The 70,847-nt window shown below is 37.8% G+C and overlaps 1 protein-coding gene across 1 annotated transcript; it reads right to left on the reverse strand.

Annotated features, from left to right (window-relative positions):
• Positions 1-28,216: 28,216 nt before the first annotated feature.
• Positions 28,217-60,471, reverse strand: c19h5orf15 (chromosome 19 C5orf15 homolog). The gene is made up of 3 exons (XM_053478071.1): positions 60,330-60,471; positions 45,238-45,803; positions 28,217-28,650 (listed from the first exon to the last, which is right to left on the reverse strand). The coding sequence occupies exons 1-3, from the start codon at positions 60,433-60,435 to the stop codon at positions 28,519-28,521; spliced, it is 804 nt and encodes a 267-aa protein (XP_053334046.1). The 5' UTR covers positions 60,436-60,471; the 3' UTR covers positions 28,217-28,518.
• Positions 60,472-70,847: the final 10,376 nt, after the last annotated feature.

Below are 70,847 nucleotides of genomic sequence, written 5' to 3' on the forward strand. Positions count from 1 at the left end.
GTGTTCGGGACTCAGACACAGTCTCAGTGTTTAAGTCCAGGCTAAAAACCTATTTATTTAGCCAAGCATTTTTATAAATAGATTTGCTATAGGTAAAGGAGCAGATCTGGGGGACTCATGGACGTAGAGTATTATGGTGAACTGGTATGTTTGGATGTCTTCCTCACTCTCATTGATCACTCAGGTTTGCTGACGGTGAGGTGATTGTTTGCTTTACATGTCAGGAAGCCCTCATGTTTGTGTTTCCTTCTGGCTCTCCCTTTTAGTTATGCTGTCATAGTTAGTCCTGCCGGAGTCTCTGCTTGCACTCTACAGTTAATATACATTCACATTATACATTGTGTGACTGTGACCATACCTAACTGCCATCTCTCCTCTTCTTCTCTTTCCCCCCCTCTTTCTTTTTCCTCTCTCCTCCTGTCCCCCCCTTTCACTCTTTCTCTCTCTCTCTGTCGAGCTACACATGTCGTTCCTGAGCTGCCAGTGATCCAGACTCCCTCTGCCCTCCGGACCTGTCTGACCCATCCTGGTGCCCCGCTTTTGGCTGAAGATCTCGTCACATGGATGCCCCGTGTGTCTCTCTGGGATGCGTCTGGTGTCTGGGAATGATTCTCTCTACCTAGAAAATGGTTCTGGCCTTGACTGGTGTTGGCAACTGTTTCTCTGGGGACTTGACAGTTCGATAGTTCATGACTGGAACTTCTTACAAGTCTACCTGGGTCTTCAATAACTACCTGGACTCCATATTAACATCAATTAACATCAGCTATTATAGCTGAACTGCCTCCCACCCTACACACTGTATAAATGCAGATCATTTACTGCTTTCTGTTTCACCCAAATGAGGATGGGTTCCCTGTTGAGTCTGGTTCCTCTCAAGGTTTCTTCCTATTACCATCTCAGGGAGTTTTTCCTTGCCACTGTCGCCCTCGGCTTGCTCACCAGGGACAAACTGACCATTTTGATTCATACAAATTCACATTTCATACAAACTTAAATAATTCTTTTGACTATGTAAAGCTGCTTTGCGGCAATGAAAATTGCTAAAAGCGCTATACAAATAAAATTGAATTGAATTGAATTGAATGTACTACTATCTTAGAGAACCTGTGCTGTCCTAGAGCCCTAAGATTACCTGCTATGACCGGTGCTCTGGCTCCCGGGATACACCTAACCACTGCCGCTGGTGCCCCTAAAGGCCTGGCTAATTTCACATGTCTCAGTATAGAGTCTCCTCTTTACTCTATAGTGAAACTCGACAGAGGTTATGTACAGAGGTGGGTAGTAATGTGTTACATTTACAGTACTCTGTTACATTAACTTGAGTAACTTTTCACTTCCACTAGACCATACTTTTTACTTTTAATTAAGTAGATTTATGAAGAAGAACTGTTACTCTTACTCCGCTACTTTACATTCGGCTACACTTGACTCCTTACTTTTCTTACCATTTATTCAACACATGCAGCTGGTGGATCTACCACACGACTGTTTCACCAATCAGACATACTGTAGCAACAATTATCACATGACTCCATTTGACCAATCAGCTGCAATAACAATAACCACCTGCCACGGATTGCTCCCCCTACATAATCTCTATCAAATATTATATTAGGACATACATTCATAGGTTTATTATTATCAAATATATTATGACTATTATAATTAACCCTAGGCACGTGACAGCCGTCTAACCGATTAATACAAATTCTCATATAATGTTTATTTTATGGCACATTTATTTTGCAGGGGTTTGTCATTAATACAAAACTAACACTTTTATTCATCATAAATTACACTAAGTAAATATTGTTCATGATGAAAAATTAGACAAAACTATTTTGATTATAAAATAAGCAATATAAAAATATACATGTTGTATATGAAAAAATATATAACTAATTTTTCTTCCCTATACAACATGTTTTTTTATATTGCTTATTTTATAATCAAATTTGTTTGGTGTAATTTCTTCTTCTTCTTTGTCTTTCGGCTGTTCCCTTTTAGGGGTCGCCACAGCGAATCATCTGCCTCCATCTAACCCTATCCTCTGCATCCTCTTCTCTCACACCAACTAACTTCATGTCCTCTCTCACTGCATCCATAAATCTCCTCTTTGGTCTTTCTCTAGACCTCCTGTCTGGCAGTTCAAACCTCAGCATCCTTCTACCAATATATTCACCATCTCTTCTCTAAACATGTCCAAACCACCTCAATCTGGACTCTCTGACTTTATCTCCAAAACATCTAACATGGGTTGTCCCTCTGATGAACTCATTCTTGATCCTATCCAACCTTGTCACTCCCAAGGAGAACCTCAACATCTTCAGCTCTGCTACCTCCAACTCTGCCTCCTGTCTCTAAGCTCTGCCAATGTCTCTAAGCCATAGAGCATCGCTGGTCTCACCACTGTCCTGTACACCTTTCCTTTCATTCCCGCTGATACTTTTATTGCACAAGACACCTCCACCCATTCCAACCTGCCTGTACCCGCCTCTTCACCTCCTTTCTACACCCTCTGTTGCTCTGGACAGTTGACCCTAAGTACTTAAAGTCCTGCACCTTCTATACCTCTGCTCCCTGTGTCCTCACCGTTCCTCTTGGGTTCCTCTCATTTACACACATGTATTCCGTCTTACTGCGGCTAACCTTCATTCCTCTGCTTTCCAGAGCATACCTCCACCTCCCCAAATTTTTTTTCCACCTGTTCCCTACTCTCGCTACAAAGCACAATGTCATCTGAAAACATCATAGTCCATGGAGACTCCTGTCTAACCTCATCTGTCATCATGTCCATCACCAGCGCAAACAAAAAGGGGCTTAGAGCCGATCCTTGATGCAGACCAACCTCCACCTTGAACTCTTCTGTCACACCTACAGCACATCTCACTACTGTCTTACAGCTCTCATACATGTCCTGCACCACTCTAACATACTTTTTGCCATTTCAGACTTCCTCATACAACACCACAGCTCCTCTCTCGGCACCCTGTCGTACGCCTTCTCTAAATCTACAAAGACACAATGCAACTCTTTATTACCTTCTCTGTACTTCTCTGCCAGCATCCTCAAAGCAAATACTGCATCTGATGTACTCTTTCTAGGCATGAAACCATATTGCTGCTCACTAATGCTCACCTCTGCCCTTAACCTAGCTTCCACTACTCTTTCCCACAGCTTCATTGTATGGCTCATTAGCTTTATGTAATTGCTACAGCTCCCTTGTTCTTGAAATAATTTATAATGTGTAAACCATAACCCTATGACTTTAGATTTTATTATATTATTTGAAAGATATTATGTAGGGGGGCAATTTGTGGCAGGGGGGCATTTTAGCGCATAACACCCCGGTCGGAGCTATATATCCCTTTTAGCCACGACCATGGCTCAAACGCGCGAGGATGACGTCAGTAACCCGTGGCAACGCAGTAGAATGTTTAGAAAGGAGAGGGGGTGGCCAAGATGGCGCACTGATGAGACGTGTTTGCTAGAGCTCGGCGAACTCATGTGAATAATTTGATTTGTAGTGCAAAAAGAAAAACTATATCAGTCATACTTCAAGTAATTAAGACTGCTACAACAACTGAAACGACTGAAAATGGTAAAATCTGAAAAAAGAAAAAGCAAAAGCCTGAACATGAATGCTGGTTCTATTAAAAAAGTATCAACTTTGCAACAAGCCTCGAACACGAATACGAACGACAACTTACACGACTATCTCAAGTCAGACCTGGACCCTACAGATATCATGCTTGTGGAAGAGGTTTTTCCCCCTCTGCCTGAAACTCCATGCAAGTCTCCGGCTGTAAAACAACGCAAGGTAGAAAATTCGGACACAACTTTTCTGACGCAATTCAGAGAGCTCACGGATCTCATTAATAATAGATCTGATGCACTTGAAAAAATGGTGAAAGAAAATGCGAAAGTAATTGCAAGTGTGAAAGATGCTGTAAATGAAAACACCAAACAGATAACTGACGTGAAGACAGCCGTGGAATTTGTGAGTAGCGAAATTAATGATGTTAAAGTCCGAATCGATGCAATGGAGCTACAAGCAAAGAAGATTGATGTCAAAACCTCTGAGCAAGATAAACGTCTCTCACATCTTGAAGGATACACGCGCCGCTGGAATCTAAGAGTCTATGGAATGCTGGAGAAGGAAAGGGAAGATGTTCGTGAACGAGTCATCCAGATATGCCAACAGCTGTTACCAGACGCTAAAGATAAACTTCCGTTCGTTGTTGATACTGTACATCGACTTGGTCGAAAGCAATCCGCTGGTGACAAACCAAGAGGAGTCATCTTTCAGTTCACATCTCGCTTTTACCGTGATGCTATCTGGCGGGCAGCAAAGGATTCTTCTTTCCTCAGGAACAACAACCTAAAAATCGCTGAAGATTTGTCTCCGTCTGACAGAGAAAAAAGGAATAAACTATGGCCTCTTGTGGAAAAAGCACGGCGTGAAAACAAACGAGCTTATTTTGTTGGAGGTCCAGCTTTTGTGGATGGCACTGAGATATTTCCACCTGCTTAGATTTTGAAGTTCTGTCTGTCTATCAGGCAAATGCAAAGCGTCTATCAAAGCAGGTCAGCACTTTATGAGTGGGTTCTCTGAGTTAGGGTCCAGATTGGGACCTGTGTCATTGCTTAGAGTTTAATGTTACATTTTTGTTAGGGTTTTTATATTGCACTACATCAATAAGATGTTTTCTTTGGTTTTTGGAGTTTGCTATGCTCATCTTTGCATAGTTGTTTAGATAAGTGTGTTTGGCACGTTACTTGTGCCTTATTTGTTGAAAGTTTACATTTAAAGTTATTTACTTTTTCTTTACTCTTTTTGTTTGTTGTTTTTGTTTTCTTGTGTTTTTGTTATGGCTCTATCTATTCTTTCTATTAATGTAAGTGGGCTTCGAAACTCAACAAAACGTAAAGCTATTTTTTTGTACCTTAAACAATTCAATCTTGATTTTTACTTTTTGCAAGAATGTCATTCAATCAGAGAAGACCATAATCTATGGAGAGCACAATGGGGTATGGACATGTGGATGTCCCATGGAACTTCAAGTTCAGCTGGTGTTTGTGTTTTACTTCATGGCTTTAAGGGGAAAGTTTTGTCTGCTGACTGTGACCCAAATGGCCGGTATGTTTGTCTTTTAATTGAAATTTCAAATAGGAAGATTATTGTCACCAATGTTTATGGAACTAATCAACAAAAAGAAAATGAGGTATTTTTTGATCAAATAGAGAAGCGTGTAATTTCATTGTTAAACAATTACCCTAATTCTTGTCTAATCTTTGGAGGAGACTTTAACATGGTTGTAGATAATAATATTGATAGATGGCCCCCAAAATCAAATAATTCTAATTCTTATTTAAAGATGTTCATGCAAAGGTTTTCTTTGGTTGATAGCTGGAGAGAAACTCACCCTTCTCAAAAAATGTTCACGTGGAGCAATAATTCATTATCAGCTCAATCTCGTATTGATCTTTGGTTGACTTCTAAAGAACTTGTTAATGTGTCAACCGATATTATACCTTCACCCTTGTCCGACCATAAGAGCATTACTATTCACATTCCAATTTCTAATATTAATTCAAATAAAAACTCTTGCTACTGGAAACTAAATAATACAGTACTGGCTCATGACGAAGTTAAAGACAAAGTTAATGACATTATTACCAATTTTTGGGCCAAAGCAAAAAGTGAAAATAAATATGGTATCAATTGGGAACTAGCCAAATATGAGATCTCTAAATTTTTACGAAAATTCAGTAGTAACCTGGCAAAAGAAAGGAGGTCTAAAGAAAACGAGGTCATATCTAAAATCGGCAACATTTTATGTAAAAATGTGGACGAGATCACTATTTCTGAAAAATCTGAACTTGCAGGACTACAACACCAACTAGATAATATTTATAAATATAAGGCTGAAGGAGCATATATCCGTTCTCGTAGGAAGTGGCTTGAGGAGGGGGAACAAAGCTCTGCTTATTTATTTAGACTAGAAAGAGAGCAATCCAAAAGTAATAATATAAATAAACTTATAATTAATGGGGCAGTAAATGAGGATCAAAAAATGATTGGCCAATATTGTGCTACATTTTATAGTGAATTATATGCATCCAAACTCTGCCATCAAGAGGTGAATACATTCTTTGAGTCTATTCAGAATGTACCAAAAATAGATGTGATTGATAAAATGATTTGTGATGCTCCTGTTACCCTTGAAGATACTATTGATGCAATTAAGTCATTAAAAAATAAAAAATCCCCCGGAACTGATGGACTCACTTCAGAATTTTATAAATTATTTAGTGATAAATTAGCACCATTTTTATTAGAGGTTTTTAGAGAAAGCTCAGAAAAAATATCACTTCCTCCCACTTTATATCAAGGAGTAATAACTTTAATCCCCAAACCAAACAAAGATCCCCTTCTAATAGATAATTGGCGCCCTATTACTTTACTGAATAATGATTACAAAATAATGGCATTGATTTTGGCCAAAAGACTTAAATCTGTTCTTAATTCGGTTATAGATGAAACGCAATCGGGATTTCTGCCTAATAGACATATTTCTAATAATATACGTCTAGTTCTGGATATATTAGATTATTCATATTTACTACCAAAAGAAAGTTTTATGTTATTTTTAGATTATTATAAAGCTTTCGATACGTTAGAGCACGAGTTTTTGTTTCAAGCATTAAATAGAATTGGATTTGGTGAATATTTCTGTAATATGGTGAAAATGCTGTATACGAGTAGTAATAGTTCAATTAAATTAGGTAATAATACTTCTCCCAGATTCTTCTTAAAGCGTGGCGTACGACAAGGGTGCCCTGTCTCTCCTTATCTCTTTATAATAGCATCACAATTTCTAAGTCGGTACATTAAAGAAAGCCCTTTAAAAGGAATTGGTATAGAAAACTCAGAGATAATTATTAGTCAGTTAGCAGACGACACTGTACTGTTCCTGGAAGACTCTCTACAAATTTCAATAGCACTGGCTACTCTTCAGCTCTTCTCCAAAGCCTCAGGTTTACAGCTTAATCTTAACAAGTGTGAATTATTACCGGTTAAGAATACAATGACTTCTTCAATCTGTGGTATCCCTGTCAAAGACTGCGTAACATACTTGGGCATAAAAATAACCAAAAATTTAAGATGCTCTGCAAACTTCAATCCAATTATTGTTAAAACAAAGAAAAGATTTAACTGTTGGCTGCAGAGAGACCTGTCTTTGAAAGGCAGAGTATTGCTTGTGAAGGCAGAGGGTTTATCTCGCCTTACTTACGCCGCTCAGTCATTGTGTATTGACAAATCTACTTGTAAAACAATAGATACAATTTTGTATAATTTTTTATGGAAAAACAAACCCCATTACTTAAAGAAGTCAGTGGTAATAAATTCTCACAACATAGGTGGCTTAAGCTTTATTGATTTTAATATTTTAAATAACTCAATTAAGATAACCTGGCTTAGTCGGTTTTTAAAAAATCCAACCTCTGTTTGGAATATATTCCCCCAGATAGTTTTTTCACAGCTTGGTGGAGTAAAATTTGTTTTGATGTGCAACTATGACATTCAAAAACTCCCTGTCAAATTGTCACAGTTTCATCAGCAAATTCTCCTTGCATGGAATCTTATGTACAAACAACTTTTCTCCACACCGCTGTTATATATGGAATAACAAGAATATTTAATTTAAGAAAAAATCTTTATTTTACAAAAACTGGTTCAGCAATGGCCTTTTATTTGTTGGCCAACTTTTTGATAAAAATGGTATGCTCTTTAGATATTCAGACTTTCTGTCAACCTATAATATTCCAGTGACACCAAAGGAGTTTGCCACCGTTATGGATGCTATTCCATCTGGCCTATGTATGCTTTTCAAAGATAATACTTTAATTCTGAGTTATGACCCACTCCCTGAACCTGTGAAGACTCCTATTGGAGAGATATGTTTTACAGGGGGGAAAAGTAAAAATCATAAAGTAAGAGCCTTATTGGTTGAATCCATAGCTTGTACCCCTTCTGCTATTTCATATTGGAATAGTATTTTTGACCATTTAAATTGGAATCTTATTTGGTCCATGCAACATACTCTTTTTGTCACAAATAAAGTAAAAGAAATATCTTTTAAAATACTTCATAATATATATCCCACCAAACATTTCTTGAAAAAGAAGTTTGCTACACATTTTGACTCTGACTGTGTTTTCTGTAACAATAAAACTGAAACTATTCTTCACTTATTTTGGATGTGCAAGTACACTCAGCAACTATGGAAACACGTTGGCTTGTTTATCTCAAACATCATTGTAAAAGGTTTTAAGTTAAACCTCAAGATGGTTCTCTTTGGTTTTTTTGAAGGAGATACAAAGGTTTGTTTTGTTATAAATCTAATTTTTTATCTTTGTAGGTTTTATATACATAAATGCAAATTCTCTGATTGTACACCTATCTTTGTTGTGTTTCTACAAGAAATTAAGCAATATTTAAAAACTATTTCAACGTCTCATAATAAAAAAGCAATTAAGACCTATTCAATTTGCACGGACTACAAGCTTATAAATATACTCAATCTATAATTTATCCTGTGAAGTACCCTCTGCTTTATTTTAATTATTTTTTATTTTTTTTCTCTTCTCTTCCTTCTATTTTGTGCTTTTTTGATTAGTCTCTTCTATTTTACATGTGATGTGTATATATATATATATATATATATATATATATATTTGTGTATTATTATTTAACCTATGATGTTAAAATACCTGTATTATTTATTTATTTGTATATTTTTTGTACTCGCTGTTCTGTTATTTCAAAGTTCAAAAAAAAAAAAAATACAGGTTTAAAAAAAAAAAAATGTTTAGAAAGGAATATTTGTAATATCGATATTTTACAGGAAAAGAATGGAATTTTTTTATGAAGGATTATGTTGGCTGCATTACTAAAACGCATTAGAAAGAACAATAGCGTTTAATATTAGCCTGTTATGATTCCGATAGAGGTCGTAACATAGCCTTTAAACGAGCAACTTGTGCAACCAATCATGAAGAGCTTTCGGCACGCCCCCTACCTTTCGGAACGCCCTAACCTTTCGACACGCCCGAGCTGCAGCTACCCCTGTCTCGAATTAAACGGTAATTTTTTTCCCCACGGGTTATACAGTATACTGGAGCTTTAAGAACAGCTGTTGGCAAGGGCTTGTTTGAGTATACTAATATGGCGCCAGGGTCCGCCCCTATTTCAGCTTCAGATTACACGGATGTCGCTCCTGCTGATACACCTCCATGAATGCTAACGCAAAGGCTGAACGAAACAACACATCTCTGTGTACGTTTGCTCCTGATTGCTAGGTACCTAGTTAACTTCTAATTAATGCATAACGACACCTGATTTAACCTAATGTTATCCATGAATTTACTATTTAAAATCAGGTAAATTTCATGTCCTAATATTCTAAAAATGTGATCGTTGTTTTTACTTCTGAATACATTTATCTGATGCGTAAAGCTGTTAGAATTGGATTGTGCATCAAGCTCAGTGCTAGAGGAGTAACGTTAGTTGCCCAAAACCAGTGATGTACCTCCCTTTACATCTTACACTTTACAAAAAAAAAAGGTATATAAGGGAGACAAAGGTAAATACATTTACAATATTATACATTACCATAATCAAAAATATTATGTTGTTAGCTATATAAAAGAGTAACCCACAGCCTCTAAACTGTGCAGTAATTGGTTACTTCATAGCCTATTTAGGGACATAGACATGCATATTAAATACTATTATTGTTGGGCATTTTTAGGATTATTTAAGTTGTTTTATTAAATTATTTAATTAATTAATTAAAGTTTGTTTATTAATGTTTTCATTTACTGATGTTTTATGGTATTGTGCGGGTAAATTTTAAATGTGTCAGGATGTTTATTTTGTCGTAAGTTCTAGACTTATTTTTACTACTGTGTTATTTTCCAGATAAATTGTAAAGGGCGAAGAAAGTTTCAACTATTTTAACTGTTATATGAATCGTGTTAATATGTTAATGTAATTAAACATTATTTTGGCCAAGTCAGACAGTTTAAAGACTTTTTTTTTATGTATGCAGTAAATATACAGTATTTATATAAAAATATTTATTACAAATGCATTTATTTATGCAGAAAAAAATAGGTTAATTAGATTTAGTTATTGTCTAATATGACTCAGAATTTTTTTTATATGTTTTCAAATATTAAAAAATATACTCTGTACCTTGTAACTGTGGTGTTTATTAAAATGTGACCCATGACAAAAATCTCCACTCTGTCCAGGAGGTGGCAGTATGGCACCAACAGTCCCTAGACTCAAAACAAGCAATCTTACTACTCACAAAAACTTCGTGGAAGATGGAAGTGTTTTTAATTTCTTCAAACTCTGCTGTAATTTATTAAAAAATGTGTTAACTTTAAACCATTTAACTGTTAATTTTGAATAAAAAAAACTCAAATCAATTCAGTAAATAGAATAAACCCCAAAACAAAGTCAGATTAATTGCACAGGTCAAATATAACCATTTTCATAACAACAAGATCAGTTGGCATGGTGGCTTAGTGGTTAGCATTGTCACCTTGGACCTCCAAGGGTTCAATATCCGCCTCAGGATCTGTGTGCATGGAGTTTGCAATGTTCTCCCCGTGCTTTGTGGTTTCCCTCTGGGTACTACAGTTTCCTCCCACAGTCCAAAGACATGCAGATTAGGTTAAATGGCATTCTCAAATTGCTCAAAGTTTGTGAGTTTGCGTGCTAATGTTGACCAGACGTCCTTCCATGGTCAGAAATACAGAAATAAATACTGTCGTAACCATTGGCCTCTACGGTCCCTAGTTGGAATACAGAGGTTCCTAGATAAAAAAATTGAGAATCTGTTCTACCAGTGTTGTTGAAATAGTTTGGGAAGCCTCACATATGGGTGTAATGTTCATATGTTCACATACTTTTGGATATATGGTGTACATGTGTGAATTTAATTGTAATAATTTAGGGAAAACCAGTTTCCAAGAGTTTCTGTATCTATTTTATTTAATAACAGGCACCTAAAATGTTATGAGTGGAATGGAAATGTTCTGTAGATATACAGTATAGCACTAAAATATATGTAGTACTTTTAATCCCCAACAGTTATAAAATAGGGACTAACAATTGAATATTTTAGTTCTGTCATCTCAGAGTAATGACATGGATGACAGATACTGAGAGAATAAATAAAACAGAAACATGTTTTTTTGACTATGTTGTAATAATTTTTTTCTTTTTCAAACGAACCAGAGGTTTTTGAACCATGACCTCAGAATTTTCCAAAATGTTTAGTATATAAAGTTTGCTGTAAAAGACTTGACCATAATTAGTTTAATGTGATACTCATGTTCTTTTTGTGTTAATATGTTAATTTTTTTTTTTTTTTAAGTTTAAACCTTTATTTATTTACGATCTTGTAAATATTGTATTTCCAACCAGGGTAAGTGTACTTACTAAAAACTGTGTTCTTTAAAATAGCATAAAAAAACAAACATTTCAGATACTTATAGAAAGATAAGTATTGTAGACAAACACACAAAACCTACTTCACAGTATGGATACCAAATACAGATTTTAAATTCACCAGTTTTACTACACACATTTAGTATTTGGGTATAGACAGTATAGAAGGTATTTGGGTATAGACAGTATAGACGGTATTTGGGTATAGACAGTTCTCTATAATATGCTAATTTTTATAAGAAATGTGGCTTTGGATGAAATCTTGGAGTATGTGACTTTTTTTGGCATACTGAGGGGGGAGACATTGCATATGCCTCTATAGCTCTGCTTGGAGCTTGTATTGTGCTGTATTGGGTGAAGCCAGACTTTTTCAAATCACAAATAAGCCCGGGAGGAAATTACAACTTGATGCAGGCCTTGTTTCTTACTGTGTTCTCCTGTATAAAGTCTCACATGGCATGATTTCTGCTAAAATGCCTTCTATAGGAAAAGCTGGAAGCTTGAATGATCCTTGCAAGCTGCATAACATTTTCAAACAGCAAAAATCTGTCAGACCGTCACTCCCACTCCAACCAATTCTGGACCCTCCCTCTTCTTCCTTAGCACAATTTTATAGTTTTCCAACCTGAAAACTGAAAAGATTCAGCATGTCGTTTTATTCTCCAATCCTAACACCTGTCCATTAGACCCAATCTCTTCCACAATACTCCAATCCATCTTACAAGACCTCCTTCCCTTCATCACAACTATCTTCAACCTTTCTATATCACTGGTCATGCTCCTGTTGCATTCAAGGGGACAATCGTTACTCCCATCTTCAAGTAACCCTTCCTGGATCCAGCAGGCTTCAGTAACTACTAGCCAGTATCCCTTATTTCTTTCTCTATAAAATTTTCAAATGCACTGTATCCAATCAAATGTTTTTTTTTTATCTCTTGCAGAACAATCTCAATTAGCCTAACCAAAAAGCGAAAATTCATGCTGCTGGATTGGCTAACCTGTCATCTGTCCTTATTTTCTGGGACCTTTAAGCAGCATTTAACACCGTAAACTGCAAGATTCTCTTGTCTTCTTCTGCAAGCCTTGGAATCTGTGGCACAGTTTGGCAATGGTTTACTCCCTATCTAGAATATCGGTCTTATGAGGTGACATGCAGGGAATTCATATCTGCTCTATGCAGACCCTCCACAGTACAAAAAGTCCTATACAGGAGCACACTGCTTTGGATACTTAATGTCAAAAATATAAAATGCCTTGAAGCACACATTAACGCCCCAAGTAGTGTGCATTACTCCAGAGCCTGTCCCACCAGAATGACGAATGCCTGAGAGCAGCGCTGGTCATTATCTCCCAACGTCAGGATGTAGGGGTACGGCCTTGACACTTCAGCCTGCTAGAGGTATTTCACCATGTTGGTTCCAACCTTGGAAAGAAATAAAGGAAAGAAAGTAAACATTTTGTTGAATAGCAAAGATTAAACTGAATAAGACTATCAATTTAGTGTGTAATAGGATTGATACTAAATAAAAAAATGACAAAGCTAGGGTATCGGTAACCTGAAACAAAAACATGGAGACAGCTACTACCAAAAATAAAAACAGCGAAATAAGCATGGCTTTTAGGATAAAGCTCCTTTTTTTAAAAGTCAGACTGGTTAACTAGCAGCTGGGTTACACAAAAACTACCCAATTCTCTGTAAATAACCCAGAAAAATGACCCAACAGAGGCAACCCAGTGTTTGGGTAGAAAAAACAACCCAGCATTTTTTAGTGTGAATCCCAAGAATCCCATACAAACCGGTTCATTGAAAATCTTTAAGTGAAACTAAAGACCTATCTGTTTCTTTGGTATTTGGGTTGATTTAAATTATCCACACCCTCCTGGCTGTAGAATTTATTTGAATTAACTTTTAGGAAAGAAAGCTACATAATTTTTTGACATAATCCAAAATGTTTTTCAATAAACATTATCTATCTGTCAACAAGCTTTCAAATTCCCTCAGTAAAACATGTAACATACTAAGTTGGGAGCCACGAATGCACCACTTATTCATCTGAAGTGAGTCTTCATCCTCATAGAGCTGATTTCAGGGGACCAAACAAATGAAAAACCGATAGGGAGGCAGGATGCTTAAACACCTCAGAACAAAGTTTTTAGAAGGGATTGGGAGTGGCGACACTATAGCCAGAAGCATGCAGGCATCTATGGTCAGGTAAGATCACCTGGTGAACAACTAGTTTGTCACATACTGTATAATATGATATGCAATGAAATGCTTATACAATCGCCCATGATCTAAAAGAAGTATTTCTCTGAAAGAATGAATTGTACTAGCGAGTTGCAATTAATAATAATAAAAAAGAGTATTCGAATTGAGAAATTTAATCCAACAAAATTTTATTTATATAGCGCTTTTAAACAATCGTCATTGTCTCAAAGCAGCTTCACAAAATGAATAGGAAATTTATGGAAGTGTGTATGTGTGAGAAAAAATGTGTTTAGTTAATAATGAGATTGTAAGATTGTTCCTGATTAGCAAGCCGAGGGCAACAGTGGCAAGGAAAACCTCCCCAAGATGGCAATAGGAAGAAATCTTGAGAGGAACCAGACAGTTCCTCAACTGTGTTACATCAGGGAGCCTATCCTCATTTGAAAATAAAGAATGAAAAAAGCAAATGCTACAATATAGAAAAATGAAGCTGAAAAATTGCAATATTTACAAGGTTGCTAATAAAATAGTATGAAATTAAGATCTTACCTGAGATCGTCCTCATTGCTCTGTCTCCGACCACAGCTTCCAGGTGGACTAATGCAGTAGGTGAAATTCATCCATGAAATTTCAGGTAAAACTGCAGAACTATATCTTTTCAAAAATACCTGAGGTTTGAATTGTTAGTTTCTGTTATTAATGACTCTGGGAATATGCTTTTTGCTCTTGTTTATCGTCTGCCTAAATATTCCTCTGATTTTATTCATGAGTTTGCAGATTTGTTTTTACTGAGTCTGCCCTATTAAAGATTCCCAACGGTATAATGCTAGCAAGAGATAATGCCTGCCCAGTTGTGTTGATCCTCCTTGACCTTACAGCGGCCTTTGACACCATAGACCGCATGATTCCTATCTCTCAGCTAAGAAATCTGGTTGGGATCCAGGGCACAGTGCTTGATTGGTTCAAGCACATCTCATGGGGGTGACATCTCATCCTCTACCGTCCCTCAACTCTATGTTAATTTACAGAGGTCGATACTTGGTGCAGCATTGTTTTCCCTATATCTACTACCTCTGGGTAATAAAATACAATGTCTCCTTTCACTTCTACACTGATGACATCCAATTATATTTTCCTTTAAAACCAGATTGTGCTCCAGTCCTTATCGACTTGTTTAATTGACATTAAACATTGGCTGGCTAGTAATTTTCTAAGTTTTATTTTTTTCCCCTGATTTCCTGTCTAATTCAGTTGTATCCAATTCCTCCGCCGCACTAGGGCGCTCCCACATTAAGGCTACTGCTACTACTACCACTCAGTCAGGAGGGCTGAAGACTAGCCGACTGCCTCTTTTTGAACTGCTCGCTCACGTACCATTGGGGGCAGTGTAACACACTTGGAGGACAGCGCTATCAGGTCCCTCCACCCTATTTAAATGAATGAATCCATTCATAACTTATCCATCTATGCACTTATGGCCGATCTTTAATCATGTACTGCTCAAAGTGCCTAGTACAGGATATAAATCGTGGGGTGACCGTGCTTTCCAAGTGTCAGTTCCTAAGCTTTGGAATTCCCTCCCTACTGAGCTCACTTCTGAAAGGGAGTTCTCTACCTTCAAGGCTAAATTGACATATTTATTTACCAAAGCCTTATAGTAGAGTGTATGCTTGGCTTCCTGCCTTTTATGTTTAAATCAGCTGTAGTGTTTTAATGGTGAATTTTATTTTCTCGTATTTAAATTTTTATTATTTACTTTTATGATATTACTATATTTTATTACTCTTGTGATAATTTAATTTGCATTTTGTTCAGCACCTAGGTTCTACTTGGTAGTTGTTAGGTGCTATATAAAGTTAAAATTTAATTCATTTAAATTTAACATGTAAACAATGTGAAGCGTGATCGGTAATGTATTTCATTCTTACATTGTGTTAGGAGGAATGTAGAGAGAGTGTTTATTGTGTGAGAGAACAGAGAAAATAGATCAGATTGTTTAGTCCTATGTAATGTTCTGGTTGATGGCTCATGTAGCCTGCAGAAGGAAGCTCTGAGGCCTTCAGGGGCAAAAGAGCTTTTCTTATCAATCTAGCTTGGTGGAGAGTGAGGAGGGAATTATAGTATTAATAGATGAACTTTAGTCAACAAAAAGCATTTTAACATAATGTCCCTACTTAGTGTCCATGTAAGTGAGTGATGTGTGATTGAGGTGAGGGATGGCATCATCTGATGATCTGTTCAGATGATAAACAAACTGTAATGTTTGCCCAAATGCTTAAAAAGTGTTAAGAAAAGGGTGCTACACATTAACAAACAGTCAATGGTCTTAAATTTTTTAAACGGTGTTGCAGCCACCAGATTTTAAATGAGTGCAAATGTTTAACAAGAAATTGAACATACATGGTAAATCTTCAAATAATGAGTTTTTGTAGAGTTTTGGCCCGGTGACTCCAGCAGTCATTAAACAGCAATTCTCTTTTGTCTCTAACTAATTACAGTACACAATTTGCCTTTCAAATTAAATAAGTACTGTTCTATCAGGATGTCATGGATTTCTGTTTTTCTACAAGGTGTAAACATGACCTGTTTGCCTGTTTTGCAGATTATGGAATTTCCTCCAGCATACGTTGACCTGGGCAAGTCTGCCAAGGATGCCTTTACCCATGGTAAGGATTGTACTAGATCATACAAAGAGTTATAGTTAAGTTATATTTCTGGAAAGTGAGTTGTCTGTCCTATTGCCTTAGCTGCATAGAAAAGATTGAATAAAATGAAGACTTAGTAGGTGTTCCAATCTTTTCATGGCTATAGTACAGTAGCACATTGTAGCAAAAGTTGCAGTCATATACAGTTTGTTTTGGTGCCATGCAGCAACTTGTAAATATGAAAAAAAAAAATTGTTTAACCACTTTGAAGTAATTAACATATTCCATTTTCATTTAAAGGCTCTGATTTTGTCAAGTTGGAATTGAAAACAGTGTCAGAAAATGGACTTGTAAGTAATAAACAATATAATTTAAGAATTTAGTTAACTATTATACTATAATGTATGCTCCATGAGACAATATACATGTTTATATTTCTATATAATAGTAATATCAATAATATGCAGAGCAATATTAATTTGTTCAAAATCAGAGATGCCCCAAGCAAACACTTTTCAGATTTCATGACCAGGGTAATCTGGTGTCACTGTTACATACAGTAGATAAGAAATAAAAGTTACAAGTTTGTAGGGCATTTATAACGTATCTATACAAAGAGGCTTCTGCCTTACACTTTCCTTTCTTTAACCCACCCTTAGGGATTCAAAAAAGCATAGGCTTAGCCAACAGAGAGACCAACAAAATATTGGGTGCTTTAGAGATGAGGTACAAATGGCCTAAAAATGGTTTGACCTTAACAGGAAAGTGGAAGTGAGCTCCCGCATCACCTGACCGAGGTGCCTTCTGGGAAACTGAGTCTGCAAACAAAAAACTACAAAACAGTGACCTCTAGTGGAGATCCCTTACAGGACCGTCCCCCTTAAGCCACTCCTCCGGAATGCTATCGGAGATTCCTTGTCCTAGGTCCATTTCACCCGACTTGCAACATCTACGAGCTGACTCCTCTTGTAGACCATGCGGCTGAGGCAGCACTGGATCACTGTAGTAGGCCGGGCGGTGGGGGCAGCGCTGTATTGCTCTCGAAACTAGAGCCTCGAAGACAGCTATGGATTGTCCCCAATCCGGGCGGCCGATGCAGTACTGGGTAGTCCTTAAAGCCTTGCAGCAGTGGGCGCTCAATGTCGCAGTCAGATGGTTGAAGCAGTGCTGGATCCTCTTTATAAACCAGGAGGTTGAGGCAGGCCCGGATCTCTGTAGTAGCCCTGTGCTGGCCTGTATTGCTCACTAAAGTAGAGCCTCGAAGACAGCGCCAAGTTGTCCCCCAATCCGGGCGGCCGATGCAGTACTGGGTGATCCTCAAAACCTGGCGGCAGATGCAACACTGAGAGGTTATGGGACTACCTTAGATGCGCTCTGAAGAGGCTGTGTTTCATATTGAGGCTCCTGGACGGGGTGGGGGTGGAAGCTCCACTTGAGCCTCACGGATGGTAGTAGAGCCTCCACTTGAGGCTCACGGATGAGGGCAGAGCCTCCACTTGAGCCTCACGGATGGTAGCGGAGCCTCCACTTGCGGCTCACGGATGAGGGCGGAGCCTCCACTTGAGGCTCACGGATGAGGGCGGAGCTTGCATTGTTCTGCCGCAGGGCCGGACGATTCTGCTGGGGGGCAAGCTGAATATCCATTGTCAGCTCATTGTCAGCTAAGTCCCAGCCCTCTCTGCTATGTCATGTATGGGGTGGTACAGGCTAATATTATTGCTATGGGCAAAAACAGGCAGGCACAGGCGCAAAGAGGTGTTTTCCAAAAAAAAAGTCTTTAATAAAATAATACCATAAAAAAGCACACTGACGAAACCAAACCAAGATGAACAACCACCAAACTCATCCCTATTTTTTGGGCTCCAAGGTGGGTGAGGAGTAGAGATGATGAAAAGAAAAACTTAAAATATGGCTACAAAACACAACAAGCAAAAAATGTTTTTTGGACCTGGCTATGCACAACACTTCTGGAAAGACATGCGTTTCTCTGATAAGTAATAATGACTGGCCAAAATGTATTATAATTGAAGCTTATTCTCCTGATCTCCCAATCACCAAACTTTCCCCCGTTGCTATACAAAAAGGTATTGCAGAAATAGCAGGAACGGTAAAAGAAGTAAAAAAAATTACGAACTGGACAAATTCTTGTGGAATGTTACAAAAAGGCCAATGCTGAAAATTTATTACATGCCAACATGTTAGCTGGGATACATGTTGAGACATCACCACACCCAACGCTTTGCCAATTTCTTTGTTTTTGTTTAATGATTTATTTTTTACATTCTACAACAATACTGGGGATTTCAAAACTATAAAATAACACATATGTAATTAGGTAATTATGTAACAACAACAAAAACAACAGTTACTTGTTATTTTAGGACACAGAGGTCAGCCTTTCCAGCAATACAGTAGTTCCTGCAAGAACAGTATTGTCAAGTGCATTTGCAAAATCCGTCAAGCACCATAATGAAACTGGCTCTCATGAAGGCCATCCCAGGAGGGCGAGACCAAAACCTATCTCTGCTGCAGACAAAAGTTCATTTAGAGTTATCAGCCTGAAAAATGACCAATTAACAGCACCTCAGATTAGAGGCGTTATGAAGTCTTTACAGAGCATAAGTAGCAGAAACATCTCAATATCAACTGTCTAAAGGAGATTAATGCATTTTTTGGACGCCTTCAGCATTCCTTTACAATGTAGAAAAAAATAAAAATCAGGACCGATCATGGAGTTAGAAAGTGATCTAAAACTTCTGAAAGGTAGTGTACATCATCACATTCAATAAACAAAAAATCTCAGAAAGAATTCTGATTGGGTATCTAAGTGTTCCAGTAGATCTTTTTATACCCAATCCCCTTAGGTGTTTTAACTGCCGAAAATATGGTCATGGGTCGAATGGATGCAAAAATAAACACATCTGTTGTAATTGTATGAAGCAAGGAAGAAAGTGGCTGCTGCTCCTGTTTTCGCTTTAAACGAAACTTTTGCTTGTGTGGTCAAAAAAACTGTAAAGAGAATTGAGTGCCAGACGATACAGTATCACCTGGGTGCATAAATATAAACCCCAACACTACAGAAAACCATCACAATCTGTTCTCTTTACATTCTCCCAGATTTAAATCTATCTCACATGGCCCAAGACCAACTAGTTGCTCAACTCTTCTCCCTTTATCTTAGAGGGAGATTTAACTTAATCTTAATGGAGATTTAAATGATTCTGATTCTGATTCTGATAGCCATAACTACCTTTGGGGTCGTAATCACTGCAATGCAAAAGGAAAGAAGATTTAAGATTTTATTGAAAACCATACCTTATGTATTTTAAATGATGGATTAAATACATATCTACACCCAGGACATGGAACATACTTCGCTATCGACTTAACAATTTGTCAGCCTGTACTTTTTTTTTAGATTTATCATGGAAAGTACGTCAAGATCTATGTGGAAGTAATCATTTGCCAATTATATTTACTATCAAAGGAAGAGAAGAAGAAGTAAAAGTACAAAGATGGCAAATACAAAAGGAAAACTAGTATTATTTTCAATCTCTCTGCTATGAAAAATTTGCTGATCATAGCCCAGACGCTATGCAGAAATTTACAGAAACTCTCATAGCTGTAGCAAAAACTACAGTCTGAGGAACATCTCTAAATAAAATATCTAAACGAATCCCATGGTTTAATGAGAGGTGTAAGGAGGCTATAAAAGAAAGGAAAAAAGCTGAAAGACTTTTCTTTAGATATTCAACAACAACAAATCTTATCCAACTTAAAATGAAGAGCGCACAAGCAACCATAAATGAAGTCAAAAAGGTAAGCTGGAGAAGATTTGTTTCCAACATGTCAACAAATATTCCATCAAGTAAAATATGGAAACTGATACGAAAAATGAAAGGAGAAAACAATGGTCCGCAAATACAACACATCAAACAGAACGATTCAATCTTGACATCAAAAGAAGAAATTGCGAACATATTCGCAAAAACCTTCAAAAAGAACTCATCAATTGAAAACTGCATCCCTGCTTCTAGAGCACTCCATGATAAACAAAAGAAACAAATTAACTCCAGTAATATAGAGCCCTACAACCAACCTTTTTCAATGGAAGAACTACAATGAGCCATCAAAAAATCCCACAATACAGCCGTTGGACCAGATAATATCTACTATCAATTTTTAAAGAATTTACCTCAACTCTTTCTTAAAAAAACTTCTTAACATTTTTAACTCTATCTGGATATTAGGAAATATTCCATCCGCTTGGCATGAAGCAGAAATAATTCCTATCCCAAAGCCAGGAAAAGACCATAAAGATCCTTCAAATTAACCAGTTGTCTATGCAAAACAATGGAAAGGATGGTCAATGACCGCCTGGTCTGGGTACTGGAATCCGAACATCACATAAATACTGCCCAATGTGGATTCAGGAAAGGACGAAGCGCTACAGACCACCTGGTATGTCTTGAAATCTATATTCGTGATGCCTTCATTAGAAAAGAACATGCTGTGGCAGTATTTTTTGATCTAGAGAAGGGCTACGACACCACATGGAAACAACGAATTTTAAAGGACGTTTACCCATGGTGAGCAGCCAGTTCAACTTTGATAAATATATTTTTCTTGAAATTATTGAAGTATAATTTATGGTTCAGCCAGGAAATCATATATACGCCTTCTGGACACTGTACTTAACCAAGGCATACGACTGGCATTAGGAGCCTACAGAACATTACCAATCCTGGACTGTATGTTAAAGCTAATGAACCCTCCTTGGAAAACAGACGATTAAAATTGGCACTTCAATATACAATCAAGCTGAGAACAAATAAGGAAAATCTAGCATATCCAGCAGTCTTCACAAATCAACATTTAACAATCTATCAAAAGAAACCAAACTATATCCGCCCACTTGGTTTACATAATAAAACACATCTAAAGAACCTGAAAGTTGACTTGAACATCCTAGAACAGACACATTTTTGCAGAGTTGCCCCATGGAACCTCAAAAAGCCTAACATCTACCTGGATCTAGGAAAAAAAACAGAAGTCTAAAACCCATCCGAACAAATATTACCAACAAAGAGGAAAATTACCACAGCATACCCCAATATATACGGATGGATCAAAATCTGGAAGTAAAGTGGCAGCAGCCTTTGCAACAAATCTACTACAGCAGGGTGTACGCATCCCAGACCAAAGTTAAATTTTTACTGCAGAAGCAAATGCTCTGCTCATGGCTTTGAAATTCATTGAAAGCCCATTACGAAAGGATTACCCAATTATAACCAACTCAAAATCATGTCTCCAAGCATTAGAAAATATAAAAACAGATCATCCAACAATAGTGGAAATCCTAACCAAGGTATCGTTCTTAGAAGCCAATAATTTTAACATAGTTTTCTGTTGGATACCCGGACACTCCGGAATCCCTGGTAATGAGAAGGCGGACAGAGCTGCCAAGGAAGCATTGTCTAAAAGACCAGTCAAATGTTTTATTCCCTTCTCAGATTTGAAGCCAGTTTTGAATGAATACATCAACAATAAATGGCAATCAGAATGGGACCAATGCTTAAATAATAAACTTTATGAAAAACTCTGACATTGGATCAAGACACACTTTTCCTTTTAAAAATCGCTGGAATCAAGTGACCTATACAAGATGCAGGATAGGACACACAAAAGCAACACACTTATTTTTACTGTCAAGAGAAAATCCACCACAATGTTCATCAGGCAGAACCCAGTTGTTCATCAAACATATGTTATTTGACTGTAACTCTTTTACTCCTTTAAGGAACTTGTTTTATTCTGTTAATACTTTTAAAAATGTTTTTAAAAAAATAAATCCAAATATGTTTTTTAAATTCTTAGAAAAAATAAATCTTAAACATCTTATCTAGTTTTTAAATAACAAAAATGCTTCTCTCCAGGAATATAGCCATAGAAGCTGGCATGGGGTTAAAAAAGAAAGAAAGAAAGAAAAAAAGGAGACCATGTATTTAGAAGGTGTGTCCAAACTTTTGAACTGATAGTGTGTGTGTGTATGTATGTATGTATGTATGTATGTATGTATGTATGTATGTATGTATGTATGTTTGTATATATATATAGTGAGGTCAATAAGTATTTGATCACTTAATCTGTGATTTTGCAAGTTCTCTTACTTAGAAATCATGTAGGGTTCTACAATTATCAGCATAGAAAAGGCATTTAAGGCATTTTTTCAGCTTATCTATTTTTAGGATTTTTGAGACATCTATCTAGCTCCTTTACATAAGTTTATTATAAAGCAATGTGCTTACTTTTTTTTTTTTGCATCCATATATAAGCTACATAATCACAAGGTGGTTTTCCCAATATTTGATTGTCTGATGGTAACTTATTAAATGGCATATATATTTTTTTCACTGGCAGCAACAATGGGACTTGAATTTGGTGAATCAAAACAGTAGGTGAATGATGAGTTGGAGACGGCAGTTAATCTGGCATGGACTGCTGAAAACAGTAATGCCCAATTTGTGATTTCGGCGAAGTATCAAATTGATGAAAATTCTTCAGTCTCGTTATGTATTAAATTTGTGAAATTACTTTCTGACCTGTGTTTTCATAATGTGTTCCAGTGGTGGATCATGGATTTTAAAAGATGAAGCACCTTTGTGTGTTATTTAAATATACTATAATCAGCAATAATTATTTCACTACAGTCGCACATGTCATTGGATGGGATATATTGGTCAGCTAACAGTCAGTTCTTTAAGCTGATATTCTGGCAGAATAAAGGAATTTATTTAAATTAATAATAATAAAAAATTTTATATGTACATTTAAATTGATATTTACAGTACAGAAGGTAAGGTTTGTGTCCCATAACTACATCTCAGACCTCACAACTGGGACAAATATTGACCTGAAACACTAGATAAGTAAAAAAAAAAAAAAAAAAAAAAATATATATATATATATATATATATATATATATATATATATATATATATATTATGTTTGCATAACTCGACAACAGATGGTGGTGTTATTAATATATTTATTATTGTTATTTGGATATTCCATTAGCTTCAGAACTATATAAAGTGGCCAAAAGTATTAAGACAACGTATGCCATTATTATAGTTCTTCCCATGCACAAAACTGGTGATGTCACTAGTTACTTCTGGCCTATCTGGCCTATTCTGCCTATGTGGCAGGACTTCAACTTTGTGAACAAATTTCTGTACATGATCTTCCGGAAACAGTTAAGCAGGGATGGATTAAGCAAGGATTTTTTTTGACTCTATGCCCAGGCAGATCCAGAATAAAGAACTCCATACTTAATTTAGTTTTCTGTATAGCAATTTTATTGCATAAAATAAATTATTCTTGTAATTTTTATTGTCGTTATAAAAAAAAACATGTGAATGCCATTAAAACGTTTCACTTGTCTCGATACTGTCGGCCACCACTGTACTTTGCTTATACTTGCTCATACAAATGGTCTCTGGTAGCAATTTGATGCTTTTCCAGAACTTTAATTTCTATGTCAAGGATGAAAACAGCCTAACATTAATTTCTGTCTTAGGAGTTAAGATGACCCTCTCTACCCTTCTCGATGGAGAGAACATTAATACAGGTGGACACAAGCTTGGCCTAGAGTTGGAATTTGAAGCATAATAAAGAATACCATGGTAAGAAAATGGGAATAGGTTTAATTCATAGGTTTTTTTCCAATCCATGCTGATGCAAAAAAATACTGTAGGACATGGTTTATTAAATAAGGTTTTACTCATAATTAAACCGTAAGGTACAATGCTTGGAGATCAGAAATCACAAAAATACCACTTAAATTAAAAAAAATTTTGTTACATGCAAAGAAAAAGAAATGATAAAGTAACAGCAATATTTGCTGATGTAATGATTTCATAACTTTTTTTAGCATTATTATTTCCACACTATTTAGTTTCATGTTAAAATTCACTGAAGACTGATTCAGTCCCATCACATCCATAATGCCATTTAATCCTAAATTATTTGTTCCAAAAATGACAAACGTTTCTATATTTACACTTTTTGTGTTCATCAAGTCTCTGTCTTGGAACAAGTGTTTAAATGATGTACTACACAATGCACAAAATAGATTTGTATTAGGCAAAGGTTAAGATATGGACAGATTGTGGTTACCAGGGTATTATGGTTCAACAAAGCTAAGTGATCAACAAAGTGGGTCAACAAAGCTAAGTGATCATGAAAGTGGGGGCAGACAGCATCCAAACATCTATTTACCATAATACGCTGTCTATGAGTACCCCATATCTTCACCTTTGCCTAATACAAATCTGTTTTTTATATTTTTTTGTACATCATTTAAAATTGCATGGTAAAAAAAAAAAAAAACAGCAAAAACCATTGTTATGTTTAATAGTAGGGATGCACCGAAATGAAAATTCTGGGCCGAAAACGAAACCGAAATTTTTGGATGCACTTGGCCGAAAACCGATACCGAAACCGAAAATGGCTTCATTAAAAAACGTTTAAAATATTTTCTTTTTGTTTGTATTAAAAAAATGTTGCATATTGCAACTTTGCTGTCCTCATCTGAAACTTTGAAGTGCTTCCAAACCGCCGACATACTCCGTGTTTGATGCGTAATGACAGCGCGAACGAGACTGGATGATGGGAGAGGCGTGGCGACAATTTCGGCTTTTATTTTCGGCGCTTTCTTACGTTTCGGCCGAAACCGATAATGCTATTTCGGCCGAAAATTTTCGGCGGCCGAAATTTCGGTGCATCCCTATTTAATAGTGAATAATTTCACACAATGTGATGACAACTTGCAGGATTTTGACTAAACAGCTGTGTGTCCATAAGAAAATCACTTGTTAGTGAGGCAAATGTATAAAAAAAAATGCACCAATTTGCTAAGGATTATAACGGTTGAACTTAAAAAAGATCATGTAGTCTGAAAGTTTTTTCTAATGCCACTGTTGCCTCGTGCTTGCTCATTGGGGACCATCTTAAATCTATACCCAGATTTCTATAAAGCTGCTTTGTAATGCTATCCACTGTTAATTGTGCTATATAAATGGAAATGAATCGAAATTTAGACTTAACTAACATAACTGTTAAGAATATTTAATAGCAATTTTCCAAAAATTTCAACTGGGCATAGTCAAATAAACCTTAATTTGGATACGAGTAAATGGAAATAAAGGTGGCTTAGTGGTTAGCACTGTTTCCTTACCTCTATGACCTGAGTTCAATTCTTGGGAGTCCTGTGTCTGTGTAAGTAGACAAATAGACATTGATACTACTGTAGATGGTGCCTGGATGGATGGATAAATATAAGTTTAACAATTTAAGTTGTTATTTTAGGCAAAATGCCCCTTTGACATAAATTTAGTCGAAAACTGACAAAAATCCTTGTTGGATTTGTTTTCATTAGTAGGTTCACTCACTCATCTTCTATACCGCTTTATCCTGTATTTAGGGTCGCAGGAGGGCCTGAAGCCTATCCCAGGAGACTTAGGGCACGTGGCGGGGTACACCCTGGACAGGGTGCCAATCCATCGCAGGGCACATACACGCAAACACACACTTACATGTCCATTCACACACTACGTGCAATTTGGGAACGTTAATTAACCTAACCTACATGTCTTTGGACTGTGGGAGCAAACCCACCAAGCACGGGGAGAACATGCAAATTCTATGCACACAGATAAGAACCAGGCCTGGCCGGGAATCGAACCCGGACGCTGGAGGTGCAAGTGCGAACCACTACACCACTGCCACCCATCAGTAGGCTTTGTATTTTAAAAGATTAAAAAAATATCAAAATCTGAATAAGCAGGACTAAACTTTCACATTTTCAAGTACAAGGAATCAGAAAATGACTGTAATTCCTGCATGGTTAAAGCCACACTCTTGTTTTGGTGAAAACCTTGACTTTACTCACATGTTAAATGTTTCATTTAAAATTACATGTGGTGGTACAAATCCACATTGTTTCAGTATTTATTAATCTGACTGTGTACAATGATCAGCCATAAAATTAAAACCACCAGATGTGACCCATTGAGGCATGGACTCCACTAAACCTCTGAAGGTGTGCTGTGGTATCTGACACGAAGATATTTGAATCAGATCCTTTAAATCTTCAAGTCCATGGAACAGACTTGCTTATCCAGCAAAATAATGACTGTTTAGAATTAAAGATGCTATCCTTCTTTAAACCACTTTTGGTAGGTATACCACCACATACTAAGGACACTCAGATTCTTATACTTTACCATTTTTTTCTGCTTCCAACACCTTAACTTTAAAAACCTACTGTTCACTTGTTGCCCCACCTTTCATGGGTACCAGTGTAAGGAGACAATGTTATTCATGTCACCTGTCAGTAGTTTTAATCTTATGGCTGATTGGTGTACTGTATGTTAAAAAACAACTGGAATTTTCTAGTCTATTAGTGATGGGTCGTTCATGAACGATTGGTTCTTTTTGAACAATCTTTAACGTGACTCAGAAGAATAAGTAGTAGTAGAGAGTGATTTGTTTATTTTCTACTGGGGCGCATGCGCAAATCATTGCAATACCACCGTAGGTTATGTACAGGAAACAGAATTGAGTGATTCTTTCACAATGACTATTCTAGTCCAAATCGTTCATTCTTTGAAACATGACTCCCATAGACGCTATGCAGTGAAGTACACAGCAAAACTACAAGCAAACTTCCAAACTTAACAGGGATACCAATCTCAATTGTGTGATAATGGAAGGTGGTTCCTCTCAAGGTTCTTCCTATTGCGATCTTAGGAGGTTTTTCCTTAACACTGTTATAGCCTCAGCTTGCTCATCAGGGACAATGTGCTCATTTTAATTCATACTCAACAGGGATACCAACCTCAATTGTGTGATAATGGAAGGTGGTTCCTCTCAAAGTTCTTCCTATTGCGATCTCAGGAGTTTTTTTTATTAACACTGTTATAGCCTCAGCTTGCTCATCAGGGACAATGTGCTCATTTTAATTCATACACATTTCCATAATTTTCTTTTGATTCTGAAAAGTTGCTTTTGCGACGTGACTATTGTTAAAAACAATATACAAATAAAAATAAATTGAATCAAAACTGCTATTTCCAGTACATTGTATCAGATAGTCAACACATGACCCAATGTTTATAACCTTAACATAAATTTGAGCAAAATAAGTTCATTACTAATGTCTTATGAATCTGTTTTTTTTTTAAATAGCATACAATTTTAGATATTTAGACACTAGTTAAGACAGGTTTGAGTCAGCATATTGAACAAGGCTAGTAAGGTGTATTTCACTGAGTTCATAAGGATAATTAATTTACATGAGCAGTGATAATCTTTTGTGCCTTATCAACTGTGTGGATATGGAAGCATGTTGGTGCACAATGTTTTTGGTATATCACCCACACCACCCTTTAGTGGCTACAATTTACAGTAAAAGTTACATTTATCATGTCCAGTTACTCAAATGCAAAATTATATTTACAAATTAGGCAAATAAAATAGTAAATACATTTAATGTCACAAGAAAAATAAGGGTCCAGCCCCAAAACTGCATAATAGCCTAGAGACTTTCCTTTTCCTGTGTTTTTTACAATAATTATTACATAATAAAAATTATTAAAACATTTTTGATATCAATAAGCATAAGCAAATCTGCATGTCAGAAAATTACAGCTAGGAAAACAAGCATAACTATTATTTCCATTCACTATAAAATTGCTGCAGTTCCTCCCAGTTCTCTTTCCTCATGTTAATCAGTGGAATAAAATGATTGCTTTCATGCTAATTACATTTTATAATCAGTACATTAATTAAACAGCGACATGGTCCCTCTTAAAAGCCATGGAAAAACATTTGCAGGTTATATTCCTGAATATTTAAAAAACAATAAAGAAATATGAGATGCATAAAGGAGAGTGCCCAAAGAGGACTAGCCCAAACTGAATAAAACATTTTTTAATTACTTCTAAATACACAAAAGTATCCTTTTATTGAAAAAAAAATTAAGCAGTTTCCATTCACAAGTAATAAACCCAGCTCTTCATATTTAAAGGATATTATAATAATCTTAAATGTTATGATATATGATTGGTTTAAAAGACATAATTGTTGGTCATCTTCAATGAAGGCATTGCCTCATCCACGTTCTGATCAAGCCGATGGTATTCTATGCTGCGGGTACAAAGGCCTTCCCTCCAGCGCCGACTCTGAGCCAAGAGCATTATCTGTATAAGCAAAGCAATAAACAAATTTTAAAAATATATTTTTTTAATCCCCCAAATAACTGATCTGTAAAGTTGGTGGTCAAGATGTTTTTGCACAATTAAAGCAAAGCAGACTGCAAATTGCTCAATAGCATACGTGCATGCATGTCTGCTTTTGATGGCAATTGTTTAAATCTGGGGAAAAAAATACAAAGCTAAATAATAATAAACCTTTTTAGCAGTTTGTGCTACAGTAGCTCTTCTGTGGGATTGAACCAGATGAGCTGCCTTCTTTGTCAGTAAGCATCAATGAGCCTTGCGATCAATGAGCCTACACCACACTTACAGTAAGTAGACAAGCGGTATTGTACTTTTTACCTTCGCAGCACATAACGACAACATTTGAGTTTGTGCGTTTGCTGGCTTTTACCGCTGAGTGGCGCTATATAACTATAAACTGAGACCTTAGGCCTTAGTTCGTTCTCTCCAGGATTAATGAGCCGCTGCTCGTCTAGAGCCGCACGTAGTTGCAGATAAAATGAAGTGAAACATTGTAGTTAAACTAATTCATAATCACAGTACTAACATTACAGTACAAATTTACAATTTAAATGTAATTAAATATTTTTAGGATAGAATTAAACCAAAGTAAACGTCAACATACTGAGCCTTTAGATTTTATGTGCACTTAGAAAAACTATGCGTGTAGGGTTTTGTGTGGATCTTATATTTTGTGTTCTTTAAATTTGTAGTAGATTTATTAACTAAAATAAATGAAACTAAATGACCATAAAATTAAAACATTGTCAGATTAATGTGTGAAAACTATATAAGCTACATAGCCTTTATAAGAGACTACTTTTATTTAAGTGCACTCACAATAACGAAAAAACTTTATGATTTTGTTAAATAAAGACAGCAAACAGGGATACAGCATTGTTCTGTATTGTTTTCGGTAAACTTGAGCATGTCAGAAAATGAACTGAAACTCCATGTATACTTGACTCTCAGACGTGAAAAATATATACTTATAGAAAGCGAAATGTCTGCGTTTATATAATCTATTGAAAAACTTATTTTAGATTCTATAATTCGTGTGAAAAGTAAATTATAAAAGCATCCACTAGTGCGGAGACAACATGATGACATGACCACCTTTATCACAGCCGAAACCAAAAAAAAAAAAACTAATTTATTAATTAAATATTAAAATGGTCAGAGTCAGTCTGTTTGCTGTTTTTTCCGACGCATTCATAATCATTAGTCCACTTCTGCCGCTGCACTCTGAAAAACTTTGTGTGCAATTGAGCGCTGATTAGACTAGGAAGGAATTTAAAGAGCAGGATCACGATGCTCAACGCCCCGAGCCCAAACCTTATTTAAATTAAATTAACAAAAAAAAAGTAGATAAGAATAGCCCACATTTATAAAAAGCATATTTATTTAGACTATAAAAAATAATCCTGTATTTATTTTTAGATGTGCCAGCTGCCACAGTTCTTATATGTATCTTTATCGGAGTAAATCATTCAGCAACAAGTTCGTAACTTTCCATGTAAAACATGTACATTTGCATGAGTAAATTGTTTAAATGTATGCATCATGAGCTATTGATCGGTAATTTATGTAAACAACTCAGTTTAGATGTAAGTAAATGCTTATTGCTGCGCTGTTTGGGGGAGGGACGTGCTGACGTTTGGTCTACCTTCTTTGTGTGTGTGTGTGCCTGTTGAGACGTGTTAATAGGGCGTGGATTTTTCAGTGAAACAGAAGCTCTGCTGAAAAAAGCTAGGCACATCAGTCACTTAACCCAAATAAAAGGGGGTAAAATAAATAAACCGAGATGCGTGTTTTTTACCCCCGTGAACACAGCGTATTCAGAGAAAAGCGTGCCCGCGAGAGGTTGTGCTCAAACCACTGAGGTCCTGCGGATTCTAAAACTGACATTGTTACCATTTTTTAATCGCTGGAATAGAAGAGAAATATCCTCATCATAACATGCGTTGTATTGTTTTTATCACTCTATACACAACCCGTGATTTTTATGCTATTTTAGAGATGGAAAATACAAATGGATTCTTTTTTATATATATAAAATATAAACTTTTAATATTTTAAAAAATATCAAAGAAAATGATTGTGTATAGAGTGATTACAGACATATAGGACATCTATGGCAGGGACTAAGGACAATAACGGACGATAAAACATCAACAACCGGTATACCGACGCGGACGTGTCTCTGTAAGACGAGCGTGAACACTTTCATGCTTTGAGGCTGTAGCCAAGGACGCTAGCGATGCTTATGCTAGCGGCGCTAACAGCTGCAGACAGGAAGACCGAAAGTGTGTTTATCATCCTCGAGCATGATGTGAGGAGAGCCTTCAAGAAAGTGAACATCAGGAAAGCAGCAGGACCAGATGGCATCTTAGGTCGTATTCTCAGAGCCTGCGCAGACCAGCTGGCACCTGTGTTCAGAGAGATATCCAACATCTCCTTATCTCAAGTCAGTGATCCCCACATGCTTTAAGGAGTCCATCATTGTTCCTGTCCCGAAGAAACTCCATCCTGCTTTTCTTAATGACTATCGCCCTGTAACCCTCACCTCAGTAGTGATGAAGTGCTTTGAGCAGCTGGTCAGACACTTCATTTCTTCTAGGGATGCACCGAAATGGAAATTCTGGGCCGAAAACGAAACCGAAATTTTTGGATGCACTTGGCCGAAAACCGATACCGAAACCGAAAATGGCTTCATTAAAAAACATGTTTAAAATATTTTCTTTTTGTTTGTATAAAAAACTACAAATTAATTAAGCAATCAAACTTTTATTGATAATAAATAACAGTAATAAGGCTGTTTAACAATAACAAAACTTGCTTCCAAGTGCTTCCAAACCGCCGACATACTCCGTATTTGATGCGTAATGACAGCGCGAACGAGACGGGAGGATGGCAGAGGCGTGGCGACAATTTCGGCTTTTATTTTCGGCGCTTTCTTACGTTTCGGCCGAAACCGATAATGCTATTTCGGCCGAAAATTTTCGGCGGCCGAAATTTCGGTGCATCCCTAATTTCTTCACTATCCAACACACTGGACCCTCTACAGTTTGCATACCGCCCAAACCACTCCGCAGACGATGCAATCTCTCATCTCCTCCACACATCACTTACTCACCTGGACACTCGGAGAGGGAATTATGTTAAAATGCTCTTCATCGACTACAGCTCAGCATTTAATACCATAATTCCCTCCACACTCACCACCAAGCTGGAGCACCAGGGACATAGCTCATCTCTGTGTCAGTGGATCTCCAACTTCCTAACTGGCAGACCACAGGCAGTAAGAATGGGCGGACATGTCTCAGCCTCCCTCACTCTCAGCACTGGAGACCCCCCAGGGTTGTGTTCTGAGCCCCCTGCTGTACTCTTTGTACGCCTACGACTGCGTGGCCACTATCAACTCCACCGCCGTCATAAAGTTTGGTGACAACACTGTCGTGGTTGGCCTGATCACGAACAACGGCAAGACGGCCTACCTGAGGAGATTGGAAATCTGGAGAACTGGTGCCAGAGGAACAATCTCCTCCTGAACATCAGCAAGACAAAGGAGCTGATAGTGGACTTCAGTATAAAGCAGGAGAGGCACTACCAGACCCCGTCATCAACAGGAGCCCAGTGGAGAGAGTGGGAGAGAGCTTCCGAGGTGGGTGTTCACATCTCGCAGGACCTGTCATGGCCCTGTCACATTAACACCGTGGTCAAAAAGGTCCGGCAGCTTCCAACTCAGACTGCCCTCCAAGGTGCTCAGGAATTTTTACTCCTGCACCATAGAGAGCATCCTGATGAGAAACACCACGACCTGGTTCGAGAACAGCACCATGCAGGACAGCTGAGCGCATCATCCGCACCGAGCTTCCTGACCTGCACTCAATCTACAGCAAGCGGAGCTGGACCAAGGCCAGGAAGATCGTGAAGGACCTCAGCCATCCCAACAATGGACTGTTCACTCTGTTGCGGTCTGGAAAGCGATTCCGCTCCCTGAAGGCCGATACAGAGAGACTGAAGAGGAGCTTCTTCCCACAGGCGATAAGGTCTCTCAACCACACCACTATGCAGAACTAATACTAATCTTTTTAACATCCAAAATTGACTGGACATTCATGGACACTATGGACACATTCATGCACACCTACACTTACATATTTATGTTTTCATTCTGGACCATTGCACAAAGACACTTTAATAAGTCACTTTAATAACACAATTATTTTTATTAAAGGACTTTTTGCACTTTTTGCCCACCCTCAGTCTTTTTTTACACCAAATTGCAAAATTTTTACAATTCATATTTTTTCTCTATATTTGCTATATTGTAAATGTTCTATTGTACAGTATATTTCTGTTTTTATTTCTATTTTTATGTACAGTATTGTTCTAATTTTATTTCAATTTTTATCTCAGTTAAATTTAATTTTCAATTTAATTTTTATTCATAAATTCATTTATATATCATTTATTATTAATTTCTTATCTATAAGCTTTAGTTCTCTTTTTTAAGGTCACTGGTGGTCGTACAAGCATTTCACTGCATATTGTAATGATAAAATTTGAAACTGACCAATACAATTTATATTATGATAAGGAAAATCTCCATTTCTATTCCAGGGATTAAAAATAGTAATAATGTCAATTTTAGAATTTAGAATCCAGAAGATGAAATTTGCACAAATTTAAAAAGAGGCCCAAATCACTGCAGGTGAGGGTGGGGTGCATTTAAGTTTCTCTGAATGTATAGGTGAGAACAGCTAATTCACACCTGAGGAGGGTGATGAATTTGCATTTAAATGTTGTCTGCCATTGTAAAGCACACACAGTAACACTAAAAGAACAACATCCCAGGATAAATAGAAATAAGAGCCCCTGATTATACTGCATAAATATTATTTAGTACAACAAAATTCCTCTTTGGAAAACTTTATGCGTGCGGTTGAGCGCTGATTAGACTACGTAGGAAATTAAAGAGCAGGAGATAAACAACATGTAAGGTTTTATATTATTGTAAGACAATGTAATCTAATAAGAAGATTCCTGTGCTCTGAGAACAGACACACTGTGCTTCCCCATGCCTTCTGTGGTAACACTTTCTATATCCTGTATCCAAACGAGGATACATCCAAATGGCTCTTGTCTGCTAGAACCCCTTTGTTTAATCAGGAGAATGCAAATGCATCTTCTCTCACCTGTCTGTCTCCGGGTCCCTCTATGACTGACATGTTAATGACTGGTTCTTTTGATGTTCGGGACATAGCACAGGTTAAATGTGCTCTCTTTGCTCTATAAAAGCTTTTGTTTTCCGGAGCAAGTTTTATATAACTTTCGTCACGTCATGTTTAAAGAAACATCCGCAGTGTTTTGAATTAAAAAAGCTTTGTTGTGGTGTCAAATTAAATTTACATACAGTTCAGTTGTTTTTCATGTTGTTCTTCTTCAAGATATTCATGATAAATGTTGGCTTGCTTGTAGTTAGCTTTGGTATTATTCCATGTTGATTTTTTTCTCCATCATAGATCTACTGTAGTATTATTTAATTGTAGTGTTGTATTACTGACATTAAGTGTGCTTGTATTGTTTTGTCGCCATGCAATGTCAGTGCTGAAGCAACATCTGTCTGTCAAGGTTATAATCTACATGTGTACATTTACTACATGCAAGTTAAGTGCTTAAAATTCAGGTTTTAACATGACGGTCATCACCAGGGACTGTGAATGCATAGAGCATGTGTGTGTTGTCATTTTGATAGTTGTTCGGCTAGTAATATCTGGAGGGCTTTACTCATTGATACTCATGTTTAGTAGGTGGCAGTGTTCCACTGTTGTGCTTTGTTCCTGATACTAACTTGGCCTAAGTAATGTTGCACGATGTTGTCACTTGTTTGGAATATTACAAACTGAAAATCTGGAGTGCCTGAATTTAACAAATATTGAGAGCAGTTTTGTGCGAAGATGAGAGTCCAAGCAGAGAACAGTAACAGAAATTATCTGTGCCAGAAAGGTATAAGCAAGTAGGAAAATAAAGGTTTATAGAATTGTTGTGAAACCAGCAGTGTTGTATGGTTTGTAGACATTGGTGCTGATGAAAAGAAAGGAAACAGGGCTGCAGGGGCGGAGCTAAAGATAGTACAATTTGCTTTGAGAGTGACAAGAATGGACAGGATTTGGAATGTGTATATTGGAGGAACAGTGCATGTAGGGCAGTTTGAAAAGAAAATTAGAGAGGCCAAATTAGAATACTTTGGAAATGTGCATAGAAGGAATAAGGACTTTATCGAGAAGTAACTGTTAGAGACGAAGTACAGGCAGAAAGAAGATTTTGAACAGTTTTGTGTAGCAACACTAGACACAAATAAAGTCTAGCCACATAACATTTTAATTAGTTTTTTTAGTTTCAATAGATTCTGATACTAAAAAAAACATGAAAACAAATAAATACATTAATAATAATAATAGTAATAATAATCGTAAATTAATACTAATAGATAATTTTTTTTTGTTCACCTGCTATACCTGAAATAAATTTTTTTTTTTTTTTTTAAAGCTGCATTTATTGGTTTCCGTTTCCTTTTATAAAAAATTCAAATTAATTTAAATTCCCTTTGGTAATTTAAGGGGGCTAGTCCAATAGTAAATTGACGTATATTTGGGGCATATTAAAAAAAATAAAATAAAAAAAACCTATGCATGTTAATTAGTTTTTTTTCTCACGTTGTTTTTGGCATTACTCGCATTGATTTATAAATTCAAATTACAGCGACTATAGTGATTGTGGTTAATTGAAAGATATAGATAAAACTAGGCTTTTTAACTAAAACTGAACCAGTGTTGTTAGCAATAAGCTGAAAACATACACAGTGCTGTCGTCGCAGAGTAACTACATCATCAAAACCGCGTCCCGTTAGAGGAGAGGCACTCCTTCAGGTGTGTTTTAAAAGTTCTACGTTTGCTAACTTCTGTTGTTTACGTAATTTATGCATTACAATATTTGTAATTTAGTGAGGCATTTGTAGCGTGCACTTTGTGTATAAGCTGGCCCTGACGTAGAGGGGCGTGTGTTAGAAAATGAATAAATTAATTGGTTATAGCCATATTCCTTAGAGTGTTCTTTGGAACAGGAAGCCGCGTGCAGTTGCAGTTATACACGTGGGATGTGCATGATTTTTATTGTCTCCGTGACGTAGAGGCGTGCAGACACACCTGAGGTTCGTTTTTCTGAGAGTGTTCTCAGAAACAGGCTAGATTGGCCGCATGCCTTATTAATTCACTATATTGGGATTTGATAAATGTGTAAATAATCTCCAAAGGTGTAGAGGCACGTGATTATTAAATATAATTCATATTTCTGATAGTGTTATCAGGAACGCGGGAATATTGCACATTTTTGATAATACACTTATAAATTACAGTATTCTTCAGTTTTAAATATATACTCATTATATTGGTATTTGATAAATGTGTGAATAATCTCCAAAGGTGTAGAGACACGTGAGTTTTAAATAGAATTCATATTCCTGATATTGTTATCAGGAACGGGAGCTATTGCACATTTTTGATAATACCCCTATAAATTACAGAGTGATTCCATCTCAAATCAACCAATGGGTTCCACCACATGATCACAGATTTTGCTGATTTTTTTACCAATTGTTGGTATTGCCATGAAAATAAAACCCCCCAATTTTTTTGTCCCAACTCCCACTCGTTAAAAAAATGGCAGCCATCTTGATTTTTGGCCGCAACGCGGTTTGAGACGTGCCTTTCCCTTAATAACTCACTTGCTATATGTCATATGGAGATGAAACTGGGTATATTTATGTAATTTTCCATGTAGATTCAGATTCTGCATTCTGAATCAGAATTTGGCTATCTCTTGTGGTTATGGAGATACATCTTTGGGGGTACCCCTTTTCGACCCCCCAGAACCCAAGGTCTGCATGTATATATGTTACTCAAAAAAATAGGGGTTACTTCACATCACCTCATCTTGAAAATAAATAAAAAACGGGTGTGTTATGCCCTGTTTTATAGAAATCATCAAAAAATTAATTGTCCAGGTTTTGCAAATGTTTTACGATTTGATACACATTTTGTATACAGAGAATGTACATGGATCTACACAATAGGCCTTATCTACCAGTAAATGTGTCATTTTATGGTGGTACATGTAAGATACATGTATCACTGTCAAACAGTATTCTGTAACTGAAACATTCAGGTTCATACTGATCAGAAAGTTGAATTATCTCCGACCAACTCCATGAGTGACCTCACACTCAAGGAACTTGGTGATTGCATTTGAGATGGAATTACTCTACAGTATATACTTATTCACTCTGTTCGAACCCGTAAGAAAAATAAATAAAAAGGTATATATTCTGGAATAATTCAATGAAACGAGCTTAAAGTGTCCGTAATTAAACCGACCATCTTGAGGTGTCCGCCTAACTTTGATACACTACAATTCATCAATAATCAAAGCATGCGTAAAAAATTATTACATTTGTGCACACAATATAATGACTGCAGTAACAAAAATAAGTAAGTAAATAGATTAATTCATGATTGAGAAATTATTGGTACAAGTTAGATACCAAATTATGCAGCGTTGAGCTTCGCTACTCTAAATTAAACACAAGACGGCTTGAGAGCTCATGACAGAGCGGCATGCACTCCTGACACAGACAAAGAACTGACTGACTAACAACTAATATTAAAACTAACACACCTAACATGACAAACATTTGAACAGATTCTATGTGACAAAGATTCATGTCTTTCATGTTCTATATGACTGTACTCTTGTTTACACATAACTATATTGCTTTTACAGACAAAACAGCAGCAGAAAGATTTCATCGTAATCGTAAGCACACTGGAAGGAAGCAGGCCACATAAAAAATTGTGACAATGTGTGATGCCATTAAACAACCTTTTCTTTTATTTCAGATACAGAAATTTCATTGGATCAGCTGATGGTTGACTTTATTGTGTCCAATGAAATTTATGAATGTTGCTTATGTCTAACCAAAGGCTTTCTCATAGCAACATCAGACAAGGTGGAATTCTGGCACAATTCATCAGAGATATCCCTGAATCATCCATATGTAACTCTAATCTGAGATCATACTGATTTATATGCTGATGCGCATCTTCTGTAGTGAAGGATTGGAGGCACGGGCCCATAATGAAGTGCTAGTAACCTCTCTTCTGGGCTCCAACTGACTCTCTACTATACGCAAAGTATCTGGGTCTAAAAAGAGATCAGCTTGGAAGATGACTTGGATGTTTTAGACACTGATTTTTCCCGACCTTACCTCGTAAACAATATTGTAATATTTACCTCTAGAGACCGAGCCCTGAACTCCAAACCTTCGTTTAAGAATTCAGCAGGCCATCTCCAGTCCTTCTGGTCTTTTATCAATAGATTCCATTCAAAACCAGTTCCCCAGACCATGAAGCCAAACATCTACACTCACAGAGAGGAAGTTAATTATCAGTTCCTGTAGCTTAATAGAACCACAGGCGTCATGAAGACACCACAAAAGGTGTCATATCTTCTCATTTCTTTACACAGGCACAGGGTTTTGATTAGTTACATTTTTTTTTTTTTTTTTTTATTTCGTAAATCTCCTCTATGCCAATGCCTGACTGTTCATTTGTCGTCATGTTATTGTCAAATTGTAGTAAATTCTGTAAGAATTTAAGGGGGCACTGTAAGGTTTTATAACATTGTAAGACAATGTAATATAATAAGAAGATTCCTGTGCTCTGAGAACAGACCCCTCACTGTGCTTCCTTATGCCTTCTGTGGTAACACTTTCTATATCCTGTATCCAAACGAGGATACATCCAAATGGCTCTTGTCTGCTAGAACCCTTTTGTTTAATCAGGAGAATGCAAATGCATCTCCTCTCAGCTGTCTGTCTCCGGGTCCCTCTATGACTGACATGTTAATGACTGGTTCTTTTGATGTTCGGGACATAGTACCATTTAAATGTGCTTTCTTTGCTGAGAATAAACAGAGATCTTCAGACATCATGCCTGCGTGTGTGTGTGTGTGTTTGTCTATCCCGGTCGATCGTGATAAGTGTATCAAGGTGCAGCGGACACAACAAGAAATAACTCTTCTTCTATTAGCTTAAAACGTAGCTCGAACACACTTCATCATTTAAAACCTAACACAACAATAGCCCGCGTTTAGTAAAACATTTTTATTTAAACTATAAAAAATTATCCTGCATCTATTTTAGGCGTCACAATGACAAAAAAGCTTTATGATTTTGTAAAATAATGAAAGTAAACAGGGTGCGCTATTCTGTATTGTTTTCGGGGAACTCGTCAGAATATGAACCGTGTATATTCGAATCACAGACGTGAAAAAAATATATACTTTGAAAGCGAAATGTCTACTTTTAAACTTATGGAAAACAAATTTTAGATTATGTAATTAGTATGAAAAAGTGAATCATATGTGCATCCACTGCTGCAGAGACGACGAGAATACAGGATTACCTTCATCACTTTGCTGTTTTTCCCCCCGACGCATGTCTTAACTTTATGCGTGCGGCTGAGCGCGTACGTAGGAAGTTAAAGAGAAGGATCACGATATGTCAGGCTGTGCGCCCAAATCCACTAACGCTCCTCGCTCACTTCGTAGGCTCCCTAGATAGATGGCACCCCCTTCTGTAGGTATGCAAAGGGACGGATCCGCCTATTCGGGCCAGCTGGAGATAATTAACGTAAATAGGATCTCGGGCTTGCTCCGCATTATAAAAGCAAGGCGCGGAGAAGGACATGATACGGTGGAGCAGGAATGGCATGTGTGTTCAGCGATGTGATGCGCCCCATGGATTTTGAACAGGGCACTGAAAATCCGCCCTTCGATCCCCGCGCTCCCGCGACGCCTTCACGCCGTGCAGGAGCGCTACCTTCTGCCACCCTGTGTGACCGCATGCCAGCATGGCACTGCCCCCAGACCTGCACGTGCACTTCATTCCTTCCCTTTTTTTCTTTCCTCCCTGCTTTAACGCTTTTCTTTCCTATTTTACCTAAATAAATGATGCTTTCTCCCATAAAACCTCGCCTCGTGTACGTGCTTCATGATGCCGCCCGTGCAATAGGGTCGAACCCATTACAGATACCAAATAAAAATCCCAAGCCCAAACCTAATTTAAATGAAATTAACAAATATTGTAAGTACAAAAATAAATAGCCCACGTTTAGAAATTCTTTCCGAGGCTGCGTTGGGCCGGTGCTATGCGCAGACCGCCGGGAGATGTACTAAAGCTCAAATCTCCGAAAACTACACTTGTGACACAATAACAGTAATATTCCAAACATTTTGCAGGCTGCCGTTTGGAGAAACCAGAGAATAAAGGATAAACCAGTTGTTGGGTCAAAATAACCCAACCAGGTGTTCATTTGTAAATGACTCACTACATCCCAGTTGACCCAACATGAGCAACCCAACAATGTGTTTAAAGTACCCGAAATAACCCAGAATTTTAACCCAGCATAAACCACCCAACAATGTGTTTTCAAACAACATAACATTTTTAGTGCATCTTTTTTGAGTTATTGTAATGTTTTATTCTGAAAGTCTATTTTACCAGTTATTTCTTTATTTAAAGTTTGATGTATTTTTTTTAAATAACAGATACAAACAGAGATAGGCTATATAACAGTTCATTCTTTGTACAAATAAAATTTTCAGCTAGTAAACTTGATCATCTGTCCAAACAGCATTTAACCAATGTTTTTTTTTTATCATTATTATACAATAAATATCACTAGCTTTGATTAGGATTTTAAATTTTTGTTGTATAAAGTTCTCAGATGTGGAAATTACAATCACTGTAGTATTTCTTCGATACAACATATTGTTAAGACTTTTTTATGACTTAATTATACAGTATTTAAAACTGCGGTGCAAAATGTCACTTTGCGCCACCTGGTGGTCATTTCACTAATGACTTTTAAATGCAACTGATTTATTTTGGCTGCTGCCGTTTTCCCACGCAGTGAGCGCGACGGTAATACCCATTCTGGTTGTCTACCTACTATATCACCGCTGTCAGCGGTACCTATAAATAGACCGATTCCTATTAGACTAGGTGGGAATGTAGGGAAGGTACGGAGAGAGATTGGATGGTTGGTTATAGGCCTGGGCAATAAAATGATAACGATGTTTCGCGATAGACACGTGATCGATATCAATAAAAAATGTGTTTGATAAAACGTTCGATATTTTCTTTGTCGGAAGAAAACAGAGGTTGCGAAGCTAACGTGACTGAGCATTCTTACCGGGCTTGCCCAAACACTTCGTAATATAAAAACAATAAAACCGAAAGCACACAAAATCCTTTTTAATCCTTCTACGGCAAGCCCCGAGGAGATAAATGCATCACACACACATATGCACATCACAAGCGCCCATCTAACATTAGCGCAATATAACAAAATCAAGTTAGGTCTGTTACACTAGTTTGGTTGCATTAACAAAGGCACTCGCTCTCTGGTAACCTAGCAACGGAGGGAGTAATACGCTAACAGCCAATCATGTAACAGTATCACATTTGGTTGCGCCATATTGTTGTCTCGTGCTGATCTGCTGGATTCCTCTTAAACAGAAAATGAGTCCCGCAGCGAGCAAGGAAATTGTAAATAAAAAAGGAAAAGTCAGCTTGCCAGTATGGCAGTTTTTTGGATATTATAAGTCTGACCGTAGTCAGACCAATGTTGTCTGCAAATTATGCAAGTCCGTCGTCCCCACCAAGACTGGTAATACCACGAACTTGATGTACCACCGTAGCCGCGCTCACCCTTTGGAGCACAGCCGTATTCAACCAACAACATCTGTAGCTGCAACACCACACAAGCAGAAGACCACCATGGACAGGTACTCTGCATCAGTGCCTTATGACAAACAATCTAAATGGTATAAAGATATAATGGAGGCAGTGGCATATCATATAGCCAAAGACATGCTTCCACTTAGCACTGTAGAGAAGCCAGGTTTTAAAAAGCTTATACACGTGCTTGACCCACGCTATATTCTTCCTGGCAGAAAGTACTTTTCTAAGACTGCCATTCCTAAGCTGTATGTAATGTGCAAAGAATCTGTGCAGCAAGAAATATTGTCAGCCAAGTACTTTGCAACAACCTCTGACCTGTGGTCAAGCCGTATTTCTGAGCCATACATTAGCTTGACCATTCCCTTCATAGACAAGAAATGGGGTTTAAAAACCAGATGCCTTAAGACTGCATACTTCCCCGAAGATCATACAGGAGAAGTGTGTGCACAAAATGGTGTGCATCACCACAGACAGCGGGGCAAATGTAGTAAAGGCGACTACACTGAACAACTGGACACAGCTGCAGTGTTTTGGCCATCGTTTGCACTCTGGTATTGGTGAGTAGCTTTGTCATTTTAATGCTCGCCATCGTTGTTGGTTCCTATAGTGATTTTATTAGCCAGTCATTGAGATTATATATTATGATCTATGAAAGCAGCTTTACACACGTGACTCTGTGTGCATGTTTCTGTGTGTGATCTATTATCAGTTATTAACACTGGCATTGTTTTTCTGCAGGTGCTGCAGGAAATGGTAAAAGAGTGGTAAAAGTATCTACCTTTTCTTACTCGTGGAAGAAAAAGAGTGCGCTCTCTAAAGCACAGGAACGTCTTCATCTTCCCACACACCAGCTGGTCACAGAGTCACCAACCAGGTGGGGCTCAAGACAAAAGATGGTGGCAAGGATCCTAGAGCAACAAAAGGCCATCACTGAAGTTTTGTCTTCTGACAAAAACAACAGGCACCTGATCCCAACGTGGCAGGATATTGATGTCCTTGAGTCAATGCATGCGGCCCTAATTCTTCTCCAGGAGTTCACAGACTCCCTTTCTGGGAAGTCATATGTGACGGTCTCGTATGTGAAGCCTGTGCTCCATCTTTTGCGCTCCAGTTTACTGAAAGTTAATGAGGCGGACACTCGAGCTGAAGACAAAAATAATGACCTATCTCAATGAGAAATATGCTGACCCTGACACAGATGATCTCCTGGACATGGCTACTTTCGTGGTCCCTAGGTTTAAAGGACAATACATCAGACCAGAGAAGGTAGGGGCCATTCAAATGAGAGCTGTGTCTGAGATCATGGATGTAGACCAGGGCCAATCACAGGCAGGGCCTTCTAAGGGAGCAGCAGACCAAGGTGCAGAAGGAGGGGCTGTCAGTGGACCACCTATGCCACTAGACGTGAAGAAGCAACGCAAGTCATTGGGGAGCTTTTTCAAAAAACAGTGTCAAGAAGATGATGCTTTGCCTCTCACTGAAAAACAAAAAGTGGAGAGTGAGCTAGAAAGGTACCTGATGTGCCCTGATGCAGACAGTGAGTCTAACCCTCTGGACTGGTGGAGGCTACACGAACACAACTTCCCCAGATTGTCTCAGTTGGCGAAAAAGTTCTTGTGCATCCCAGCCACCAGCACCCCCTCAAATGAATTTTTAGTACTTGGGGGTAATATTGTCACATGCATCAGGGCAGCTTTAGACCCAGAAAAGGTCAACCAGCTGGTGTACAAAACCTGGACTGAAAATATACTTCAATCGTATGATTCTTTTGATTGTGTAAAGCTGCTTTGTGATGATGTAAATCGTTAAAAGCGCTATACAAATAAAATTGAATTGAATTGATTAGAGTAATAATAACTTGAGTTACTTTTTTATATTTCTGCAGGTTTTATATTTCAAACAATGTTACTGTACTGTATCAGGTTTTTTTTATATATATTACAGATGTATCTCAGTCTACCTCAGTTTTATTTATGTTTACAAAACACTGCACATATTTTAAAAACACTTTATTCACTAGAAGGTGAAGAGCTAGTGAACTTCCTAGCACTAAACTTGCACTAAATTCTCAGGTTTCTCTGTTTATATTTAACACACACTATTTTATTACACTTTTTATTTACGATCAAAGGAAGTTAAGTTTAAAATAAAAATGTTTAATTGAAAAATATATTTTTCTCCTGGTCCTCATTTTAAATGGGTCATAAAAAATATCAATAATTATCTATATCGACTGATATGAAACACTGATATCGTGATACAGTTTTCAGCCATATCGCCCAGCCCTAGTTGGTTATATTCTTTTCATTTGCTAAAAGCTATTTCTTTTATGGTGATAATTTTTTTTTTCTGTTTAGTGTCTACTAGAGTTGGGTACCGAAAACCAGTTCCAATACGGCACCGGTACCTATATAACCGGTATGTATCAGACCGAAACAGAACGCGAATTTTGGTGTCTCATTACGGTTCCACTTAAATGCCTGAACTGTCGATTGAAATATTTGTTCTCTGGGGCTAGGATGACACAGTTGTAATAAGCATCAGATTCATCAACACACATGATCGCTAGTAAAATTTAAATACTGCAATCATTGGGTGTCAGAAATGATCTGAAAAATTATTTCCTTTATTAGAAAAATCTTGAGAACTTCGGAAAGCTTGGATAATACAAATCCAAAACATTGTTGCAGTAATGGTACTGTCCATTTTATTTCTGTAGATTAAAAGTTTACTAGATTAGATAAAAAAATTCAAAGCACAAATCATCAGGAAATGAGAGAAAATCTAAGATGCGCGTGATGCAACTAATGTTACACTTGCACTGACAGCAGCAAATGGTCTACCGCTATCTTAGCTTGCTAAATTAAACAAATTTCGTCAAAATGCCTAAAACTAAACGGTCCAAAGTGTGGCTATATTTTACAAGAAATGATTCTGACACCGCGACGTGCAGCAAATGTTTCACAACAGTTGCGTGTAAAGGGGGAAACAAATCTAATGAAACATTTGAGGGCACACGGAATAAACTCAAAAGCATAGGCGTGCACCGTGGTTGACAACTTGCGGACAACAGCTGGCACTATCGGTGTGGATGACTCCAGCCCCAGTCATACCAACCGTAGGAAAAAGGAGTCCACCGATTATTATGATGACGACAGCAGCCTTTTCGCTGGTTAGTAGGCTAATGTAATGTTAATAGCTAAATGCAAATCTTGCATTTATGCTAACAAATGGTCAAACGATTTGTAAAATACTAATGGAACATGGATTCTGTTTATAATTATGGCTTTTCAGCTAGTACTAGTAGTACTACAACAGTGACATTTACAACATTTACCACTGCAAAGAAGGCTAATTTGACTAAGGAGAGGTTGGAGGAATATATATAATATAAAAATAAATGAATATATATATATATATATATATATATATATGGTAATAATATATTGTAAAATTTTAAACATTCAATTTTTTGTTTAATAAAAATGTATTCTTGAGTCATCCACCATAATTTCTTGGCTTTTGTAAAGTATCAGTTCAGGCACCGTTTTGGCACTGGTAACGTTTTAAAAGTATCGATTTGGCACTGGTATAGAAAAAAACCCAAACGATACCCAACCCTAGTGTTTACCCATGTCAGTTTGCCACTCTCCACAACCATGAACCAAAAACTGAGTATGGTTACATTATGACTGACATACCTTTCTTTTATTGTGGTAGGTGATATACACTATGGCCACCAGCAAAGCAATGATCACCAGGTGAAAAAAGAAGTGCGAGTCTTCATCTTGAGTGGCATAGATGGTGGTGTCCTTCATGTGGACATCGATATTTCCAGTTTTGTCTTTAGCACGGATTTTATTTTTGTCCTGTTGGCTATTCTTCTTAAGACCCATGTAATTACCATCTTCATCAGGGCCATCATCGTTAGAGTTCACATCACCAATGGTGTTGATCTCATCAAGAAAGGTTGTAACATTCAAATCTTCAGGTTTGGATTCAGAAAGGTAAGTTAAATTTGCCACACTTGAGTTCAACACAGTAAGCTTAAGGTCTTCTGAGGTCACCTCTGATGCATTTATTGGTTTGGGAGCTGTTGGTGTCGTGTCTGCTGTTGTAGGGATGGAAGGGAGCTGAGTAGTAGCAACTTTGGTCAATTTTAAGTTTTGGATTTCTGATGTGTTCTTGTAATTGCTTGATATGGATGAAGGGAAGCTGGAGGAAGTAACATTTTGAATGTTTTCTACTTTATTTGACACAGGAAGGGCTGCAAAAGAAGACAGGTCCAAGATAAATTATATTTAAAAATACAATAGGTGCCTTACGTATTCATTAATACATTTATTTATTCATTTAGTCATTAATTTATTAGTCGAATAATTTAACTATTATTTTTCACAGGTAATCTTGTGATAATTTTCTGATTTGATTACTGTATAAGACCCAAATATTAGTCGCTTTTAGCAAACAAAATGTGTAAGTAGCTTTGGTGTACAAGTTATATGTAATATAACATATATACTCAGCAAAAAAAGAAACGTCCCTTTTTCAGGACTGTGTATTTCAACAATAATGTAAATAATGTAAAAATCCAAATAACTTTACGGATCTTCATTGTAAAGGGTTTAAACAATGTTTTCCATGCATGTTTAATTAACCATAATCAATTAATTAACATGCACCTGTGGAATGGTCTTTAAGACCTTAACAGCTTACAGAAAGTAGGCATTTAAGGTCACAGGTCTAAAAACGCAGGACGCTAAAGAGACTTGTCTACCGACTGTAAAAAACACCCAAAAAAGATTGCCCAGGGTCCCTGCTCATCTGCGTGAACGTGCATTAGGCATGCTGCAGGGAGGCATGAGGACTGCTGATGTGGCTAGGGCAATAAATTGCCATGTCCGCACTGTGAGACGCCTAAGACAGCGCTACAGGGAGACAGGAAGGACAGCTGATCATCCTCGCAGTGGAAGACCACGTGTAACAACACCTGCACAGGATTGGTACATCCGAGTATCACACCTGCCAGGTACAGAATGGCCACAACAACTGCCCGAGTCACACCAGGAACACAATCCCTCCATCAGTGCTCAGACTGTCCGCAATAGGCAGTCCATGAGGAGGAGATGCACTGCAGTACTTCAAGCAGCTGGTAGCCACACCAGATACTGACTGATACTTTTGATTTTGAGCCTCCCTTCATTCAGGGACACATTGTGAAACATTTTTAGGTTATGTCTTATGGTGTTGACTCTTTTAGTGTTCATATAAATATTTACACATTAAGTTTACTGAAAGTAAAAACAGTCAGAGGACATTTCTTTTTTTGCTAAGTATATATGTGTGTGTATGTTCTATGTATATATAATATTATTTTGATATTTAGAAACAATATAAAGTGAAACCTCGGAATGCGAGTAACCCGGTTTGCAAGGGTTCCACAAGATGAGCAAATTTTTTTTTATACATTTTGTGTGTGTGCATGTGTGTGTGCGCGCATTTATGAGGAGGGGCACATGCTCGCATAGGGAGGGAGGGTTGGTGTGTGCGTGTTCTACACTGCTGTTGTCAATAAAGGCATAAGTTACAGAACTGCCGGCTCTGCATTACTAAACTTTTGTTTTAGTTTAACTTTATACTTGAATGTATTCATTATTTTTCTATTCATATATTTGGGTTGTGGAACGAATCATCTGAGTTTCCATTATTTGTGTTTTGATATACAAGCATGCTTCCGGAACAAAATCCAAGGTTCCTAATGGAAAAGTTTAAATTAGCCTAAAAAGAATATGTAAGCTACGCATAACAATAAACAATAGCACATTAAGAAAGACTTTACTCATTATCTGCATCACTGAATCTTTTAGGAAGCAACCACTTTAAAATGTAGTCTATATCACTTGGTTTTAAATATCTATATGCCCATAAACAAAGTGTTTACAACTTGTCAATGGACTGAAAAGTAATGTTGCCAGACTAGTGCTACAAAAAAAGTAGTGGAGTTTGGTGTTCCACAGGGTTCGGTTTTTGGCCCACTGCTTTTTTCCCCTTTACATGCTTCCTTTGGGCAACATAATTCATAAACATGGTATTAGTTTTCATTGTTATGCTGATCACACACAATTATTAGTTTCAGCAAAACCAGACGAGAAAAAACTGTTTACTAAAGTTGAGCAATGTGTGCAGGACATAAGAGATTGGATGTTAATTAATTTCCTTCTGCTTAAGCCTGATGGGACAGAAGTTCTAGTCAAAGGAACAAAAGCAGCTAGAAGTAAGCTTTCTGATCACACTGATTTTAAATGGGCTTTTTGTTCCATCAAATGCAACAGTAAAAGACCTTGGTGTGATTATAGATTTTAGCCTTTCATTTGAAGCACATGTAGATAATATTACCAGGATAGCATTCTTTCACCTCAGAAATATTGCCAAAATAAGAAATATATTGTCACCAAACGATGCAGAAAATCTAGTACATGCTTTTATCACCTCTAGGTTGGATTACTGTAACGCCCTACTGTCTGGTTGTTCAACTAGGTGCATAAACAAGCTTCAGTTAGTCCAGAACGCAGCAGCGAGAGTCTTCACTCGAACCAGAATATACAACCACATCACCCCTATCTTATCCACATTGCATTGGCTTCATGTGAAATTTCGCATAGATTTTAAAATACTACTATTGACGTATAGAGCATTAAATGGTCATGCGCCACACTATCTGCTAGTGTCTTACAATCCGCCACGCCTACTTCGATCAAAGGATGCAGGCTGCTTGTCAGTACCACATATTATTAAAACTACAGCAGGGGGCAGAGCTTTTTCTTACAAAGTCCCAAAGTTATGGTATAGCCTTTCAAATAGTGTTCAGGACTCAAACACAGTCTCAGTGTTTAAAGGGGTCATACGGTCCTACATGCACTTTTTCAAGCTGTTTGGACGGAAATGTGTGTTAGGAGAGTGTGTACACAACCACTCTACGATGATAAAGAGCCGCCCAGTGATTTTCTTTTTATTTATTAAAATAACATGCCCCTTCTGAAATCAGGCCAATCTCAAATGCCTGGCAATGTGACACCACACCGCATGAGGCCGCTCCTACTATAGTTAATTGACACTGGTGTTTTAGCAAAGACCCGCCCCGAGTGAGAAGAAAATTTTTCGTCGCTGGAGCAAAATGCCGCCTAAGCGAGTGTGGTGTACAGTTGTTGGGTGTTATACCAAACACAGCAGTCGTCATTTACTACCGACATCTGAGTCGCTGAGGACGCAGTGGCTGAATTTTGTTTTTGAAGCTAACGTCCCCGCCGATCTACCTAATGTTTGCCCTAATCATTTTTCACCAGACTGCTTTATAAATGCGGGTCAATATAAAACAGGCTTGCTAGGAAGCTGCTCCTAAAAAATGGATCTGTACTAACGTTTCGTGTTCCTGCTTCATCTTCACCAGGCTGGGTGAGTGTAATTTCTTTTTCTATGAATCTTTGCAGATCGCCTTTTCTAATAATCTAATAATGAATATTTTTTTTAATAATGAATGCAGAGTGTAAGTTCACTTACACTCTCATAGGACATGGTTATGTAGGTCTTCTCTATGTACATCCGTCTCTATATAATCTCTAATCGCCCGTTTATAATAAACAATGCATTAAGGTGATTGTCTAGTTGCAAACTGTGTACGTAGTCGGAAAACTATATTATGCTACCTTTGTAACGTTAGATGGTTTATAACGATGTCTGTCAAAGATTAAGAAGTCATGTAAACACATCAGTAAACACATCGCATTCGTATCTCTCTCAGTAAGCTTCTCCGCTTTTGTTGTTGTTGCTCGCGGCAGCGTAACAGCCCGTTAATTCATGACAAACGGGTCGATGCATGTCCATTCCTTTAATTTCTGCGTTGTCAGGCGATATTACAAACTTCCGTGCAGGTTCCGTACTTAAATCAAACCAAAAACTACTTAAGAAAACTGGCTCAGGCTCTATATTCCAGCGTTTTCCAGTTTGGACTGCATTACCCACAAAGCATTGCCCGCACTGCGTTGTGGGCAATGCTTTGTGGGTAATGCAGTTCAAAGCATTGCCTGCACCGGACTACACTCCCGTGGCTATACTTCACGTGTGTTGTGAAGACACGCCCCACAGAACTCAGCAGAGATCTTAAGCATTTAAAGGAGCATGTACTGAAACAGGTTGCTGAGAACAGAGCTAGTTTTTACCAGGTAAAAGTAGTGTTTTTTACACAACCATTGAGAATTTTTAATTTAAGTATATTACAAACTTTTCATTAGGACCCTAAAGAATCATATTAACATTTAAAAATGGGGCTGGATGACCCCTTTAAGTCTAGGGTAAAAACCTATTTATTTAGCCAAGCATTTTTGTAAATTGATTTGCCTTAGGTAAAGGAGCAGATCGGGGGGACTCATGGACGTAGAGTATTACGGTGAACTGGTATGTATAGATGCTGTCTTCCCTACTCTCATTGATCACTCAGGTTTGTTGACAATCAGGTGATTGGTTGCTTTACATCTTAGGGAGCCCTCATGTCTGTGTTCCTTCTGGCTCTCCCTTTTAGTTATGCTGTCATAGTTAGTCCTGCCGGAGTCCCTGTTTGCACTCTGCACTAAATATACAGGGCTGATAGTGGAAAAAATTCCTGAGCCTGAACTTTTTTTTCTTGCCCCCGAGGTGAGTAGGGATGGGAATACTATGTATGCAACGCACTTTTAACACATAACTTGTTGGCCCCTGGGCCCAAATATATAAGCCTATGTATAACCCTGATTATCATTATTGTAAAGTGGCTCTTTTTAGATATTCAAAAAAAACACAGCCTTTTCTTCTCAATATGTTCAGTGCCTAGATTGACATTATTAGCCTGTCTTAGTATAATCACTGGAAGTAAATGTTACAGCCATACAAGCTCTGAACATCTTTCTACAAAGCTAAAACAAATCCTTCCTGTCCTCTAAGTGCTGAAGCAAAGTAACCGCAATGCAACTCTTGTTTTTTTTGTTGTTGCTTTTTTGTAGCTAAGAGGCTCTAATTATTTATTTATTTATTTATATTAATTTTCTCTGCTAAAAAGCGCATACCCATCAGAAAACATCATGGAATGAATTGTGCGTGTTGTGCTCCTTTCTGCCAATAAGCGTTTTTTAAAAAGACCTGTGCCCCCTCTTCAGGACTGAATAAGCACATACAGATCTGACCTTTAAAAACGCACGTTTTCGGAAAAGGGATCCCACGACTTGCTGCGACTTCGCGCAGCAAGCTGTGAAAATGCCCTCCATTACCTGTAGGGGGCAGTCGTGTTTCATTCTAAAGTATTGTGTGTCTACTGAGGCCGAAAATGTGTTATGTCTCTTGGGCGTCCATTGACAGCAAGCGACAGAGCTCATAAACGTGTCAAGCTCAAACTGATATGTATTTATTCTTCATTTTCATTCAGAATTATTATTATTAGTAGTAGTTCTCCGAATTTATTATTATTATTATTATTATTATTGTAACGCAGTGGTAGGTGATTCGCCTGCCATGCGGAAGACCCGTGTTCGATTCCCAGCCACTGCTCAAAATGCCGGTGTTATGCTTAAGTACTAAATGCATGTTTGCAATTGAGAATTTTTTTTTTCTTAAGCTATGAAACACATTAGCACTCACCTCACAGTTGCTATAATTTAATGATTATCATAAGCAAAAAGTGTAAAACAAAGGATTCACATTTATTACATTTTCACCCAGAGCGGGATTCGAACCAGGGTCTGGACGATTTTATACTATTATTTAAGCAACGCCACACCACGTGGAAAGCCGCAAAAATACTTCAATTTCATTGGCTGTCACTGAGTGTCAGCTATTCACGACTGGCCCCCGGGGAACGCAGAATCCCCGGGCTTTGACTGCGCTTTCTCCATTCGTTATTGCCAGGAGCGGACTGGGACCAAAAAGTGGCCCTGGACTTCCTGGCCCACAGCAGCCCACACCATAATACATTGGCTCATTAATGTGGAGATAAATTTTTAACACCAGTTACTAGTATAAAAATATAATCCAGAAATCAATGCTATTTAAACATATTATTTAAAGTATCACTGAACATATATTGGGTCATATTAGTAAAACAAAGAAAAGAAGATCAAGACAAACAACATATACATCTATAAAGACAATATTTTAAAAGGAATGGCAATAAAACTGAACAGGTAAGCTGAAATAAAATCAGTAGCAGTAGTAGCTCACGCTAGTAAACTAGTTACTTATTTTAATTATTATGGTAGTCAATATTGATACGAAATAATGCTGAGAAAAATCATTTTAAATTAATATTGACTACCATAATAATTACTAGCACGAGTTAATGCTGATACTAATTTTATTTAGTTTGATTGCCATTCTTTTTACTTGGCTCTGGTACAATATATCAGGGGAGACGTGTTGGTCATCATCTCCAGGCACTGGTTCATCATCACTGATAAGTGGTATGTCTTACAATGCATCAAGATGCACACCACAACACAATACAGCACTAATATCATCTCTTTTACATCCAACAGTGGGCATTCATGGACAGTATGGACACATTCATGCACAATTTTTGCACTATATACTTATACTTTCATTATGTTTCATTATTATTATCACTGCACAAATCACTTTTATAATAAGACACTTTAAGAAGTCAGTCACTTTATGCATATTTGCACACCTCAGCCATTTTTTACATTACTTATGGACAAATTTCTATTTTCTTCTTTCATATTTCCATATTATATATATTTTGTTCTTATTTGTACAGTATATTTTTATTCTTATTTCATTTTAGGTAGCACAGTATATTTTTACTTTTACTAGTTAATTTCATTTTTCTGCAATATTTCTTTTACTGCAATATGTCTTTATTTTTACTTGTACAGTATATTTTACCAGTTAACTTTATTTTCTACCGTATTACCCTTTATTTATATTTATTCTTATGTTTAAGTTTTTATTTTAAGGTCACTGGTAGTCGAAAAAGCATTCCACTGCATATCGTACTGTGTATGACTGTGTACGTGACAAATAAAATTTGAATATGAAGATGATATCCCTGAAATGCAAAATGTTCATAATAACTCACAAAAAAAGGCCAATCAGTCTTTTCCTCATAAAATGTTTAGGTGAAATTCCACCCATACAAGGGTGACAAATATGCAAAGAAATATTTCAGTGTAGTTCAATATCAGTGTAGTTAGTATGATTTTGAAAGTGCTTTAACTCCACCTGGCACAGTTTAATCCCAGTGGAACAATCTGACTACATGTGCAGTGCCATAAAAAAAAAAAAAAGAATTTGCCCCTTCCTTTTTTTATGCCACTGCACGTGTAGTCAGATTGTTCCACTGGGATTAAACTGTGCCAGGTGGAGTTAAAGCACTTTCAAAATCATACTAACTACACTGATATGAATAACTTTGAATGAATAGCTTTTTAACACCCTTGTGACTCAATAAGAGACAATGCAAAGAATATTTTCTAACAGCATGTAAATAATACATTTTGGCAGTATTGTCTTGCCCCTTTTGAAATACCTAAATAAATTAAAAAAAATCACAATACTGACAAAATGTCTCATTTTGCTGTCAAACTGTTTTTAAGCCTCCTGGGTCTCTGTGAGACTAGTGCTACTGGACACTGAAAATATTGTAGTTTTATATGTTGTTTGACTTATTATTCTTTCCTTTGTTTTACAAATATGACCCAATATCACTGAAACTTTGTTTTACGTTTTTGTATTATATTTTGTTATTGTTATATTTTTTTAGTAAGTAGTTTTCAAAATTAATCTCCACTTTAATGAGCCAGTGTATTATGATGTGGGATGTGGTGCGTTGCTGGATCCAGCCTTACTGTCCCTGACCTGTTATAGGCAGAATCTGTTCATTTGAAGCATTTCACAGCATTTACCTCTAAAGCTTTTTCTTATTTTCGCATAACCTTTTCTTCTTCCTCCTTTTTATTCATGGAAATTATTATTAATTTGCTCAGAAAATTCGCTGCATCAAGAAAGGATCAATATCTAAAAATTTAAAGATGCCCACGTGTGTGAACAAAGAATACAAAAGTGTAAAATCTTTAATAAAGTTAGCCTAATACAATATTGTTTCCAATGCTGAAGCAAACATGATTTAGTTTTAGTCTATTCTTTGAATACAACGCGACATCGCGCTCCGAGGTGAAGCGCACCCACAGTTACTGTAATCCCCCATCTCACCTTTACGACAGGTGTGAAGTCATCAAACCGGTTTGATGACTTTGAAAAGCTGGGGGAATTCGCAGAATTGGGGGTTTTAAAACAAATTAACAAGACCGAGCAGGCGTCTCTGCCTAAAATGTATTTCGCCAGCAAAACATAAACATAAAAATAAACACATAGATATAAAATGTTTAATGGTAACAATTAAATTAGACTTCATAGTTGGATTTGATACTTTGAGTGTAATTCATAAATTTAGCATAGTAAAAGTACCCTAGCAGTTAATATATACCTATATCAAATAAAATTTCATATTATTCACACACACATTGATTTATACACATCGCGCAGGGGGGTTAGAAGTGGCGATGACGGGGACAGGGGCGCCGGGAGGGAGTCTCGCCCAGGGAGCAATTCAGTGTAAAACCGCCACTGCCTATCCTCCACCACATCACGTACTTCCCTGACCTCGGACTAAACTCCGCACCTTGCTTTTATAATGTGGAGCAAGCCCGAGATCATGTTAACGTTAATTATCGCCAGCCGAAACGAATAAGGGGCTCCGTCCCTTTGCCACCTATTCAGGGAGCCTACGGAGTGAGCGAGTAGCGATAGTAGATTTGGGCACACGCCTATCACAGGTGCACGCCGTGACAGATCATCATAATTTTCTTTAATAGTAAATAATGACCCCCGTTGCGTTGTACCACAGCTGGCAAAACCCTTATGAAATACAAGTTAAACAAATTTACAAAACTATATGCATGCGGTTAAGCGCTGATTCTACATACAGTAGGAAAGTAAAGAGAAGCAGTGGCAAACTGGCCATCTGGAGCACCGGGAGTTTTCCCGGTGGGCCGCTCGCCAATGTGGGCCAGCCCAGTCAGTACGCAAATATATGTACATTAAATTTTTTAATGTATATAAAAAAAATGACTGAAACCATAATACAATGCATCTCCTTTCTACGAATATGGATGCGCAAGTGCGCCGCCGACAAACAGCGCTTGTTTATGTTACCGCGGATCCCAGTGGAACAATCTGACTACATGTGCAGTGCCATGAAAAAGTATTTGCCCTTTCCTAATTTTTTCCTTTGCATATCTGTGGAATTAATAGTTTGTGAAAACAATGCAATTAATGCTTTCATAAGGAAAATATTATTTTCTTCCATTCCAAGGATTAAAAAAACGGTAACAATGTCAACTTTAGAATCTAGAATCCAGAAGATAAAATTTACACAAATTTAAAAAGAGGCCTTAATCACTGAAAGTCTTCAGAAGAGCCTCAGATTTAAGAGGTTTTTAAAGTGTGGAGAGGTACATTACAGTTCCTCTGAATGTATAGGTGAGAACAGCTGATTCACACTTGGGGAGAGTGAATAATTTGCATTTAAATGTTGTCTGGCATTGTAAAGCACACACACACACACACACTAAAGAACAACAACCCAGGATTAATAGGAATAGGAGGCACTAAAGAGGAGGATTTTAATTTAGACTATAAAAAAAATTAACCTGCATCTATTTTTAGGCGTGCCAGCTGCCACTTTTTAGTTAGAAGTTTTCAGTACAAATCTTATAATGCCCACATGACATCAAACATTCCCCTTGTTAATATTTTAACTATTACCATCCGTGCCTAATTCCGCGGCCCCGCTGCTTCGCATATCTGAAGGGGAGGCCGCCTAACTAGTGAGCGAGGAGCGATATTGATTTGGGCGCATGCCGTGACAGGCTGAAAAATCTATTGTCCTCAAAAATGTAACAGATGAGGACTCAGATTAATGTGCAAAACTATATAAGACTACATAGCCTTTATAAAACTTTTATTTAAGCGAACTCACAATAACGAAAAAAAAGGTTGTGATTTTGTAAATGTTTGAAAGCAAATAAGGTGCGCTGTTCTGTATTGTTTTTGGTGAACTTGAGCGCGTCAGAAAATGAACGCAAAAGTTTTTTTAAATGGTCAGAGTCAGTCTGCTTGCTGTTTTCCCGACGCGTTCATAATCATTAGTCTACTTCTGCCAGTGCGCTCTGGAAAACTTTATGCATGCGACTGAGCGCTGATTAAAACTATGGAGTAAATTAATGAGGAGAATCACGATGCCGAATCGAAGTCCTGAGCCCAAACCTCATTTAAATTAAATTAACAAATATTATAAGTAAAAAACAATAGCCCACGTTTAGAAACCGTTTATAAATTCTTTCCGACATGAGTTGGCCCGGTGTTATGCGCAGAGCGCCGGGAGATTTCCTGAAGCTCCGAAATCACTGGGGCATTTTTTCTAAATAGATGCTATCTTTAATAACTGATAGAGGTTTTGAGCTGTATACACACGCATTTTTGAGGGGTTTAAAACAAATTAATAACTCCAAGCAGACCTACATGAAAGGTGAGAAGTGAGTAACTGAGCGCGCTGTCGCGTTGTATATACTGTACAACACGCGTTTATCAACCTTTTGATAAAAACGCTGCCTTTTGTAAAGTGAAAGTGCTTTACAAAAGACGAACAGCTTTATTTCAGTCATGAATTCACAATTACATTACATTCCAGCTATTATTTCCAGCCGTGGTTAAATAATGTATGAAATAATTATTAAATGCTGGACACAAACAGCAAATATGATGATTATTATAAAAAGCCAGAAGAACTTCGTGTTCATAAAATAATATTTACTTTCTATAATAATAATAATAATAATAATATATATATATAGGTTATTCATGTATGATGTCGACACTTTTTTACGTTTTAAATAAGATATGTTGGCATATTCACGAATCAGGACATTCGCAGTTAACACTATCAGATAGCCTACTATCAGGAAATTAAATTAATTTCAACACCATTTAAACCAAGGCATTGCCATGTCTTTCACTGTTTTGTCCCTGTTAAGACATTACAAAAACTATATAAGAAAAATATATATATTTTAAAGCACGAATTTGGGCATCTCATTTCATCATTGTGAAAATAATATGAAGCACATATACACACATTCATAATGACAGATCTGTTGTAAAACAAAATAAAATTCATGTTTGCTTCAGCATTGAAAACAATATTGTTTTAGGCTAAGTAATTATACACAGTTCTTCGTTGTACAGTACTTGGTCCGGCTTTTAGATAAAGTCCTTCCATGCGCCATCTGGCGGATATTCAGTGAAGCACAACACATTTATTTAAATTCCCGAATGTTGCTTACGGCAAGTGATGGCCACATCTGTATACGGGTAGCAAATCATGGGAAAAGCCGCATCTTCGATGGCTTCGGGAGGCCTGCGATATTAAAAATTCATACAGCAATAGCATGCTTCTGGTTGCCGGAGCTTTTGACACCAGTTTCCAAAGGGCTTTCCGTCACTACATTTACATTTACATTTAGGCATTTGGCAGACGCTCTTATCCAGAGCGACTTACATTATTATCTCATTATACATCTGAGCAGTTGAGGGTTAAGGGCCTTGCTCAAGGGCCCAACAGTGGCAACTTGGTGGTTGTGGGGTTTGAACCTGGGATCTTCCGAACCGTAGTCCAATGCCTTAACCACTGAGCTACCCCTGGCCCCACTACCCACATCCTCAATCCAAGCCTAGCGCCAATTATTCTTTATGCCTTTATCGATATCATGTCTTCCCCTGGCTTCATAAACATAGCCATGACTTACCAGTATGAGACACACAATTGTACAGTATGGGTGCCAAAAACACCTTCGAGCATGGAGCATTGCCTTAACCTGTATCAATTTATTTGACAAAGACACAAGGCCCGCCCCTTCCCTACTTCTGATTGGCTCATCAGCTAGCATGTGTATTGTTTGAGTCGTTGACTGTCGAAGCTGCTCTCTCACCTGCGCATCTCAGATCTAGAGAAATGACTGATCAATATCCGCTAACATGATTTTTTTTTTCCACAGCGGTGCCGGAACGCTATCACCCCTGAATATACATTTACCTTATACATTGTTCGACTGTGACCATACCTAACTGCCATCTCTCCATCTCTTCTGCTCTCTCTCTCCCTCTCTCCTTTTTCCTCTACCTATCTCTCTGTCGAGCTATACATGTCGCTCCTGAGGTGCCAGTGATCCAGACCTCCTCTGCCCTTTAGAACTGTCTAACTCGTCCTGGAGTCCTGCTTCTGGTTGGAGATCTTGTCGCATGGATGCCCCGTGTGGTCTGCCTGAGAAGCATGTGGTGACTGGGGATGGATCCACTTTTCCACGAAGACAGTCCTGTCCTCGAGTGATGCAGACAGCTGTTCTGAGGACCTGTGACTTCTGTCGCTCAACAGTTTGGGACTGGAATTTCCTACAGTCAAACTGGACACATCTCCTGTTATACTGAACTTTCAGTCTCACATGGTTTTATGCAGATCAATACCTGCTATGCATTTTCACCCAAATGAGGATGGATTCCCTGTCTGGTTCCTCTCCAGGTTTCTTCCTATTACCATCTCAGGGAGTTTTTCCTTGCCACTGTCGCCATCGTCATTGGCTTGCTCATCAGGAACAGTCTTATCATTTTGATTCATACACATTCACAGTTCATACAGACTTAAATAATTATTTTAATTGTGTAAAGCTGTTTTGCGACAATGTCAGTCGTTAAAAACGCTATACAAATAAAATTTAATTGTATAGCCTTTAGCTACTTATCTATATTTAGCTTTTATCTCCTCTTTCTAGAATCTTTAGTTGAGACTTCCACTGAGACGCACATGCTAAGAGGGCTGGAACTCCCAAACACAGACACCCAACAATTCTCAACAATACATTTTATTAGGTTTTTCTGACGGGTTTAGATTTTTGAGGATAAAGTCTCATATTCCACCATGTGCCGGCAAAAGTGGGACTGAAAGTAAACACTCCAACACAGTGACACACTCCAAGGATGCCCACCATAATTAAATATGTTGTCGCAACTGTGCAGGCCTATACATATATAAACTAGAGGCATAACTAATAGTGTATAATTTTCTTGGAGGATCTTGTTTAATGTCAGTGTATCCAACGTAAATTCAACAGACGGCATAATAAAGGATTATTAAATACAATAACTATTTTAACTTACTTAAGCCAACAGACACTGCTTTGAAAAAGTATATCAACTTCCTGTTAATTTTAGACATGCTTTAACTAAGCAGGAACTTGTTTTGGAATAGACTAAAGGTTTCACGTGTTACAGTGAAATACAATATAGCACAATCGTACACTCATAAGTGCGTATTAAAAAATGTACAGCACCATCTGTGCATCTGTTCTGTCAAATGGTCCCGTGGGCTAATTGCAACGAAACAAAGCCTACAGTATATTACATCAAGCTCTGTGAAATACAATGAAAACCCCATTAAAATTCGTTAAGGAGTTTTTATGTGATGCGTGCACAAACAGACAGACAAAAAATCCAAAAGCCATCCTGATGTGTTCTATTATTCTTCTTGCATCCCCCTAATTATTTTTTCACAAATATCTTTAACGTACAGACACATCAACTTTACAGTTTTATTATTATATGTACAGAAGATCAGGAGAGACTACAGGTTTTGTTTGTGTTTTTTTTAACAAGCTTCTCCTAATCATGCTGCTTTTCACATGGCAATAGCAAACCTGCACTTTCTCCATCATGCTGACAGCATGTCAGCTGACTGAATCTTGGATAAATAACCCTCTGAAATTTTCAAACCCATGTAGTACAAGTCAGTCACATAATATTCCAAAATAAATAAATATTAATATAAATAACTAATCATCAAACTCATTGACTAAAAGTAAAGGGTAAGGATTTTTTTTGGAAACCTAAAAAAAAAACAACTTAATTACTATCTCAAATATGAGAGCCAATGACCATTTTAACAATATTTTCTCACAGAAGACATTAGTCTGTTTCCAAGTGTCTTTTATATTAAGGAAATCATGACGTTGATCACACATAAAAAAATGACCTACCCTTATAGACAATCTTCACAGCTGCCACTTGTCTATTCAACTGTGACTTTGACTTCTTGTTACATACCTAAAACTTAGTGATATTGTATTATTACTGCACCCTAATGGTTTCGTTTTCAAACGTTTCGTTTTTCAAATGTACGTTTTAAAAGACACGTCAGATCACAAGAAACTGGTAGAGAAAGTTAATATGACGCTCATAATCACACAAACATCAAAGAGTAGGCATGTCTGACTGGCACATTGTTTATCTCACAAAGTTAAGCATTCGCTAATACTCTTGATTTAGCCACGATGTGAGAAGTACAAATCTGGTTTACTTATTTGCTAGTTTGTCATTGCTAACTGTTTTTCGTTACGGTCGCACATTAAGCAAAATAACAAATATAAATGTGCATTTAATTATAAATGGATTTTGGCTAGACTTTAAAAACAGCTGACTTGATAATATTACATGATTAAGTATACTGTACACAATCAGGCTAGCACCTCCAGGTTCCTTTACACCTCCAGGGCTGCCACATAGACAAGTCCGACTTTTATAAAGTTGCACACTACAAATTATTTCATTTAAAAGCTTAATAAAAATATAATGAAGAAAAACTCACGCCTGGGTAATGAGGAGCATGTCATAAATGTAAGTTGTAAAACGACCAAAAGAGCTGCTAAAAAGGTATTTGAGTGCTTCTGCTCCAGCTTTGTCAACGTCGCCATTTTGAGTCGTGTGTTTTGAGATAAGTGGGCGTGGCCAACGACCGAGTACGTGCAGAACAGGCAGTGACGTAATTATACTTGGCTTTTGACGACGGAGGTCCCATGGCAGCAGCCGACATGATGTAATTTTGCAGAGGTATACGTGATATTGTGAAAAGGAAAGCCTTATTTCTATTTTGCAAAAGAAGTGATGCTGACATTATATTGGTTCAGGAGACACATTCGAGTGATTAGGACACTAAAATTTGAAGGAATCAATAGGGTAATTCGATATATTATTGTCATGGGAGCATGGGCGGACTGGGACCAAAAAGTGGCCCTGGACTTTCTGGCCCACAGTGGCCCTCATCATAATACATTGGCTCGATAATGTAGAGATTAGGATTTTTTTAAACATCAGTTACAAGTATAAAAATATAACACAATACAGAAATCAATGCTTTTTAAACATATTTAAAGTATCACTGAACATATATTGGGTCATATTAGTAAAGCAAAGAAACAAATGAAAGAACATCAAGACAAACAACATATAAATCTATAAAGATAATATTTTAAAAAGAAATAGCAAAAAACTTAACAGGTAAGGTGAAATAAAATCAGTAGCAGCATTAGCTTACACTAGTAAACTAGTAAATTATTTTATTTATGGTAGTCAATATTAATTCGAAATTAAACTGAGAAACGTTATTTTGAATTAATATTGACAACCATAATAATTACTAGCACGAGTTAATGCTGCTACTGATTTTATTCCAGCTTACCTGTTCAGTTTGATTGCCATTCTTTTCACTCGGCTCTAGCGGGTTGGTGTTGGTCATCATCAGCAGGCACTGGTTCATCGTCACTCACTTGCACTTGCAACTTACACTGATGTGTGGTATATCTTACACTGACTGCATCACAATAATACCCTCTGCGAAATGTTTATAATATCTCACAAACAAAAAGGCCAATTTGTCTTTTCCTTATAAAGTGTTTAGGTGAAATTCCACCCATACAAGTGTGACAAATATGCAAAGAAAATCACAAAGGAGCAATTACTTTACCACTGCACTGCATATGTAGTCAGATTGTTCCACTGGGATGAAACTGTGCCAGGTGGAGTTATAGCAGTTTCAAAATCATACTTTACACTGATCTGAATAACTTTGAATGATGAACTAATTGTTCTTTCCTTTGTTTTTCAAATATGACCCAATATATGTTCAGTGATAGTTTTTTATTTATGTTTTTGTTTGTTATATTTTTTTATACTATTATGTGGTTTTAAAATGAATCTCCGCTTTAATGAGCCAGTATATTATGATGTGGAATGTAATTGGGCTGCTGGATCCAGCCTCGCTGTCCCTGATCGTAATGTTAGAGCCGTCAGAGCCTGCAGAACTGGAACTTTCTTTTACACCAAAGGCATAATCTGTCCATTTAAAGCATTTCACAGCATTTACCTCTAAAGCTGTGATCGACGCACTCATCCATATGAGTAGGGAAAAGATGCAATATTATGGTTTCCATCATTTTTTATACATATATATTTGCATACTGACTGGGCCGGCCCACACAGGCCAGCGGCCCACCAGGAAAACTCCAGGTACTCCAGATGGCCAGTCCGCCACTGCATGGGAGTAACCATTCAGCGGCGGTGGCTATTCTTTTACATAAATTTAAAGGGGAAGTACTGGAGGTGGTCAAATCAGACGAAGGTAGATGGTTGAATATTGTCATCAAACAAGAAAATGTTTTACTTATATTATGTAATGTGTATGGATATAATCCTTACTCTTGCAATAGGGCTTTATTTGCTCACATCTCCACAAACATTAAGTCCTAAGTTGTTTATACTTAATTTGTTCTAATTAATGTTTTTTTCTCGTGTGTGTGTGGTTATTATTGCTGCTGTTGTTATTTTTAAATGTGTTTAATATGTTCTGTATTCTTTTTGTATTGTCTCAATAAAAAAAAAGATGTAATTTTGGCGAAGGTATTTCAGTGGATGGCCGTCATACAGTTGTACAAAACATTGCAGGGTGCTATTAAATTCTGTGCTATGGAACGTGGTTTGCAATATTCAGTAAAAGCTATAAGTGTCATCTGCGAATACCAAGACGAAGGCCTGTTAGATTGACAGGCCCGTAGCCAGCCTAGAGCAAGGGGGGTTCTTTTTTTAAAAAAGTGGACCTTTTTTCTCAGTATTTTGTATTTGAGTATTTACCCATTTTGTATTTCATTTTGAGGTTTAAATACTGCATTTTAGTGACATGTGCTGGATTAGCTTGTCTGCTGCTATCATAATGTGCATGCTTTTAAAAAATATTACCAATAAGTATCTTATAATAATAAAATACAAATATTATGGGGAAAAGACGATCATTTTTGTTTTATGTAACAATTTTTCATGATAAACTTTATTCGAATGCTGTCTACACCGCGTATAGACACTAGACAGCATCGCCCATGGTTAAAAGAATAATTTAATAAATTCACTAATTTAATATAATAATTTATTAATTTAAAATAAAATGTTAATAAATCCTAATACTATGCATGGTCAAGCAGGGTTTTTTACGCATTGAACTCGTCGTTCTTTCTTTTCTTTTTTTTTGTTGATGGATTAACATTTTTAACATAATAAATTCACTGTTCCATCAGATAGGCTACTGCCTGTCATAGCCATTTAGACTGCTCAAGAAAAGGCACTAGAGAACTATTCTGTGTGTGATGTGGGGTTGGCGATTAGCTATCACTTAACTAGCGTTAGCAATTTGATCTTGAGGTAGTAACAGACTTACTCTGTTTGGCAGTCTTTTTGAACATATGTTCAATATTCTGCGATAATGACGCTGCTGCCTGCTTTCTCTTCCGTCTCTCCTGCTTTTTTCGACCCATATTATACACCGCTGGATGCCGCCTCACAGATTTAAAAAAACGTCAGTTGCTGCGCAGACTTGTCACATGTCGCGTATTTTTTTGTAAATTGTTTTGTAATAAAGTGTTATTTTTAATAATGCCCAACAATTTTAATCTGTCTCAAAAATAAAAAAAATGAAAATAATAATAATAATAATAACAAAAAATTCTGGACCTTTGGCAGTGGGGGGTGGGTCGTTCGAACCACCCGAACGCCCCCCTGGCTACAGGCCTGATTGATGTGTCCATGGATGTAGTCACTTAATGTCAATAATTTATTTGTGTTAGGTTTAATTAAAAAATAATTGTGTCCAGACTAAGTTTTGGGCTAAAAGAATAAGAGTTATTTCTTGTTGTGTCCGCTGCACCTTGATACGCTTACATGTGTTCTGGGAAATTCAGTTTCCCTATGTTTCCCCGGTCGCGCACCGATTTAAATCATGACATCACTGGCTACCTAACGCTGAGAAGGCGAAGGAGGATTTTAACAGTTTTTCTCTCGTTTTGAAGTGTTTTTACAAACTTTGTGAATTAAACAAATAACCTATGCAAAATAATTGAGTGTCTTTTCGCTTTTTTTGTATATTTGAAGATAATTCAGACGTTTTAAGCCGCTGCAAAAGGCTGGTTTGCTGGGCAAGTACTGACATCGCGACTACTTTTATTTCACATACATGTGTGATGATAGATGTGATACTGATTCATTTTAAATATATTTAAGGTTATACTTTGTGGGGGTAGCAATTTTATTACAGGGGGTAGCAATTTTATTACAGGGGGTAGCAATTTTATTACATAAAAATGTTACATTTACAGTACTCAACACAGTTATAGACCCAGAGGGTAGATATCTAATCATTAAATTATCTATATTTAATAAAAAGTTTTGTATTGCCAGTATATATGGTCCAAATGTTGATGACCCCCCCTTTTTCCACACTTTTTTTACTGCACTTTCTGAACATCTAGACTGTACACTGATTCTTGGTGGAGACTTCAACTTTGGACTAAATAAAGAAAGGGACAGGCTCAGCACAGCTGGAACTCAGCGTAATTGGGAATCCACTAATATAGTTAAACAGTACATGAGCGACTACGGACTTTGCGATGCATGGCGATCTCTTCACCCCAACTGTAGAGAATATACTTTTTTTTCAAAAGTCCATCACAGTCACTCTCGTCTGGATTATTTTTTAGTCAGCAGCTCACTGCTGAGTGACATTTCAGACACAGAAATACACACCATAGCTGTCAGCGACCATGCTCCTGTATCTTTAACTTTAAAAAACAAGAAGGACACTCCACCAAGTAAAAACTGGAGATTTAATACATCATTGCTTAAAGATGAAGATTTTATTAATTATTTTAAGAAAGAATGGGCTTTATATCTAGACTATAACGACCAGCCTGGAACTTCAGCATCTGTTCTCTGGGAAGCAGGCAAAGCTGTGATGAGAGGTAGAATAATCTCATTCTCATCACATAAAAAGAAAAGGGAGAATAAATATATTCAGGAATTAGAAGAAACAATCAAATCTCTAGAAGAAGCTTATGTATCCTCTCAAGAGAAGGAAATATTGAAGAAAATATGTAAAGCAAAACTAGAATTAAATGAAATTATTGATAAAAATACTCAGTTCTTAGCACAAAGACTCCGCTGGCAAAACTTTGAATATGGTAACAAATCTGGTAAATTCCTAGCTAACCAGTTAAAAATAAATAAAGAAAAAACAACTATATATGCTGTTAAAAACTCAACTGGGGACACAGTATATGACCCTGAAAGAATAAACAATACTTTCAGGGACTTTTATGAATCTCTTTATTCACCACAGATGAACCCGTCTAAAGAAGAAGTTAACCAGTTTCTTGATCATATAACTCTTCCGAAATTATCAGACAACCAAGCGATGGCATTGGATTCTCCACTGACATCAGATGAACTCCAGGAAGCCTTGAACAGTATGCCCAATAAAAAGGCTCCAGGTCCAGACGGCTTCCCAGCGGAATTCTATAAAGAATTCTGGACAATTCTGGCACCAACATTCAACAGAATGTTGCAGGAATCTAAGGAAAATGGTAGACTCCCGCCAAATATGAATTCTGCTAACATTAGTCTCTTACTAAAACCAGGTAAAGATCCGGTACTGCCTAACAGCTACCGTCCAATATCACTTATTAATGTTGACATTAAAATAATCTGCAAAGCGCTCTCAAAAAGAATAGAGAAGGTAACCCCTCTCATAATCCATCCAGACCAAACTGGTTTCATAAAAGGAAGGCACTCCTCAACAAATACGCGCAGATTACTTAACCTGATAGACTATTCATGTAATAAAAACCTTCAAATTACAATATTGTCTCTAGATGCAGAAAAGGCTTTTGATAGGGTTAATTGGAATTTTTTATTTGCAACCTTACACAAATTTGGTTTTGGAAACTCCTTCATAAACTGGTTAAAAATATTATATAATTCTCCAACAGCATGTGTCAGGACAAATGACCAAACATCCTCCAGCTTCCATCTTAAGAGGGGCACCAGGCAGGGATGCCCTCTCTCCCCTTCACTTTTTGCAATTTTTATTGAACCATTAGCAGCAGCTATTAGACAGACTATAGCGATTAAAGGCATTAAATGCAAGAATATAGAACATAAAGTTAGTCTTTACGCAGATGATGTGTTACTTTTTCTCCAGCATTCACAAACCACTCTCTCTGAGGTAATTACATTAATAAACTCTTTCTCAAGAATCTCAGATTATTCAATAAACTGGTTAAAATCTACTGTTCTTCCGATTAACTGCTCCTTTCAGTCCTCCTCCTCCACTCCACTACAATCTGGAAATATTAAGTATTTAGGTATTAATGTCTCACCTAGGCTCGCAGATTTAACAAAATTAAACCACATCCCACTGTTAAAGACGATAGAAGATGATCTAACCAGATGGAAGTCTCTACCCATATCACTCATGGGAAGGGTAGCTTCAATAAAAATGATGGTTTTGCCAAGAATTAATTACCTATTTGCAATGATCCCAAGCAAACCGTCAACTGACTGGTTTAGATCTCTAGACTCCTCCATCTCTAAATTCCTTTGGAAAGGTAAACCCCCGCGTATTAGCTTAAAAACACTACAAAAGACCAAGGACAAAGGAGGTCTAGATCTGCCGAACTTTCACCACTATTTCTTAGCCAACAGGCTTCAACACATATCAGGGTGGTTAAAACACACCCTTTTAGATGAGTCTTGGCTAGATGTAGAACAGGCACTATGCAATAATATAGAGATTTCAGATCTACCATTCATTAGCTCAAACATTAAACGACATGTTTGCTTCAAAAGTATCAGTATCAGCTCCTCTCTGACAGCATGGTGGGAGTTTCTTAAAATGACTGAGTCTTCACTAATCCCATGCAAACGCACTCCCATATGGAACAACCCTGACATAGTACAAAACAATAATATGATAAACTTCAGGGACTGGGGTGGTAAAGGTATTAAATATTTGGAACATATATTCGAAGGGTCAGATTTTATTCCTTTTGATATATTGGTCAATCAATATGGGATTAACAAGAATAGATTTTTAGAATATCAACAAGTTAAATCTATAATAAGAAAGAAATTTAATTCCGATCATATCAAATTACAAATACCACCAAGAGTGGCAGAATTCCTTAACCTCAGGACCCCCAAATTATTATCTAAAATATACAGGACACTATCCAAAATAGATGAATCAGTATCGATTCCTATTGCAAAATGGGAGGCAGATTTATCAGTCAGCTGGGACCACAATTTCTGGTCTCAGATATGTTTAAAACCTTTTGAACTGATTAGAAATCCCAGTTTACAATTAATACAATACAAAATTCTGCATAGAGTGCACTACACAGGTCATCGGATGTTCCGGATGGGTCTTACAGCTTCTAACAACTGCTCATACTGCCAAAACAACACACCTGACAATTACATACATGCTCTATGGTTCTGTCCACCTGTTCAGAAATTCTGGTATGAGATTTGTGAAGACTTATCAAAGTGTCTTAAATGTTCCATTCTAGCCTCTCCTTCAGTTTGCTTGTTGGGTGACCTAGAGGGTGTCACTACAGAGGTCAACACAATCCACATGGCTTTCACCGCCTTATGCATTGCTAAGAAGACTGTCCTCATGAACTGGAAAAATAGAAATAATCTTAATATCAACCAATATAGAGATCGTTTGTTAGACTATATTAGTCTTGACACGGCGTCTGCTGCCACATTAGGTCAATCTCTCTGGGCTCCTTTGATCGGCTCCATTACCTAGTGTGGCTGGGGGCCGCAGTTCTGTCCGGTTTGGTCCTGGTTGCTGGTGCGGCGGGGGGCATGCTGGCCTGGGGCGTCTAGGCGTTCTTGGGGGGTCCGGCGCTGGGGCTGCGGTCCTGGCCTGGAGGGGGCGCGGGTGGCTCCTGGGCGGTGTTTTTTTTTTTTTTTTTTTTTTAATTTATTTTTTTATTTACGATAATTTTATTTTTATTTTTTTTTTTTCTTCCCCCCCCCCTACCGTCTGCACGCGGCGCTGCTGGGGAGGGCCGTGTCGGCGGACGTAGGTTGCCGGCCTGGCGGCCATACTGCTCCGAGATAGGTCCGGGGGGGGTTTGGGGTCCTGGGTGCGCTCTTCCTCTGGGCTGGGGTTCCGGCTGGGCCTGGGGGGCCTGGGTCCTGGCTGGTGTGCTGCCGTGGTGTGGGTTGGTGCTTGCCCTGGTGCCCGGCCCTGGGCGGGAACCTTCGACGCATCGGTGGAGCTGGGGGGCCTCTTCAGCTGGTGGGTGTGTTTTTACCATCTGCAAGTGTCCTCTTTGCAGGGGGGGTCCATTACAGGAGGAGGACGGGCCTAACTTGGGTGTCTATTGTTCTATGTAGTCTGGGAGTCGACTGAATGTGGGGGTGGGAGTAATTTTTTTTTTTTTTTTTTTTTTTTTTGTTTCCTTCTTCTTCCCCTCTGTTGTGGGGCCTGGTGGGCTCCCCCGGGCTCTGCGGTGGCCGGTGGGGCCGCTGCCATGGGCCCTGGTTTGGATGGGCCTGGGCCCCCGCCCCTGGGCGGTCTTTTTTTTTTTTTTTTTTTTTTTTGGGGCAACGGGGGTGCCTATGGGGGTCAGTAGGGGAGCTGGTCCCAAGGGGGGGGTACTTGCCTCCTCTGATTATTTTCTCCCCATCCCCGATGCTTCCCTCTTCCCGCTCCATCATAACACCATACAGGTAGGGCTTTGGGGTGCGGGGGTGTTGCTGGGATGCAGGGGAGGTTTTCCTTTCCTGTCTCCTTGTGACCACCTGCATCTCAATTTTATATCACATTTTAGACACTCTCATTACTTACTGTCATGTTACACATACATATAGGGCCTTGGGGGTGGGCACACTGAATGGCGTCCAGAGGGCGGGCTGTTTAATCAGCCTTACCTCTGGTGCCAGTGCCCACTTCCCAATTTTAAGTGGCACGTAGACATTTAGGGTTCTTGTGAGGGGCAGAGCTGACACGAGCTGCCGGAGGGTGGTTAGTGTCTTGCCCCTCCCTTGTTTTAAAGCACTTTAGAACAACACACACCAACACTACATTAGAGCGGGAGGAGCGAAGCAGGGGTCTTCCTTTTTTCTACACCCCCGTTCTCTATCCGCGGTCCAGGGCCGGGGGCTGAGAGGAGGAGCTGGCCGTTCGGTCGGGGTCTGGGCTGGTGGTCCTTTCCGCTGCTGCGGGGACCGGGGGGGTCTTTCTGTCCCCACGGCGGAGGGAAGTGGGTATATGGGGAGTGTGAGTGTGTATATTGTCTATTTTTGTGTGTCTACATGTGTGAGTGTGTGAATATTTGTTTGTATGTATGAGGGTGGGAATATATGTTTGTGTATGTGTGTGTCTGGCTGTCTACGTTTAGGTGTCAGGTCAGGTCCCAGACTCCACCTCTCTCAACATCCCAGACCCCCCCTGCTCTGCCACCACACACAGCTGTGGGGTGCCCCCGGCCGCTGGTGGGTTGTTGGTTTCTCGCTTCGGGGCGGGGCGCCCGGGTGAGCGCTGGCTCACTCGCGGCGGTCGCTGGGCGGGATCTGGCTCTCCTGGCTTGGCGAGGCACCAGCTTGTGGATGGGGGGGGCCCTGGGAGCTCTGAACCCAGGAACCGGACTGCCTCGGAGTGGATGACCACCGGCGGAGCCTGCGGTCCTGTCACCACGGCACCCTGGGGCGTCTGCACTGGGGCTGCTAGATGACCCCCCTCTGGGCTCTCCGCTGCCCCTTTCGGGGTGGGGGGGGCTGTCCCTGCGGTGGTTCTCCTGAGACTCCTGTGCTCTGGGGGGCCTCTGGATGTCTGGGACCCGTGTCTCCGCCGTATCTGCTCCATGCCTCGCGGGATGGGACTGTGGTCCCCCACACACACTATTAAACATTTACATGGAGGAACCCTATGAAAACAAGCGCGCTCACACACACAGGTGTGCACACAAACGTTCACACTGGTGTACAAACAGGTGCTCACACACACACTGTCTTTGCTGTTGCTTCAAAACAAAATGTTTATTTCAAAATATTTTATTATGTGCGCGGCTCAACAGATTTAGGGACTTGTGGTTTGCCGCGAGTCGTGCAGGTGTTGGTTGTGGCTACGGTTTTTCTGCTGTTGTTTTTTCTCTTTTTCTTCGGCAGGTGCGGAAGCGAGTTTTGACTATATTCTCTCCCCCCTCTCCCCCCCCCCCCCCTTTTCTTTTTTTTTTTTTTTTTTTTTATTGTTTTTTTCTCTCCTTCCCCCCCCCTTTTTTTTTTTTTTTTACTCTCTCTTCTCTTTTTTTGGTCCCCGGTCTTGTCTGTTATAATATGGGAAACAAACTAAATAAATAAATAAATAAATAAATATTAAAAAAAAAAAAAAAAAAAAAAAAAAAAAAATGGCTGTGAATGATGATAGAACAGCTACACATACTCTCTGCTATGTGTTATCTGTGATACTGACAGGCCGGGGAAAAAAAAAAAAAAAAAAAAAAAAAAAAAAAAAAAAAAAAGGTTATACTTTGTAATTTGTTATAGTATGTAACTCAAGGGTATGTGCCTACTCGTGATAACCACGATACTCTTTTTTTTACCCACTCAAACATCCAGTTCTATTAACCCATTATAGGACACCACACACATAGTTATTAATGTTATTCACATCTATCTATCTATCTATCTATCTATCTATCTATCTAACGAACTATCTATCTATCTAACGAACTATCTAGCTAGCTAGCTAGCTATCTTAGCACTCGCATATGATGGGGAAACATGATATCCTGAAATCCATGATATACTGTATGGATATTCATGATAAAACAGACATACATAATTGGCACAGCACATATTATAATAGCATTTTTACATTAAATGATGTATCTGAATTGGTTATTTTTCTTTAAGTATGGAAACTTGAAATTTTTATTATTACAAATACTAACTAGGTAAATTGATTTCCAGGAGTCTCTTGTTAAAAATAGTG

The sequence above is a fragment of the Clarias gariepinus genome, chromosome 19 (genome assembly GCF_024256425.1).
Source record: "Clarias gariepinus isolate MV-2021 ecotype Netherlands chromosome 19, CGAR_prim_01v2, whole genome shotgun sequence".
NCBI lineage: Eukaryota > Metazoa > Chordata > Actinopteri > Siluriformes > Clariidae > Clarias > Clarias gariepinus.

What these genes read in the sequence shown, in the direction of transcription:
- c19h5orf15 (XM_053478071.1), bottom strand. Translation starts at nt 60,435, where the DNA reads ATGGCGACGTTGACAAAGCTGGAGCAGAAGCACTCAAATACCTTTTTA. An exon ending in ATGCTCCTCATTACCCAGGC is followed by an intron (nt 45,804 to 60,329) that starts GTGAGTTTTTCT and finishes CTTCTTTTGCAG; the next exon opens with CCCTTCCTGTGTCAAATAAA. An exon ending in CCTACCACAATAAAAGAAAG is followed by an intron (nt 28,651 to 45,237) that starts GTATGTCAGTCA and finishes TTGCTTATACAG; the next exon opens with ATAATGCTCTTGGCTCAGAG.